General features: G+C 39.9%; 1 protein-coding gene across 6 annotated transcripts; it reads left to right on the top strand.

Moving 5' to 3' along the window:
- Positions 1-225: 225 nt before the first annotated feature.
- LOC132141063 (caskin-2-like) lies at positions 226-57,968 on the top strand. 6 transcript variants are annotated; one of them, XM_059550259.1, is made up of 22 exons: positions 226-511; positions 5,787-6,321; positions 28,485-28,536; positions 36,607-36,704; positions 38,455-38,600; positions 39,167-39,262; positions 40,979-41,109; positions 45,380-45,488; positions 45,702-45,810; positions 48,483-48,577; positions 49,223-49,340; positions 49,609-49,794; positions 51,511-51,588; positions 52,005-52,138; positions 52,783-52,846; positions 53,115-53,209; positions 53,575-53,685; positions 53,787-53,888; positions 53,978-54,113; positions 55,149-56,786; positions 56,969-57,218; positions 57,308-57,968. In XM_059550259.1, the coding sequence occupies exons 2-22, from the start codon at positions 6,228-6,230 to the stop codon at positions 57,402-57,404; spliced, it is 3,939 nt and encodes a 1,312-aa protein (XP_059406242.1). In that variant the 5' UTR covers positions 226-511; positions 5,787-6,227; the 3' UTR covers positions 57,405-57,968. The 6 variants fall into 6 exon arrangements, with proteins under 6 accessions (XP_059406242.1, XP_059406224.1, XP_059406260.1 ...); XM_059550241.1 differs by having other exon boundaries at positions 53,975-54,113; XM_059550249.1 differs by lacking the exon at positions 226-511 and adding an exon at positions 5,536-5,627 and having other exon boundaries at positions 53,975-54,113.
- Positions 57,969-60,948: the final 2,980 nt, after the last annotated feature.

The following is a 60,948-nucleotide window of genomic DNA, read 5'->3' as shown; positions in this document are numbered from 1 at the left end:
CTAATGCTATAGATAGGCCTACATACTGAACATGTATTTTATTTGAAATCATTATTATACAGTACTTCACCAATAGCCAATATGAGATCAGAAGAGACTGGAGGCGACGGAGTATCGTCTGGCGGCAGAGCGGCAGAGCTGCCCCCTCCCACTGGGAGGGAGGACCGAGACCGAGCCGCTCTGGAGCTGCTCTGCCGCTGTGCTCCGCTCGACTCGACTCACTACTGGAGCTCTCAAAACACGCGCGTGCAGACCGAAGCCGACGCTCAGTTTATCGAGTTTATCGAGAAAACAGCTTATGAAAGACTCGAGCGCGAGAAGAAGCGGTCAAGAGTGCTCACACTTACAGCGAAGTGTTTTTATCGACTAAAAGAGTTGACTAAAGGTGACTTTGAGCTCGTTGTTGTTGTAGAAGTGTCTGGACTGGACAGAGTGAACCAGCGACTGATCCTGGACTCGCTGTTATGGCAGCAAGCTCCATCGAAAACGAATACTTTACACTAAGTTAATGGTAAGTATTAAGAGAGAATTAGTGCTGATGCGAAATAATATTACGATATTGTGAAAACAAGTTTATTTTTTGTTACTTTGGGTTTGCATTGCCTGTTGTAGCGCTAATGTTTGATAGATGTGATACTTCACCGATTTATGGTTTCATTTTCTAGTTAGCTCACACAAAAATACTAATTAAGGGTTTCTGCGATAATACAATACTTGTTATATTGTAGAGTAGTAATAGAGTGCAATAGGCTTTCTGTCTATTTATGTTTTTGTTTTTTATAACACATACACCAACTTACCTCTTATATTTTGGCGGACTCCGGGGGTTACCATGGTGATTTTCTTTTCGTAAGGGTCTCTGCAGATTGAATTAAAATATGCCAAATTTATATCAACTCTACAAACTGCACAGTTCACAGTGTTCTGTTAGATGTGCTTTTAACTTAAACTAGCAGCAATTACAGTTTGGTTTATGGTTGTATGGTGTAATGAAGAAATATGATATCATTGTTTGTTTATTTTGGCACACATGTGATGTCTGTGTTTATTCACCTTTTGCATGCACTGACGGGGTTGTGTTGTAAACCTCTGGTAACCTAAAGAATACAGTTCTAAACCCCAGAAGAGTTGATCCGTCACCACTGCATCCTTGATCAACCTCAGGTTACTCCAGCACTGAACCTAAAGTGTTCAGAAATGTCTGTTCAGCACACCGTGGCCTATAATACTTGCAGAAAGCCATCTATTAGCCTCCCCATTCATCTCATTGGAGGTCACTCACTGTCAAACGCAGCCCCAGAACTATGCAACTCTCACCCGTCGTCTTTGCTCGGTTCCTGATCTCACACTCTTAAAAATAAACGTGCTAAAAAGGAGCTTTGCAGCAGTTGCATAGAATAAGTATTTCTGTGCCACAGTCGGGAGAAGTTATCTGAAGAACATTTTAAGAATCATTTGTGCATTTGAAAAGTTCAAGGGACGTTAAAGGTTCTTTATGGAACCAGTACAGAACCTTTATTTGTCACTAAAAGCCAAGAGACTGATCATTCTGAAGCTGCAAGAAAATACCATAATTTCAGCACTAACTAAAGACTGTCCTGAGCTGTGGAGCCTTTCAAAAATATCAGTCGCTGGCAGATCATTTCTAATAGAAGAACAAAATATTTGTAATTGGGATTTACATCTATCAGTAGTGGCTAACTGGATTACACCAACCAGCCAAATCTTGAACCCTTGGGTTAGGATTATTGGTGGTCATGATGGTTGATCAGCTAGTTGTCTAGCAGCAGTCAATTAGTGAGGGCGACTAGTTGAGATTTTATTTCAAACCTTTGTGCTTTAATTTGCATGCTGACAGCATTCTTTTGATTAGCTGAAGAGAAGAGAGAAGTTGCATCTTATTAAGTGGATCTGATTTTAAAGCAGTACATCTACAGCCAACTACACGTTTAGATGGACATTTCTGGCACCTGCATATTTCCAGCCAGTTTTTAAAGAACGTGTCAAGTTAAACATTGTCCAACTTTGAAAAACGGCCATGTATTGATCTCAGAGTAGGTTTTTCCTTTTAACCCGTTTCATGTTAATGTTCTCTAGGAAGCGCATCTTCGTAGGGGATCGGGTTAATCATAAACCTGACTAATTATTACAGAGTTTAGTAAAGACTGATAATGTGTTCAAGTCATGTCGAAAAGATTGTATAACAGTGAAATGCACACGAATGCAATTATGATGGAAATTCTGGATTGTCTTTGAACCCAGAAAAAAATGGATGGCTGGATGCAGCTTCTTGTACATTTGGTAAATTTGTTGATATGTAACATTTGTTTATTCATTTACAATAAACGTTGCATGTACAAAATATGATAGCGTTGTACGATCACACTAGAAATAATGGTTCCATTTACAACATCTTCAGAAGCTGAGTAAAAACACAAAGCAAAAACACTTAATGCACAGTTTTTTCAATCATCACTTTGTAGCAGAATTGAAAAATCTTGCTGTTTTTGTAGAGTAGCTACATTGTCATCTTGCTTCGAGCAACATGTTTTGAATACATTTGACGTCGTAATTACAACTTCCAAACTCCTAAATACAAACTTCCCAGAAGTACTTGAGAAAACCATGATTAGCGACTAACCCATTGCTTATTTTTTTGCATCCCTGGAATTAAATGGATGGTTTGTAAACATTGTCTAACCATTATTCCTGTTTCTGAGTTATTTTCATCAGTCAAAGCAGTTCAGTCCAACTTCACGTTCCCCTGTCATGCTCCTCCTCTTTTCTTTTTCAAACTGTGGATTTCCTTACAATAAAGAGCATCTGTAAACTCATTCATAAAGTTCAATCAAACTTTAAAAACATCATAAGAGCCCTCCACCCTGGCTCAAAAACTCACACGTTGCATAAAGACTACTGGCCCTGAGGGAAACAAAAGAGGACGTGATTACAGCTATTGAGAGTGACAGCTTTGCTTACTCCCTCAGAGTTTTTTGGGTGTGTAGAGAAAGCAAGACTGTTCAGAATTATATAATGGAGGAGTGATTATGCAACGACCGTGTGCTGCTCGTTTAATGCTCATGCTGTGACAGAGACACAGGGCAGCCTGACCACTGAATATGGAGTTGCCATGTGCTGCGCTGCATATGGTTATTGTTGTTTTTCTTTTCTACGCCTTTACAGACCACACTGAAGCCTGTGATTTCTTTTTTTTTTTGGTTTGACAGCATGTATGTTTGAGATGGCATGCCATCTAAACTTTTTTTAGTTAACATGTTTCTTTTGGCTTGTTAAAATGTTATTTGAGACTTAGAATACTAGCATCAGCAGTTTTTTAAATAGTAAAGGCAATTACTACTACTACTACAGCTGCTCATATTTGGGGTTAGGCATGCAAACGCAGATACGAATGCTTGACCAACACATTATAAATGTGCAGTGGCATACTTTAAGGCAACATTTTACTGTTGTAGTTACCAACAGTTTTTGTGGAAATCATACTGTGACGAGTGGGGCGGGGCCGAGGGACATGGGAGCGAGGCCGGGGGAGTGATTGGAGATGAACTACACCTGTTCGTCCCACCGGTCTCGAGGCCCATGGAGGAGATGGAAGGATATAAAACTGGAGCGACGACAGTGAAGGACGAGAGAGGACCAGGCCTGGGCTTTTAGTTGTGTTTTGGTTTTTATTTTATGCGCACCAGTCGTCTGTGAGGGGCTGGTGCGCTGTTTTGTGTTTATTTTGTTATTAAAATGTTTTTGATTGTCCGCCGGTTCCCGCCTCCTTCTTCCGGATGAATATGAAGGTTTTATCATTACAGTGGTGCCGAAACCCGGGAGAAGGAGGGACGCGCTGCTGAAGATCCCTCGCCGCTGTGGTGAATCCGCGGTGCCATCGAGCTGGCGAGGAGTGTGCCGCCATGGATGCTCGAGGCGGTGGACTGGAGCGAGTTGCCGGGGACGGGCGAGCTCGCTGCCGACCGCCCACGATAGGGAGGGACGGCTGCCATCCGTGAGGGAGCGGAGGAGTCGGCGCCGTTCGCCAGGGGGCCGGAGCCTGCTGCCTCCGTGAAGGTATCCGGAGGAGCAGGGAACGGGGGACTCCTGCCGGCTGCCCAAAACCGGAGGAGCCGTCGCCGTCCACCGGGCGGCGGAGGAGTGTCGTGCCGTCCGCCGAGGGCCGTCCAGTGCCACCGCCAGGCACCGCGGAGGAGATCACCCAGCTGGTGGAGGGCCGAGCAGCGGTGCGTCTGGGAACCGGAATTTTTTTTTTTTTTTTTTTCCTCTCTCCCCTCTCTCGTCTCTGTCGCTCCTCCTTCCATCTCCTTTTCTCTCGCCTCGCCTGTCCTACCCCCAGGTTCCCGCAGGTCCCCGGGAGCGGCCCCCCCGGAGGGAGGGGGGGGGGGGGAGTAGAGCGCAGTCTCGGGAGTACCCCCCGGCCTGCGAGGGGCGATGGGGGTATGTGACGAGTGGGGCGGGGCCGAGGGACATGGGAGCGAGGCCGGGGGAGTGATTGGAGATGAACTACACCTGTTCGTCCCACCGGTCTCGAGGCCCATGGAGGAGATGGAAGGATATAAAACTGGAGCGACGACAGTGAAGGACGAGAGAGGACCAGGCCTGGGCTTTTAGTTGTGTTTTGGTTTTTATTTTATGCGCACCAGTCGTCTGTGAGGGGCTGGTGCGCTGTTTTGTGTTTATTTTGTTATTAAAATGTTTTTGATTGTCCGCCGGTTCCCGCCTCCTTCTTCCGGATGAATATGAAGGTTTTATCATTACACATACCTTGTTCTGTCGGATCTTACTAACATTTTTCAATTGCTTTATGGCGAAAATCTTCTATTTTAAGAGACTTTTATTGACTTATTGAAACGCAGTAATGCGGGTCTACCAAGGCATTTCTTTTTCTATTTTTTCCCCTTTGATAGGTTGTACTACCCTGACATTCTGTGCCCTAAAAAAATCTAAATGAATTGAATAAGCGTCATGTCACTGACACAAAGATTAGACATATATGGTGGTTACATTTATCTTAAAGGTGTAGTTCACCTAAAAATGATAATAATAAAAATAAGTGTTTTTGTCCATGCAATTAATCCAGTGTTGTTTTGAACCCCACTGACTTGGGCCAAACAGTTCAAAATACAGTACCGTTCAATAGTTTGGGTTTCAGTAATATGTTTTATTGTGTCACATGATCCTTCAGAAATGATTCTTCTTTGCTTATTTGCTGCCCTAGGAACTTTTTGTTTTGTTTTGTTTTTTTAGCATTATTGAAAAATGGTTGTGCTGCTATTTTTATTTTGGAAATGGTGCTACATTTTAGGATTCTTTAAATGAAAATAAAGATTTTCTTTTTTAAATAGATTTCTTATAGTCTTAATATGTTTTTATAAGACTTGTCTTTTATAAGACATTTAAAGACATTATTTGTTGTACTTCCAAGCTGAATAAAAATAATGAATTCCTTTAAAAAACTTTTGAACAGTACCATATCTTTTTTGTGTGTTCCACAGATGACATGTGGATGGCTAAATGATAACAGAATTTACAGCATTGGGTGAAATATCCCTTTAAGCATGAATAATCCACCTGTAACCTTTCCTTGAGAAGGAATTGTTTGAAAGGTGAAAAGAGTCTTTATTTGATCACAAAAGGCTTGCTGTCAGAGCTTCATAGTGGGCTTCTGTTCTCAGCATTACTTTCTCCCTCTTGCTGCTTTGCTCATACACTGTACTTGGCTGATGTATTAACAGTACTTTATTTCTTGCCCACTGCTTTTTCAGGTTTTGGTCTGCTTGTGCCACTCCGGTCTTCTCAGCTTTCTAAACCACAGCATCAGCAGGGCCTCTGCTTTCCCAGAAACTGAGCTCCACGCGACCAAAACTGACTTTGTTACCCTGAAAAGACTCTGGAAACTTAACAGCGAAACACCGGAAGGCAATTTATAAGGCGAAATAGATTTTCCATTTCTCTGGCCTTCCGTGTCCATTACCAAACGGAGAGCTGAAGTCTGTTGAATTTGATGACGTAATTGTTGGAGAAGCACAGATTTCTGGTTGATTGTGGTTCCCTCAGACGTCTGGCTGTCACCTACCCCGACTGTAGCACTACTGAAAGAGAGGATTCTGGGATAGGTTCATGCCGCGGTTGCGCCACTGTATGGGGGTGTAAGGGAGGAGCAGGACTCTTGTGGGACGCTGGTGGAGTTCTGGCTGGTGGAGATCATGGGAAAAGAGCAGGACCTTCTGCAAGCGGTCAAGAATGGAGATCTAGCTACTACGCAGAAACTGCTGGCCAAGGTCAAAGCCAGCAAAAGCAGTGAGTAACAATACATTACCTCTCTGTCCTATCACTGCATTTGACATCATGTGTATCCATGAAGATCTTTGCTTTTGCAGGCCATCATTGGCAATTGTTCTACCACCTTGGTGCTAAAGGGTCCTCTGTGTGAACAAGTTAGAACTGAAGATCCTGTTATTTATATACCCATGACTAGAGCTGGGTGATGTCCCTAAAACAATTCTCAGTATGCATGTATTTCTCTTAAATGATATACATTGGTGCTCGTGGCTGTATAGGTTCAGCGTATCTTTCCACATTTTCTCCATGAGTCGTGAGGGACATTCTGCAAGATGGATTTTAAGAAATAGCTCACACATTAATCTGAAATTTGTCATGATTTATTCACCGTAAAGTCATTCTAAACCTGTATGACTTTCTTCTTCCATAAAACACAAAAGAAGATATTTAGTAGTATGTTCATGCTGCTCTTTATTTCATACCGTAAAAGTTAATGGTGTTCAGCAGCATTAAAGATCCACAAATGACCAGAAAAGCAATATAAACGTAGTCCATATTGCTTGTACACTATATTCCACGTTTTCTTGAGCAATACAATAGCTTCAACTGAGGAACAGACTTAAATATTTAGACTACTGTGTGCTAAAATTTTCCTGTTTTGCTCCACGGAAGAAATAAGTTCATGCTCGTTTGGAATAATGGTAAGTCAATGAGGCCTTTGGGTTAACTTTCCCTTTAAATATGGGTAAGCCTGTTAATTGATTGTTCAAAGCATGATCAGATGACCAGATTAGCCACAATATTTAATTAACAAACATGCAATGCATGGCGATATGAAGAACTTCGAATTCTGTGGAAATCTGTGGCAGTTTCTGCAGAATTGTTGCAGAATTCATGCAGACATATTCAATACAAATAAAGTCATTAGAAACTTTGATCAACCACATTGCCATTATTTACTTACACAGAGCCAGTTTACTTTTCATTTCATTGGCTGATGATAAGAGCTTATTTCAGAAGGTCAAAGTTCAGAACTGCTTGTCTGCTCAACGGTGATCAATGGCGACTGTTGTTTTGGTTAAGCTATCTCTGTGCACTTTAGCTTTCTAATGGTCTAACATGAATGAAGTGCTTGGAGGACCCCACTGAGGCCTGTTTTCCCAGTCCCACCAGTTAGTCTTTGCTGAAAGTGTTTTGTTTCTCCAGGTTTGTGATCTCTTTAAGAGCAGTGTCCTGAACTGGGTCCTGATAACATAAACAGACTCTGTGTTTACGTTGTGTTTTTCTCTCTTTATGGCAGTACATTGAGAGTAAGCTGTAGGCATGCAACTCCAGAATGAAGACCCCATGTTTTCTGTGATGTGGTGCGGTGGGAGTCTGGAGAGGCTAAAAGATGCTCTGCCCCAATAAGACCTCCCAAACTGCCAGGCGTCTTTTCTCTGTCCGAGTCTGCTGTGATAACATATAAAGACAGTTGTAAAAGCAATATGCCTCTAAAAGCTGTATATTACAGTGGTTTTAAGTGTTGTTATGCACAATGTTATTATACAGAGTGGCGTATTGTTTTTTTAAATGTAAAAAAAGTTCAGCGATAGTTAAAATTGAATTGAATAATATACAGTACTGTTAAAAAGTTTGGGGTCAGCAAGTCCCCCCCCCCCCTTTTTTTTTGAAAGCAATTCATATTTTAATTCAGCAAGAACATAACGTTTATAATGTTTCAACATATGTCTACTTTAAATAAATGTTTTTTTATAACTATCTATTCATCAAAGAATCCTAAAGAAATCTATCAGGGTTTCCTTTAAAATTTTAAGCAGATAAACTGTTTTCAACAAGAAAAACAAGAAATGTTTCTTCAGCGTCAAATCAGCATATTAGAATGACTTCTGAAGAATCATATGACACTTGATGCTGATAATTCAGCTTTGATCACATGAATAAATTACATTTGAACATATATATTCAAATAGAAATGGGTTATTTTAAAGTGTAGTAATGTTAGCAACATTATCATTTTTACTGTGTTATTGATCACATGAATGTATCTTTATTGAGCATGAGAGACTTTAAATATACATACCAACCACAAACCTTTCAATGTAGTGTATGTTATAATTATAATAATATAGGATTTAAATTGAATGTAATATTAAATAAATAGTAATCTAAAAGTTGAATTAACTTATTTACTGCACTTATTTACCTTTTTATCTATAGGCTACATCATTGAGACAGTTGTGTTGGCAGAAAAAACTCTCAGGCTAATTGTGTACCTTCACACCTGGAACAACCTTATTCCCTAAATATACTTTGCACCTTGCAGGTGACCTTTTCACATGTTCGGGAAGGTGCTTGTAATTATCCACTAGAACACAGGGGACTTTGTCTTTTGAAGTTTGTGTCCTCTTGTTGGGCAGGTGTCTGTAGTTATCTCAGATTGGCTGTGTCCAATCTTGCATCTTGAATGAACATCACAGTGTTTTTTATTTTCTCTACACATCCTGAACTTGCCATTTGAACACCTGGTCACCAAGTCTTCTTCCTTGGGCTTTTGTTTGTGCTTAAGCTTCAGGGTTTGATTTCCAAGGCCGGCGAGAGTTCAGTTTGATAACCCAGCACCACCTCAGCTATTCTTTACCCAAGTGTGTGTAAACATGCACAGATAACGCAGCCACATCAAGAGAGGACGAGGTCGTGACTCGATCTTGTGTATAACCTCTTCTTTTGTCTTTTCAGACCAGAATCAACTCCTGGCCTATTGTGTGAGTGGCACGCAGGCTGAGTAATTGCGCCATAATGTCATCTTTAGTGCGCTAAGGATCATAAACGCTTTCATACAGTCATTAACACGCGGTGGGCTTTTGTGGCCCTCATGCTTTAGGCTGCAGGAGACCCAGCCAGCTGACTAGCCTACCCAGCATGCCTCCGCCCCACGTCCCTGCCGCATTGTCTCAGTCCCTGAGGGCCTGCGCCGCAGTCTGTCAGATTACCCACGATCCTTTGTTCGCACTCGCAGCTTTACTAATTCATCACCTTGTGCTTGGTACACGTGCTCATCAAGGCTTGTCAACAAAAACAACACCCTCTATTGCATCCAAGCATCCGTTGCTCTGCTCCCCTTGACATCTGCCAGCGCAGGTTTGCTTTCTCCCCAGACTCTCATAAATCACGATGAAGACCCAGATGGTGGTCATACAGATTATAGGCTATAGAGAGACCCCGGCACATGGGCACTTCTTATCATGTGCTGTTCTTATCATGACCTAATTTAGGCTACGTTTACACGACAATGATGTAGTCAAAAACGGAAAAGTTTTCCCATGTGCTTTTAATAAGTTTCATGTATACATGATAACGTTTTCAAAATAATTCGCGATTACACATTTCCGCGTAAACAGCCCAAAACTCTGTATTGGGTATGCCAGGTCAGTAGTTGGCGCAGTCACCTTGTTAGTGAACAGTACCTGTAGAGAAGTGACGATTATTTGATGCATCACCACTGTTGGTTGTAATATTTTTGAAGTCAATCCACACTTTGCTGAAGAAGCTTTAACAAACTCTTGAGCAGCAACAACAGTGCCATCTAATCTACCATTGTTGTGTATGTTTGTTCGCACTTGCCTTTAAAATCGACACGTACTGCGCATGTCTACATACCTAACACGTACTAAACACGCACATGACGTCACCGTTTTCAAAGATTTCCGTTCTGGATGTTTACATGGAAACAATATTGGTGGTGTTTTCAAAAACTTGCACTTTGAAACCCGTTTTCAAAAATATGCGTTTTCAGTCCCAAAAACGCAGTTGTGTAAACGAACAAAATACATAAAAATACATAAAAAGTTTCCAGTCTTTGGCTGAAAACATTGTCATGTTAACAGCCCCTTAGATCTACGTGTTTATATCTAGTAAAAGGCTGTGGAAAGTTCTCCTGGTGAGTCAGGAGCACATCCGATATACGCCTACTGCTGACTGTGGATTTTGCTGGATGGATTTTTTTTGCTCCCTGACCTTTTTCCTTTCCACCGTTTCAGTGACAGATGGAGGTTTGATGTTGGTAGGATTGTACAGTAATTTGTTTGTGTGTGGGATAATGCTTTGTGTTAAATCTGTGGTGTAATCCTCTGTTATTTCAGATTGTATCCCAGATGTTTGATCCTTTAAGTCCTGTTGTTTTTAGTGCTGGGATGTTTGTTGGCATATATGCTGTTCAAGGGAACTAGATGCAACAAAATGAAGCGACAAACAATAAAGTTTTTTTTTATTATTGTTGTAGCCTGCTGTGACTGACAGGCTGCTTCAACTGCAATGTCTCCACCCAGAGTGAAATTTCATCCAAAATCCTGTTGTACGTGCAGAATTTCCTCTGTCAGTGTAGAAAAAATGTGTCACATCCAGTTAGTCCACAGTTTATGTACATTGCTGTTCAAAAGTGGGTTCAGTAAGATTTAAAAAAAAAAAAAAAAAAAAAAGGAAATTTGCAGTATATAAAAGCAGTATATTTTAATGATTTCTGAGGGATCATGTGACACTGAAGACTGGTCTATGTATGGTGAAGTAATGATGCTAAAATTTCAGCTTTGCATCAGATTTTACATTTTACAATATATTCACATAGAAAACTGTTAGTTTAATAAAAAATAAATAAAATCCCATATTTACTGTATTTTTAATCAAATGAATTCAGCTTTAAATTTTTTTTTACAAAGTCTTATGTTCACACTATATTTTAAGGTCCAAGTTCTCACCATTAACAAACCATTAACTACAACTTTTAACTCGATAAACTCCTGATTTGCTGTTTATTAATAGTTAGTAAAGTAGTTGTTAAGTTTAGGTATAGGGTAGGATTAGTGATGTAGAATATGGTCATGAATAATATGTGCTTTATATGTACTACTAAACAGCCAATATGATAATAAAAGTCATGCTAGTTAATAGTGAGAATTGGTCCCCATCCACTTTATTCCTCATGTAAAAATGGGCATGGCCATTTGTCAATTTTATGGGTTTTGCTTCGGGTCTCATTTGCTTCCAACAATTTTTAGCTGAACAAAACTGCTCAAAAGTAGTGAAAATTGGTGTCTTCCCATATTATTTTAGTGTATTATCTTACTTATGAACACAATGGTTTGTAATGCAAACAGTTTTACCATTTACTGCATGTTGTTATTCTTCTCGTTATTTCCCATAAAATCTTACCCATAGGCTTACTTCCACGTTTAGGAATAAGGTGGATACTAAAATGTTACCAGTTTTACAGATCCCAAACTTTTGAACAGTTGTGTGTGCAATAGATCAGTTGGTCCCAACCCTGGTCCTGGAGGCACCCCAACACTGCACATTTTGCATTCTTTCTCATTCTGTCTCCTTTCTCTGACACACCAATTTCAGGTCTTGGAGTCTCTACAAATGAGCCGATGAGCTGAATCAGGTGTGTTTGATTAAGGACACATTCAAAACTTGCAGTGTTGGGGTGCTTCCAGGACCAGGATTGGGAAGCACTTCATTAGATTAAACACTGTGCTAAAATTGTTTATGGCGACATAAATACACTTTGAAATGAATTACACCGGCTCAGCAATATGAATAACAATAATCAACAATTGTGTCAATGCATAAACAACAGCAAAAGTATAATTTACAGTCCTTATAGTTTGAGAGTTAGGTTTCTGAATGTTTCTTTAACTTCTTTGGTTTTGTGCTCTTGGCACTCCACACAAAACACATTGTAGTCAACACAAAGCATGTTTATCCTCGTTCCAGAGAATGAACTGAGATGTAGTGCCATTGTGATGTATTTAATTCAATGGATTAACCAAAAATATCTATTATCTTAGGGTTATTCAATATAACCAATTGTCTTTTTAATTTCCTCATAGTTTTTATTACAGAATAAGATCTTGGTCATACCACCCACTGCTAACCTCCAGCACCTTGCATTCAGGGTGCAGACAATTCATCAAGCTCCCCATCAGTGTTTAATACTCATTTCAATGAATGTGGTTTTCATCATTTCTACCAGATGGGGTGCACGTTTGTGTGTCTCAAAGAGTCGGTGGTGGATTCTCAGTTTGTAATGACGGTGCTCTACATCAGAGTCACAGATGATTTCATTTGATCCTCTGAAAGAGCCACTGTAGTGGTTTTTCATTCATTAGTTAGTGGTTTAACTGCATGTTTATGAGATGCTCCTTAATATCAAACATCCCCCACCACGACTAATGGCAGCAGGGGAAACTAATGAGATTTTCTCATTTTGGTAGGGGGCCACATATTGAAGGGGACGTGTTAAAACCTCTTGTGACAGACTGTGAAATTCAGTCTCTGTACGGCAGTTGTCTGTCGAGTCTGCCACTTGCCTGTTAAATTCTTAATTGGCTCGCTAAAGAGAAACATCTTGAGAGCATGTCAGGTGCTGTTCAGAAGAAGAGAAATATCCCTATGTGATGGTCTAAAAAAAATAGTGACCCTGTTGTGACCTCCACATGAAACGTTTCATATCACATTCTGAGAACAGTAAATCAGCATTCAAGCTAAAAATGTGCATGGCTGAAATCTTCCTGTTTGTGTGTATTTGACCCACACACTGTTTATTTTCTGTTGGGTCTTATCGCCTTATCCTGCATTTGTTGTGTCCATCAGAGTCTTTGGCGTGTCACAGATAAGCTTTGAGATTTCTGCAATTATTTTCTGCCTCTGAATGAGTATACAAACGTTATCTATCTGACACAGATGACTTGTACTCGGAAGAGTACTGCAGTCATGCCTGAGGCCAGAATAATGCTGAATAAATCAGAGAACAGTGTGTGCCTCAATCTCTACTCTGGTGTAGATTTGACAAACAGCTTGTCTGTTTTTTTTTTTTTTCTGGCTGTATTTAGGAATGGAAAGTTACTAAAAGTGCACACAGCTCTGAAGTAAGATCCCAGCAGAGCTCCGTAAAACTGCAGTCAATTAATGCCTGAGTTAATGTGTGAATTCTCCACGTTTCTTTTCCACACAGGAATGCAGGAGCAGAATCTGGTAGTTAGTGTAGAAAGAGGGTCAATATTACCTCAGAACACTGTATGCAGTGACTTATGAGCCGCAGCTGCTTTGAGCTGGAGCTTAATAGTATTTCACAGATATTTCTCTGGCATTCCCACTTCTCTGAGCGTGCCAACCATTGTCCAGGCTGCGACATAATACCCCAAACTTTGAATGAGAGGGAAAAAATGCACAAGAATAGGAGAGATGATGTCAGTTAGAGGGAATGTACGCCCCACAGCGCTCTCTGTTTCCTCTAATGGCGTTTGAATTAATGCGTTCAACAGGTACTGCAAGACTTTCTGTGTTGAGACAGCCTTGGAGCTGTAGAGGATGGGGCTGTGAACTTAACAACACAATACTAGTGCACTGTGCAGCATGTTCTAGTAGAGACCAGTATGTTTTATCATTGACAGATGTCGGTACAATTAACTGTAATGTGATGCAGCAATGGCAATGTCATGATTGGAGAATAACTACAAAAATCAACATTAGTAATTGAGCTATCTGTTTTGTTATTCTGAAGTTTGTCCTTGAATTTGATTGGTTGAGACTGAGAGTTCCCAGAGTTCTGATGTAATATTCCAACAGCACTGAGACTTTTCACAATAGTTGATGGCAAGCAGTGAGCTTTATGACACCTACTGGTCTTTAAGAGTGAGTCATTGAATCATTGACTCAACCTATTCATTCAGTGTTTAGGCCACGCTAATACTCAAACAACACCCGTCTTGTGATTTTGTTTGATTTTTGCGACAGTAGCTGTTTTCAAAAGCTTTTCCTGGTGAGTAGGTTTCTTGCATGACATTATATTATATAACATACATCTTTTTGTAACATTGTATTTATAGCTTTACAGGGGAGTGAACTGAAGTAACTTAAAAGCATTGAGAAAGTATTCGTTGCATTAAATATATATATTTTTTTAATGACCATTTAACATAGTTTTTCTAGTGATACACAAAATCACATTCTAATATTTACTTTATACTATACTTTATAAAATATAAAATTTGGTTAAATGCTGCTCATTATAAATTCCAACTGTCTAGTGATGCTTAGTATAAAATTATATTTTGAAATGCTATTTAATTCCTCTTATTCTAATATAGTATCCTTTTATTCAGAAAAGGACCCCTCCTTCAAACAAGCTCTGTAAGTTTGGCCTGAAATCCTAAAAAGGTTTATTTGAATTTCAAAACCCCTCTAGCATAGAGCTGACCTCAAAGCTAATAGATGTGGACTTAAAGCCACAAAACACTAATTTTGTTTTTATGGGCTCTTTAAAGTGTCTTATTCCGGAGAAATGGAAATGCTCCAGCTCTTTTTAAATGGTGATGAAAGGACTTGAGCCAAAGCACAGATAGAACAGGAGAACAACTCTAGGCATCGCTGGTGCTGTTAATCTGTCACCTTATCTCCTGCAGCGCCTGCGTATCTCAAACGATACGGTCAATCACATGCCAGCGGCACGTGATCTCAGTGGAATAGAGTGGGAGTGGATTCTGGGGAAACCGATGAAAGTTTGGGTTAGGAGGAAAAAGGCTTTACTGAACAAAGCATGGGGTGTGAATTTCCTTTTCGTCCTGAGAACAAAATGTGTAGCATGTTCCTGTGTGTGTGTGTGTGTGTGTGTGGTGTTGAATAAGTACTTCTTTTGGCCAGAAAAAAAAGTATTATAGAAGTATTTTAACCCAAAATAAATCAAAAGAAAGAAGAAAAAAAGTTATTTCTTGTGTTACTGTAATACAATGTTTTTTTTTTTAAATAATACACATTAATACATTAAATGAAGTTTAAATGTAAATATGTACATTATAAACACAGTATCTTTATAATCATTTTAATAGATTTTTTTGTTGCAGTAAATAGAAACAAGAATTTCAACTTTGCTGAAAATGTGCTTATTTGTCATGAAAATGTCAAAATAGTAGCCAAAACTCTGATAAATGGAAGTTTTCTGAGTTGAAATCATGATAAGCTATCATCAGTACACCCTAGTTGAAGACACCTTAGCCCCAGGTTACTCTTGGAGGAATAAACCAGTAATAAGTATACTGTTAGTCAAGCTTAATGACTACTGGCAAGACATGCTTATAAACCACCTCCACATCATCATGTACCACACTGTCAGCAGTTCTTGGTCTCTTCCTACATCTGTGTGGTCACCTGAGCTGAAATGACAGAATGATTGTTCTGCAGAGTCAACAGTCCGTTAATGCTGGATTGAGAGAAGTAACACACAAACAGGCCTGCTGTAGTTTTACTCATGCTCAACATTGGAGCTTTGACTATTTGCCTTTTACATGTGTATCACTCACACCCACATTAAGAGCACGGATCATTTGCATGTTACATAGCCTCTGCCATCATCTTGCTTTGCATTGCACCCTATTAACACTCAATATGGTTTCAAAACCTAAAGCAGTGGCTGTAAGTGAAGTTTCAAAACGATAACTGCGTTGTTAACTTTTGGCAGAAATCTGAGGGACTGCATTGCACATCTTTTGAAATACCACAGTTCTTGACATAAGCTCAATGAAGCTTCAGCCAATTGAAGATAAATCATTTCACTTTAATGCTTTATTTAGAAACTGATTCTAGATCAGTTGTTTTCTGTATACAAATGCAATACATGTTGCAGATTCAAGATGAGTTGCTTAATTTGGATTGCTATTTTAAGGTTATTCTCACATGCCACCACCGCAATATTCCTTAGTGTATGTGCTGGTTGTAGTGGAAAAAACCCATGGCTGAAACAGATGTTTCCCTCTTGTTGAATAATCTTTCCCTCTCCTGTTGTTGTTCTTAAAACATAATAGGAAGCGGTGGGAGGAAATTACCACTTGTTTTAATCCTAGTTGAAATGCATTCCCCTAGTGGGCACTGGCACAACCTTGCCCCAATGACCTGGATCGTGGTTTGTGCCATTACAAATATTAATGAAAGCAAAGTTCAGCCCTTCTAAAATTCTGTATTCAACATTCTTATGCAAGGCGTTTGTTTGGAAAAGCAGCTGTGACGTTTTCGTGTAATTTAAAATGACAGCCTCTTATTTTTCTCCGTTTTGACATGCTGCACTTTAAAGCTATAGTTTGTTTTATTACTAGCTTCATAACCTGTTTGCACTTTACTCATCAAATTGTAGTTTTTGAGCTCTTGCACACATATAATTAAAGCGACCTCTTGTCATGAAGCAGTTGAGAAGTTTTTCCTCATTTGGAATGGCAAGAAAATTTCCTTTACTCAGTGCTATTTTCTCGTCAAATGTAATGGGTCTACTCTTCTGAAACGTGCAAAAACACTTCATCCGCAGCCCCAGACAAAATCTGTGAACTATTTTCCACATTTTCCATGCTGATTTTTGCGGAAAATCTGCCTAATGGATTTATCAATGGAACACTGTGTAAAAAGAACTTACAGCGGTTTAAGTCATTCATTTTTTAAATGTAATTGCTATTTTTTGGGTGATGCACCAATCCTGTACTTGGATTAAAGGGATAAAGGTTTACCCAAAAATGAAATGTTGTTCCAAACCAATAAAACTTGAAGTCATGTTCAAAACACACATGAAGATATTTTTTAATTCATCTAAAAATCAATTCCAACAAATCTTTCCTCAGAAAGTTCATTAAGACTTTTTAAAAGTAATCCATATGAATTAAACAATTTAATCCATGGCTTCTGAAAAGACAATCACTTCATATACTGGACAGGTTGAGTTAAGTCTTTCATTCACATATGAACATAAGTGTACATAGATAGAGAACATCAAATATGGTAAACAAAAGCTTCAAAATGCATTGTTTGACGTGCAAGAACCAATATGGTTTGTTCTCACATGCTACTGTATGCGAACATGTTTTTTTCTGCATGTCAAGTAAGTACAGTTACGATGCTGTTGACCACATTAAATGGGGTTTGGAATGATGGGAGGGTGAGTAATTGATGACAGAATATTCATTTATGGGTGCATTATCCCTTTTAGGGCAGTCAAGATATTAGACTTTTCATATCATAGTTATTGTGGCCATAAGAAATCACAATGTTGATATATTGTGATATCTATAGAAACCTTGGGGGGAAAGATATCAGTCAAATAATTTTTAACTTTTTCACCCAACAAACATAAGGATACTGATAAATGCAGGGCACAAGACTCTAGCTTTCTCCGTCTTCTTTGAAGTTCCTATGAAATAACATGAGAGAAAATACTATCAAGTTCTGTACAATACTGTACAATACTGTACAATAAGATGACATTTGTTAACATTAATGTATTAACTAACATGAATGAACAATGAACAATACATGTATTACACAATTTATTGATCTTCATTAATGTACACAAAAATATAATCATTCATTGTTCATGTAAGTTCACAGTGCATTAATGTTTACAAACACAACTTGCGATTTTAATAATGCATAAGTAAATGCTGAAATTAACATGATCTAAGATTAATAAATGCTGTGGAAATATTGTTCACAATCATTTATGTTATATATGTTAACTAATGTAATTAACTGATGTTAACTAATGAACCTTATTGAAGAATGAGCGCAGGCATTAAGTGCATGGCACTGCGACCAACTTAAAGGGTTAGTTCGCCCAATTTGCAAAATTATGTCATTAATAACTCACCCTCATGTTGTTCCAAACCCGTAAGACCTCCGTTTATCTTCGGAACACATATTAAGATATTTTAGATTTAGTCCGAGAGCTCTCAGTCCCTCCATTGAAGCTGTGTGTACGGTCTACTGTCCATGTCCAGAAAGGTAAGAAAAACATCATCAAAGTAGTCCATGTGACATCAGAGGGTCAGTTAGAATTTTTTGAAGCATCGAAAATACATTTTGGTCCAAAACTAGCAAAAACTACGACTTTATTCAGCATTGTCTTCTCTTCTGTGTCTGTTGTGAGAGAGTTCAAAACAAAGCAGTTTGTGATATCCGGTTCGTGAACGAATCATTCGATGTAACCGGATCTTTTTGAAACAGTTCACCAAATCGAACTGAATAGTTTTAAACGGTTCGCGTCTCCAATACGCATTAATCCACAAATGACTTAAGCTGTTAACTTTTTTAATGTGACTGACACTTCCTCTGAGTTCAAACAAACCAATATCCCGGAGTAATTCATTTACTCAAACAGTACACTGACTGAACTGAAGAGAGAACTGAAGATGAACACCGAGCTGAGCCAGATAATGACTCATTCACGAGACAAACTGCAGTGTTTTGAACTCTCTCACAACAGACACAGAAGAGAAGACAATGCTGAATAAAGTCGTAGTTTTTGCTAGTTTTGGACCAAAATGTATTTTCGATGCTTCAAAAAATTCTAACTGACCCTCTGATGTCACATGGACTACTTTGATGATGTTTTTCTTACCTTTCTGGACATGGATAGTATACCGTACACACAGCTTCATTGGAGGGACTGAGAGCTCTCGGACTAAATCTAAAATATCTTAAACTGTGTTCCAAAAATAAACTGAGGTCTCACGGGTTTGGAACAACATGAGGGTGAGTTATTAATGACATAATTTAGCAAATTGGGCGAACTAACCCTTTAACATTTTCAGAGTTTAATGTAGCAATGTGGTCGCTCATTTTTCAAGATTAGTTTTAATCGTGTAACTGTTAATAGATTTGAACAAAGAAATAAAGTGCTACTACGCACAGGCCATATTTATTGCAAATAACATGGTCAATGGTACTTATTAAAATAATCACCCTTTACTCAGAAAACTGCTGTTAACAGGTTATTGTAACGTTTCCCATTCTATGACTAGTAGAAACTCCTCAGAGTAGCTGTGTGCACTGCGTATTCTTCTTGTGTGACAGGTTTCAGTATTTACATGTGGTGTTATCATAAGACCACTGTTTATTTTAAATATTGCGGTTATCGCTAATACCGGTATATCGTCACACACTAAATGAACACAATATCGATAATTGTTGCTTTGAATATCACTTTCCATCAATATCGCGACACCCCTAATCCCTTTATTTGATGAAAATAGACTGTAATCTGCATGTGCTCCATGCTGTTCTGTTCTCTACTACACATACTCAAGAATATTGTGTACACTCAATAACGTGCTCTGAGTCTGAACAGGCTTTATTGGTTATTTGCATAATCAAATTAGAGAATATATTTTAACACAAACACAAGGGGTGTGGAATGTTTAGAACTTTGTGAATGACAGCCATTCTAATTTTTGACAAATCAGCTTTCAGCATGCACAAAGACAGCATGCACAAAGACAGAGGACCTGCCCATCAGTGAATGTATGGTTGTTTAACCAGAAAAAAAAAAGTTTTGCTCTGCTGTGAGTCTCGGGGCCACCTCTCTGCTCTCCCCCGGCGGCTGGCCCTGCAGCTGCCAGACCCCGTCATTTGGCACGGAGATGAAAGCATGTCTCATGTTTGCTCTGTCCTCTGTGACACAGCCTGACCGCAGCACAGTCACAGATGTGACCATTAACTGAACCGCTGGCCCTGTGACGGCACGACTCCGCTGACACGACAGACACCCGGAGCTGGGAAATCTGTCATACGGACAGTTCGCACACCAGCGGACTTCCATTACTGATATATTAGCATGGGATTGGCTTCTTCCATTTCCAGAGATCATTTGTTATCAGACTTTAAAGGGAAACCAGGATTGGTTTCTTCAGGACATAAAAACATAGAATGTGTTTGGTTTGGATATGCATAGGCTTCCAGAGGCCTCAGATCCAGGCCTTGGCAGCAACAGTCAGCCACAATCTCTCTGTAGAGTGGCAGCACTCTTTGAAATGTTTTGTGACTTGCTGCCATTTCAAAAATGCAGCCTTGTGTTTAAAGTGAAGGCGTGGCAGAATGCGAATTCTGTTACTTTCCTCTTTGCATTCAGGACTTGATCTCAAGTATGGCTTTTGGTGAAATTGGATGCTACAGCTGTGCATTTGATCTTACACAGAAGGGCCGAAGATTGAAAACAAATTGAATCATCGTAAATTACATTGGCATTTGCACTAAAGAAGTTTGCAATAATGTGAATGGCTTCATTGAGAAGTCAATGATTATGCGGGACTTTGAGGACGCTGCTGGAACACAGTGCTTTTTCACTTGTTCAGTTTCAGAGAATGATCAGATGTTGAACTTTTACATTGTGTCGAAAAAGGCCAACGGTCATTTGATTTGTTTGTTTTGGCATTGGTTTGCCAGCATGGACTGAGTTTGAACGCTCTTCCACAAAACCATTGGAAGTTGTTGTTTCCTAAGCTTAGGCCTTTGGTGTTAAATCTAATCTTGTGCTTAACCTTTGCCCTCTGACCACTGAGATCATATCCATCATAAATTTACTGACCATTATAGGGATGTCACAGCCCTGTACTGATCTTCTCTTCTGCAGTGAATGAAATGACCCTAATCCTTCAAGACTTATGACATGCAAAATGAAAGCCAAGATGAAAGTTTGCTCTTTCGATGACAGTGACGGTAAAATCATCAGCTCAAATTGAACCCTATTAAGTTCCAAAACGTAATGAAATATGCTTTATTTTGTTTTATTGTAATTGTTCTTAAAATATCAAGAGTTTTTTTTTTGCTTTTGCAGCAGATCCATCCGTGTTGCATATATCCAGATCCATAAAGACCCGAATATGTCTTAAACATCTATTAAGTATACATATTATTCGGGGAGGCAAGAGAAACAATGCCTCCTGCTGTAGGTTTAACCACTGCTCGACAGTGACATTTTAGAAAAGTTGCAAGTTTTAGCAAGTGATTTATGCTTTTTAATATCATGTTTCGTAATATTTGTGTTGTTTTATTTTTCTACTGTGGGTTATTTCCTCATACATTTTTTGAGAAGGCGCTGCCTCCCTTGTCCCCTCAGAGGAAACGCTCCTTAAACTAACCAATGGTAAGTAGTAGCCCCTAGTGTGAACTTTCTGTCCCAGTTTAAATAAGAACTTCAGACTTTTTTGACTCTTTTCAAAGTACTCTGATGCATTTGCTCTGTCGTGTGTTTGAGTTGGCTGCACGTGTGACCACATGCTCCTCTGGGCCCATCTGAAACGATTATTTATTTACACGCTGTGATGCTTAACCCCGAGCAGGCAAGGGCATCCCAAACCTCAGCAGCGGGGAAGGGTGAACTCTGTACGCATCCTGCCTCTCTTTAAACTCAATTCGAATCTATCTTCTGTACCTCTCTCAATAATACGCTGAGCCCTCTTGATTCTTCCCAGACGTCACTGTTGACATTCCCAAGACTCCAGATTCAAGAAAAACAAGCCCTTGCCTCATAAAAAAAAAAAAAACATCTTAGTGTCCAAATTTTTTTTTTTTTTTTTTGGTACATTACAGAATAGTGCTAAATAGATGGTGGTTTAGAAAAAGTGTCATCTAGGGGTGACCAAAACAATGAGTTTAGGATTACGTTAGTGTTACAGGAAACACTGGAACTAACAAACAAACAGCTGCTTATCAGATCTGGCAAAAATAAAGTGTAGACACAAGTTTTCCTGACTGTAACCATTGGCGACTAGGTTTTAAATTATGGTTGCATATATTTGTTTTTGTCGCATTTGCAATCATTTTAGTTGCAGTCTGGAGGTTTGATTATAACTGCAATGCTTATGACCTACAATACTGGAAAGACAGATATTACACAGATGAAGACCTGCTTTATCTTCCATGTAGGACCTGTCTTCCCTGTTATCAGGGCTTCATCAGGGGTCTTGAGAACAGGCCGACATGAGTCTCTGCATTCCAGTGTGGAGAGCTTTAAGTGTGTAAAAGGTCTGCCATCTCTCCTAAACAATAATCACTGTGAGCTGGGTCAGTTTTTCACCTTTATCTCTGTTCACAGGCGTATTTTTGCCTGTTTTGCTTCAGTAATCATCTCATGGGAACTGCTGGGGTTAGTGTGTAGTAAAGTTATAGGTTTCTTTTTACCATATTTGTACATTTTCTAAATTTGTGTTTTATATTTTCCCTTTCTTTCTTGGGTTTATATGAGAGGAATCTTATCATTTTAAAGCATATAAAATGGAGTGCAGAGACATTTATGAGTGATGAGACAAACAAGCTTTTTAACAGAATCAGATCAAACTTCCTCAAGTTTGTCACAGGGATGGCCCCAGAGATGTCACAGTGACTTTTGTGTCATGAGTTGTGACACAGGTAACATCCATAGAAAAATCCAAGCCCTCAATAAAGCACCACAGCACATGTACTAACCACTAGGAGCAAAAGCGTTATTTGAATGACCTCTCTAGGAGATCTTCTCACCCTCTGCTTGGAGATGTGGAAGTGTTTTACTGGGGAGGACCGAACGAACACAATAGTCTAAGTGATCATACTTTTTGGAACAATGGTCTAGGGAAGGAAGTGCAATAAGGGGCCTATCCTTAGTCCTTGAAAGCTTGGCTGCTCTCGATGGGGCCTGTGTCAACAGTCCCCCCACCTAATCTCGCCAAGGGTCACACTTGCTTTTGCACCCTCTGTCCCCACTTGAACAATCCCTCCATCTGTGTGGAGTCCCGACCCCCCTCACCTCTGATTTGGGATGGCACAAACCGGAAAAGTGGCTCACAAAGGGAAGGGCATTCTTCCAGGCAGAAAACAACGTGTAAACAAAGAAGACCACCAAAGACATGGTAGGTGAACTGAGATGGGTTTGTCTTTGCCTGCTGGAGCAGAAGTGCGCTGCGCCACCCTGTCTCTCACTGTGGACACTGTGTGCGCTTTACAAATCCGTGTGGAGAGCCAGAGAGATGAGCCAAACAATGAAGATGGGTTGGAATTTGGTGTCATCACGTAACCTTAAACTGGTTAAAAGAAAGGGTTTGAAAGAGACCGTGCGTTTGCTCTGATCGGAGTCTAAGATTTCTGTCTGCAGATGTGGAAAAGAGCCCAGATGTTTAATGAAGTGCTGGAGGAAGTCTTGATGACAGGATATGGATGTTACCTAAAGTACAATCTAGGACTCTTTAGAGAAACCCTAATTCATGCTTCCTATGATCTCATGCTTCCTATGACATAATCCAGTAAGTGCTAAGTAAACAGTCAAAATGTGTACAAATGTGCTCCCAAAACTTAAATTTAAGTTCTTGTTTAGCATTTCATTTAATATATGTTGGGACATGGCTGCAGGCATTTGCCTATTGTAGCTTAAATTGTACAGTTTACATACTTTTACCCAAGTAGTGTTCTAGGTTTTTGAGATTTTGGGCATTTCCTTGCTCTGTTGTGTTAGCAGCAGCTCTCTAAAAGAGCCCTGTGAGCGAGCCTCTCGGTTTATCAGCTCTGATATGGTGCAAAATCCAGAGTGGTAGCTGTCGCCATCTTCATTTACACAATCGATAAGAGGACCAGGGGAAGTGTGTTACTCTTTCTCCAAACACGTAATCTCCCCACACTGCAGGCGTTCCATTGTCAAGTCAAGAGGACTGGAATAGAGCTGTGAACTTCCTGGAATCTGCCACCTCTGACTTTTTGCTGAAATTCTTCAGGCCTCAAACATTTGAGACTGCCACAGATGCTAAGCAGTCCACCCCTGCTTTCTTCTGTTTAATCAAGTAGTTTGAGTAGTCATTACCGAAGAGGAAGGTTGTCAGTCATTAAGCCATTGTTTCAGTGGTTATGACTGCTCGGGGTGGGGGTTGGTATGCAGGAAGGAGCCGATGTATAGAAATCAAACATCAAACATTCAGCTCAAAGATCAAAGCCACACTTGATGACAGTCTGTAGGATACAGCTGCTGGGAATGCAAGCACAGCTTCTTAAGTAGGGAAACATAGGATTGCACTATGTATTGCACTAGGGATGGGACGATAACCGGTTTTATCGATAACCGTGATAAAATGTGCTGAAGGTTAGTAATATCGTTTAAAAATGAATTATCATTAAAACCGTGTTTGATTATCGCAGTTTTAATAACTCGCTATTAAATCATGTCCAGCCAGCAACAGTCTGACGCAAGCGCAGCGCACAATGTTTTTTTTGTTTTTTTTCGAGAAGGAATGGCGAAAGTCAGTGACTTTTCTATGCTTTTCTATGCTTCTACACTTTTCATTGTAAGGAAGGAAATGCCACAGAATTTAATCTTTCTTTAAATTAAGTGCATAGAGTTGCTTGTTTTATTAGTTGTTTGTTGATTATTAAATATAAAACTTGCTGAAATGTTTTCAGTGTGAGCATCAACTATTTTTGAACACTTTTATCTCGTTTCAACAAAACCGTGATAATATTGATAATCGTGATAATTTTAGTCACTATAATCGTGATATTAAATTTTCATACCATCCCATCCCTATATTGCACCTGTATTTTCTGGAATAAAAAAAGTTATACTTTTACCAATAGGACAGGGGTTTCAAGTCCTCTCCTAGCGGGCCAAGACCCTGCAGAGTTAATTTAAAACATTTCCAAACACACCTGCCTCAAAGTTCCTAGAGGTTCAGGTGTGTTTAACTGGGGCAGGAGTGGCCCTCCGGGAGCAGCATTTGGCTTTTCAAGATTGGCTCTTGTGAGAGGTGAGATGGCCTTTCCTATAGCTGCTATAATGTTTTGTTCAGATTTTAGCCATACTTTAAACTACAAGAAGATGTCAGCGCCCCATTGGGCCATTGCGCTATGGGTGTTTGAATCCCGGCTCGTGGACCTGTCCTGATTCCGCCCCCTCTTTCTCTCTCCCACTTTGCTTTCTTACTCACTATCCTATTTAAATAAAAGGCAAAAATGCCCCAAAAATTAATCTTATAAAAAACTACTACTTAAAGTCAACTTTGTTTCATATTGCACAACTTTGCCCAAAAAGTTTCCAAAAATACTTTGGAGAATACCATGCAGAGACGCCAATTTGATCACATGACTTCCAATAAGACAACACATGCAGAAAAACCAAGACCACTTTTTTTCTACTAAATGGACCAAAATAGACAAAAAAAAACAGACCCATTGGGTTCCCAACTGATATCTTTAACCACTGTTAGCAGCGCAACTCATCAGTCACAAGGTTCTCATTTATAATTCTGTCTGCATGTTTCAGATTATACAGCTCAGTCTAGAATTTAAAGTGCACCTATTATACCCCTTTTTACAAGATATAATATTGGTCTTGGGTGTCCCCAGAATGTGTCTGTGAATTTTCAGCCAAAAATACCCACTTTTTGTAACAGCTGGAAAATGTCATTTTTGGAGTGTCTAAAAAAAATAGCTGATTTGGAGTGTATCGCTTTAAATGCAAATGAGCTTTATATTCCAGCCTCATCTCCAGAAGAGGGCATTGAATATATATGTCTCTCTGCATTGCATATCTACAGCAATAAACAGCTGGTAAAAGCAACATGACTAAGAACAAGAGAATCGCAATGTTACAGAGCAGCGCGAACGTGCTACTGGACAAATCAGGCGCTACGAACGACGCTAACTAATTTCACAAGCGCGGCACTGATCAGTTAAAAAATAATGTATGCATACAAATATGGTTAAAACACTAAGCACTATAACGACATGACATTCACAAAGGAGTCTGGAGCGATACACGTATTTAGGTAGATTTTGAGGCACATTACCTTGAAAAATAAGGAGTGGGTGGATTTTTATCATTGTACTGTAGAGTGGCTGTGTTCACACACTGCCAACACAGATTTATGTCCAAACACCATGTAAAAGTGGATTTTGCATTAATAGGTGCCCTTAAAGTGTCCTATTTGTGGGGAGTCCGTAGCAGTTTTGGTTCGACTACCTGTGTGACAAAGCTTTTTGGAAGTGTCATATTTTAATATGACAGTGCTTATGGGTCATTTCAGATGGAGCACAATCTGTGTGACTCCCAAACCAGAGGCAGGGTAAAATCATGAGAGCCTTGCTTTTCCTTTGGGTGTGTATGTTTACAGCTTGGCTCCAACGCATTGTCAGTTATAGTAGTGAAAGGCGTTGGCTGCTCTTTTGTAGTTGAACATATAATTGTGTACTTTTGATATAAGCAGTGGTTGCCTAAATTTAGTGTTTTCCTTCTTTCTTTTTTTATGACTCTCAAGTTTACAAGCTTCACTCCACAGAAATGAGCAGAAACCTGAAGTCGGCTTTACAGTTCAACTAAATCCTTGATTGTGCAGAGTTGAACACAAATTACCAAATGCATTCTTGTGGTGGAAACCCGTTATGCTTTATGCCTGCCAGTTTTGGCATAAAACAATAAGTATTTGTTTTCAGTCTTACCAGTGTGCTAACCAAAGAAGAGGTGCTTTTTTGCATTAAAAATAACTTGAATAAACATTTTGCACATGAATGTTTTTTTTTGTTTGTTTTTTTTAAGTACGACCAGTGTAATCAGGTTCACAAACAAATGACTCGTTTTAGAAGGTTCTTTTTAATTAAATGGTTAAAAACCTCAGTAACTTGTCAAATACAAATCAGCACTCTCGAAAGTACAAAATAGTGGTTAAAAGATTGTCATTCAAAATTGTTTATTTCCCTAGGTTTTCCATCTTTGAGCAAGAGCCATTGCTTTACTTCAAAGCTTCTCTTTATGTATGGCAGGTAACTAGGTTCTTTTGAGAACATGTCAATTAACTTCTCCTGTGGATTGAGGTTATAGAGCTTCACTTCAAAGTTTTTGTGTGTGTGTGTGTGTGTGTGTGCGCGTTTCGGTTACTCATTGCTGTGACATCTTCATAATAAGGATGATTGATGGATCGTCACTGTGACTCCACATCATGGGTGTATCCAGTGTCTGCGTTCTTGGTCCCATTCTACCCCAGTGTCTTGAGCTCTGACCTCGCCAAACTGGGCATACAAACACTGATTCACCTTTAGGCGGACACTGTGGGTTTCTCTGACGTTCCTGTGATCAGGTTAAATTGTTTTGTCATTACTGGGAAAGATACAAAATGGAAGCTGGTGTAAAACGGAACATGTAGATTGAATAATAAAAACATAATATTGTCACGTAGGCCTAGCATTGAAAAAAAAATTAGGCTACAAGTGAGATGGGCGATGTAGCATATTTTTGTACTTTCTGACAGTATTCATTTTATATTTCTCAATGCTTTTGTGTTTGTTCTAAAATTGGTAATTGTTTCAGAATATTATTGCAACAAATCCCCCATTGTAGATTCTTGAGGAAACTTGAGGAAAACAATTCCTTTCAGAAGATGTTTTTAGATGTTTTCTGAAGATTAATAGTTTTTTAAAAAATTGCAAAAATATATGTTACAAAAGCATTTACATGCACTGTTAAACATGTTGCACTGAGATGTATTGATTTTGACGGAAGAAGCAAACAATTAGTTGTATCAGGGTCTTAAAATATTGACTAATGGTCTTGAGACTCTGTCCATTTTTGCAGCGACAGAATTGTCTCCCTCGAGGGCCACAATTGCTGAAGATCAAAGACCCAAAGATCACTATTGAGTGGTCTATTATTTTCCATTCACCTGTCAGTTTAACGCCTGCTGAGCTGGCTAGTGAGGTCAGGCAGAGGTCAGAGGTTAATGAAGTGCCCTGTGTTGTTCACAGGAAGAGACAGTGTTATTTAGTCCTGTATCTCCTAACAGGAATCTCCAGAGGTCCTCAGACCTTAGCATCAGTCTGGATCCCAGACTCCCTCTGGGGCTCTCATGGGAAATACCAATGTAAACTGCCTAGCAGCGACTCAAAACTTTAGTCCTAAAAGTTAAAGTGAGCAGTTTGTCATTTTTGCACTGCTGGTGGTATTTTCCATAGTAACCACCCAACACTACCTAGCAATGACTACATTCAGACCCCCCCTCTCTTCAGACTGCCCAGTTTTATAGTTACAGGTTGATGTGCAATTCAAGCGAATATACTTCATTTGACACTTATGATCAACTATGAGCTTTCAGTACAATAGAGAAGCTGGGGAAGGGAATTCATACTGAATGGATTGAGGTTGACAGCCATGCTGCTGTGATGTAAATGGTAATAGTTGAAATATCAGACGTGCCAATTAATGAAAGGTCTTTTTTACAGTGTATTGGGCACCCTTGTTTCTAGTCATCATTTTGTCATTAGATTTAAACCACTATGGCTTTATATACTTGCAATATATACAGCATCTTGATCGTCTTCATGTGAAACTGACATTTGTGTTCTGTGTTCTTTCTCTTGTGTCGTAGAGTTACTGGGCTCCACAAAGAGGCTGAACATTAACTATCAGGATCCAGACGGGTGAGTCATTGTTGTTTTGGTGAATCTCATAAGAAATAACATAACATAATATAACATAATAATCAGGTCAGAACACAGACATTCTGGTGTTTGCAGCCAGTCAACATTTTCCCATAAGGTCACAAAAACTGAGAAGTCAACTGAATAGAAAAGCTGCCAGAGAAATATAGGTTTCTTGTTTATTGACACCTCAGTGCACTAGTATTATTGCAAGTATATCATAGTTTAATGAACACTGGGGTCAAAAGACAATGCCAACATGGCAGATAATGGATGGTAGGTAGCAGTCAATGGATGAAAAGTTCCTCATAAAATAATCTGAAAATACATCATTAATTCATTACATCATCATTTAATGTCATAGTTCAATGAGTTCTTAATGGTTAATGAATCAAAAAAATAACAAAGTAAAATTTTGGTAACATTTTAGTATAGGGACCAGCTCTCACTATTAACTTGTTGCTTATTAGCATGCTTATTAGCATTTTCTACATATCTTATCTTACCCAATACCTAAACTTAACAACTATCTTACTAACTATTAGTTAGTTTATTGAGACAAAAGACGTAGTTAATGGTTTGCTAATAGCAAGAACTGGACTTTAAAATAAAGTTTGACCATAATTTCCACAAATTCTTAATTTGGTGTTGAAATCTGTTTTGATATTTACATTGCCAAGGCTGAATTAAAAGATAGGCTATTTTTTTTGAGAATATTATGACAATGTTTTCTATTTGAATATATTTAAAAATAAAGCTACATTTTCAGCATCATCACTCCAGTCTTCAGTGTCACATGATCCTTCAGAAATCACTCTAATATGCTGATTTGCTGCTCAAGAAACATTTATTATTATTATTATCATATCAACTACAATAGAACAGCATTTACTTGAAACATAAATTATTTGTAACATGAAAGCGTTTTCTTTATCAAATAAATGTATCTTAGCATTAATTTATTTTAAAATGATAAATAAATAAATATAGTGATTCCAAAATTTTGAAAAGGGAGTACAAATGAGCTGCTCATGTTCTCTCCACTGACAGCATCACATCCTCGTCCCGTCACTTGAGAGTGTCAGTATGATCATGTGCAGGCACATCGACTTCCTGTGTGATTTATCATCCCACTTTGATTCGTTTGGAAATTGACAGGAACGCTTTTTGCAAGTCGCTGAATCACACAGACATCTGAGTCAGCAATCAAACCTCTGGATTACACCACTCTGTAAACTTTTCGTAATAAGGTTTCGTGACTATGATCAATTTTTCACTTGGCTTTATTATATTGAATTGTGTGGCCATTCTATATCTAATCCTATTTTTCTGAACACTTTAAGTTGTGCACTGTCATGTAAGCTTTTAACATTTTGAATGCGCAAATTTCCCCAGATGCTTTGAAATAACTCATCAGTTTTTGCTATAATAATCATGTTTGGACAACTTCATGTACACACAAGCTATTAGCCTTAAAAGCAGTGTTTATAAGTCTGAATCCTTTGAGCCAGATGCTTTACCTGTGTCTCGTCTTAAACTGACCACTATCGTTGTTCACACAGTCCATTAAAACATGCTATGTCAACAGTGTCTTTGAGATAAGATGGGCCTCTCGCAGGGCTGTAAAATGGTACATTGACCTCGTATATTAAACTTGAGACTCTTATGACATTTAGGTGCTTGTTTTTGGGCCGCCCCCCATCTCTCTGTCATAAAGAAGAGAAAGGGGGGTGGGTCAGTCAAGGGGTCAGAGATAGCCATTCATGGATAAGGACCGTAACGAATTAGATAGGAGTGTTTACAAAGCACTGAACAGCCATTATAGAGGCCGGATGGGGAAGGCAAGAGGAAAACAGGGAATGATGGATGAAGATTTATGGAAGTTGTTGAGTGCTGATTTGTGCTTTCTTTTATGGCTGGTGTGAACAAATCTGCCACTATATGGCATTAAAGCACTATAAATAGATAACGAAAAATATTCAAGATAAACTCTCGGGTTAGATTGGCTGACGTCTCAGGTCTTTAAAGTGGTCCACTCTTAGTTTGAACAAGATGCATCAGTCATGTTGTTTTATTTTGTTTTGTTAAGTTGCCATGGTATCTACTGACCGGGTTTTGTTATGTAACATCTCTATTTAATGGAAATTTACTAACAGAAGAGGAAAACAGGAAAAGGGGCTAAAGGATGTAGTCGAGCTCACTCAGAGTGTATGTAACCCAATCATGCAGAGACCTGTATAGCTTATTAATGGGAATGAAGTACTTAGACTCACCCGTGTGGAGGCAGAAGCTTCAGGCTGTCTGGAATCTGAATCTTACAAAATAACATATTTGGGTCATACTCCCCATTACAAAATATATGAGTAACTCGGTACATTTAAGTACTGAGTATTAATTAACTACATGTACTTACTGTATGGTTAGGGTTAGTATTACAGTGCGTTCACAACAGACTTGATTTGCGCAAATAAATTGTTCTATTTGCGCGTAGTTGGACGCTTGAACATTTAGAGTTTATTCGCGCGTGAAACTCACTTCACAACAGACACGAATCCGCGTCATGGTGGGGGGGGGGGGGGGGGTTGATGGGCTTCTGTTGAGTTTACGCAGCATTGTAATTTCAACCACCATTTATTCTGATAATTTTCTAAATATTACTAAAACACTGTTAGTGTTTCTAAATATTACTGTTATGGTGTAATGAAATTGAGTTTTAAAAGTATTTCAGGCGAGAATGTAGTTGTTTAAAACTCAAATCTGCTGTTACACACTGTGTATTAGTGCTGTCAAAATATGTGCTTTAACGCAATTTTCTAGTTTAATGGCGTTAAAAATATTTAACTCAGTTAATGCAGGGGCAGGGCTGAGGTTGGCCCACCCCACTTACTATAACTGCTTCTGTCTCTTTCTTCTTGACAAAAGTTCAGTTTATTTAGTCGCGCAGAATGTCTTTTTACGACTTCAGACACACACTTCACTACGCCTCAGCGCCAGGTGCAAGTCAAACAAGCGTGGAAAACGCTACAGGTGAAAAGGAGCTTCAGTACAGCAACAGTGAACTGCGCTCATATGAGATATTTTCAGGGCATATGTCAGGAAAAACAAAATGTTCGGTCCTGTCTGCCGTTATACTGTGCTTGTAACGTGCTCTTCAATTGCACGCACAAATGTATATAATTTAATATTAAAGAGCAATTATATATAAAACGTTATGAGAAAACAAGATGTGTGGCAGATCCACATCACATTTAGCAGCAGCAGCAGCTCTTAAAGAAATAGTAGCCAGAAAACCTAACGCAGCTGCTGCGATGTCTGTTAATCAGAAAACAAAAGAAAAAAGAGTAAATCGGTAGCTTTTGAAGCTTTAAGGATTCATCTATATTTAATTTTGAATTTAGTGTTTGATAACTTTATTACATTTCTGTGTATTTCTTACTTTCTCACAGGTAGCTGAATATGACATTTATTATAATGGGTCTTATGTGAACATAGTTTTAGGTTAAATTAAATGTTGTTATTTTTTAACGTAAATGTTAAATTTGATAGCTCTCATTTACAGTGTAATGTCGAATGGCTGTAATCAATGTTCAGTTTCAAAGAGACATCAGTATTATAGGTATCAGTGATACTCGCCTTAAGTAATAAAAAAAGGTGCCACTGAACAAATATTATGTTGTTTGTACATTTTCAATTTTCAGTTCTACAATAATAATAATTTAAAAAAAATATATATATATATATGTTACTTTTTTGAACATGTTTTCATCAGATACATCCATCTAAAAGACACGAGAGTTGTGACACTGTTAGGAAAGCCTTGTTTCTGCATGCCACTTAATGATGACCTCAGCATGCATCATAAGCTTGCACTTTTGATTGTGAAAGTTTTTAATGCTTTTGCATGCCCAGGTCTGTTGGTAAAGGAGAAAAAATTAAATTGGGTTGGGGGGGCTGGCTTGGTTTAGCAAATAATAGTATTGTAGCGTCAAAGATTTTGCTTGTCTGTGAGACAAATTGGTATTTGAGCCGCCTTTGACTTTCTGGGGAACTGTTAGGATTTGTATGGTGGGCGTTTCCATGGCAAACATGCTGGAATGTGTGTGAATGAATGGCAAAGCCGGTGTGAGAGGGACTCTTTGGAGCCCTGTCCTTTGTCCTCCTAGGGCAGCGCTGCCAGGATGCATCAAATCCATTCTGACATCCCGAGAAATTAAGGTGAAAGTGGACAGGTCTTGTAACACAAGACCCTCACTGAGTTCTGGGAACTTTTCCGAATTGTGTGTTTGTGGGTAAATCAACAACTGTTCAATATCGCTGCGGGCAGCCACTGGACTGTCTGACCCACTCTTGATATTTCCTGGGGTGCAAAACTGTGTTTTTGTCTGGTATGATGGCCAAATGCAGCCAACTCGTGTAAGCTGATAAAGAACATGACAATATTCCAATTAATTTTCATTATATGTGTGTCATTATATTAAAGTTTCATTATATGTGAACATTACTAAGTATTAAGGACAGTAATTAAGGCTTAATGACATTTAATTGTTGCTGAATTATGCCTGTGCTAACATATTCCCTAAAATATTTATTATAGGCAAGGCTCAACAATAAGGATGGCCTAAGGCCAGATTGCGGTACTCACACTTGTCCGGTCGGGCCAGTGCTGCTTGTCACAAAATATTATGTTTGTTTGTTATTACATTTAGTTTTTCTGTCACATGTCCAAAATTATTACTAAACATGCTGATTTAAATGTAATGTCATTTAATTTAATTTAACTTTAATTACATTTCAGTTCAAAGCCATGCTGACGTTTGAGGAATGGGCTGAAATCTAAATTATTATTTACTGAAAATCTTCTGCATGGAGAGTGACCAGTTCCCTGGTAAAGTGGGGTTCACTTCAGGTCCAGTTTAGGGATAAGGAAGACCTGTCATTACAATAATTATTTTAGTTTTTTTCCTAGAAAGATGGATAGCGTGTGTAGAAGTGTTCTCATGAGAGAGAGAGCTCTTTCACAACACAGGTTTCTTTCAGCATCTACATCCCCTCGCAGGGCTCTCAGGTCCAGCCCTCGGCAGGTCAGGTAAAAAGAAGCTAAAAAGAAAGACACCACAGAGCAGTGATTGTGCCACCTACCCAAGAGCCCCGCACCTCAAAACCAGACCTAGACGGAATAAGCAGACTTCTCATGCACTCTTATTGGGATGATATCTGTGCACTGTAGCGTGGATATAAAAGTGCATAATCAAATAAATGCTTGTTATACAATGACCCCCAAGATGGGGGTTTCAATTCTGCGTAAAATTGAGTTGTGTGGGCACGGGTCCTGTGCGGGCATGCTCATCACACAGAGAGGGCATGAACTGATTTTCTTCCCCTCCTCAAACACAAATGTCCCAGTTGTGAGGCTGACATTGCCATCCTAGATTCTGGAGAGTTAAAAAAGTAATGTTATGCCTATGGCTTTGTGCCATGGAGCCTCTGGCAGTCTCCATTTCTTGCCTTAACCTGCCCTCTTGTTGTAGTGCCATGGAATGTTCTCGACTCTGGAGATTTTTTGTGTAGTAATTAAGTATAATTAATTCTACTTTAATAGGATTAATATGATTATTTACTGGCAAACTACTAATACTATTGGAATTTATTTCTGGAACTAATTCAAAATCCTAATGTAGAAGAGATATTGTCTCTTTGGAAAAAGGACCTTGCAGGGATCCAATCGGCCAACTTCTGGTTTTTAATCCTAAAATTTAACCACTATGCCACACCACCCCCTTTCATCCTCCACTTAAACCTTAGAATGAATTATTCATTTTCAGACCTTCACAGCTGTCATGCCATTTCTCATGAGTGTCGAGTACATCCACTGTGAAGAAACTTACACGTCAAGCTGATTTACATCAGAGCATTTCTGCTAAGCACTGCAAACTTTGTGTCCTGTGTGATTCAACACAATGTGAACGTTTTTCACCAGGTTGTGATTCTGAGGGTTGGAAGACCTTGTAAAGTTCCAGTTCTTCAAAAGCTCAGTCGGGAAAGTGTTTGCCCTCAGCTGGAGTCTCAGTGCATTCATAAAAATAATCAACTTGAGCGGTCATATTTATCCTGTCTGATCTATTTCCGCTCTACTTGTCTATGTTGTCCCATCTAATAGACACAGCAGTCAGTTCTGAGAAGCCAGTCTGAGGCCATGGGTTCAGGAAATGAACAGCTCCTTTGGCTTGCTCCATATGGATTGAGTAAAAAGTCTCTTGACTCTGCTTTTCATAAAAAAAAAAAAGCTGAGCCAAAATACCTCCATTGCTAAACAAACCACATAAGATGTTCCTCCATGATTCTTGATAAGATGAGTCAGGGTTGTTGTGGGTTAAAATCCATAAATAGGCAAAGCTTCCGGACTGACGCTGCAGACAAATTGAAGTTATAATTCTTGCCTGAGACTTCCAAAACTTTGTGAGCTGCCAATTTAGGCATCTATTTGAAGCATCGTAGCTACTCAGGACAAAATGTCTTTTCTCGAAGACTGGCAGCATGACTTCTTTGCCTTTTAAGATGCTTTTTTGCCTTTAAATATGCCGCCTTTTGGCTGATTTCTAAAGCAGCATTGCATAAAATCTTCGCAAAGGCAAAACCAAAATGCACTGAAAGGGACATCCATCCCCAATGGCAAACAAAACCGAACTCTGCAGTAAGTTGAGCCTTCCAAAGGGTTTCAAAATGGTCCTTTACAAGGTTCTGGTAGAATGCTGAAAGCCTGGCTGAACATATCAAACAAGTTCCTCCGACTGTATGGAATCATAGTCTGAAGCTAAAAACAAATCTGAGACTGTGGCTATTATACACTATACAATTTTTTATGAAGTATGTCAACTCTGACTGCCTGAAATCTGCTTATGCTCTGATTTTTGGCAAATAGCATTGACTTGTCCAGACTGCAAATCAGGCCAAACATATGGTAAAAAGTATTGTAGTGTATGGAGGGTTGCAAAGAGGTGGAAAAAGTTTGGTAATTTATGGTAAAAACACACACACACACACACACACACAAAAATCAGAAATTTTAGAAACTCTCAGATTTTGTTTTTTAGGAAAGTTGCCATAAATTTACAAGAAATGTTCTAAATGTAGGCAATATATAGCCAGGCTTTGTAGCAGAGTTGACCTCATACATTAGAGAAAAGAGCTGTTTTCTTAGTTTTAGCACCCTGATGAAATGGTCATTGCTTAAGTAATGTCTGCCATGCTGTGACTTGACATTTAAAGATACTAAAGTGGGGAATTTAAGCTAATTTGTCACTGGTGCACAGTTTATTCCAGAAGCACCACAGTGAAATTTGGCTCATTCTTTATAGGGCCACTTGCACCTCAAGTGACAGCTTCCCCTTCTAAAGTGATATGTTTGCACTAACGGCTGACAGTGAGGACCTCACTAAGACAAGATTCTGGAAGGAGATTTACATCTGAGGTGTCTGAAGCATTTGAGGGGGGTGAGGAAGACAGGCCTGTTACTCACCTGTGAGAGGTCTTGCTTTGATTTTGGCATGTCCTAACACAATACATCCACCCCAGACAAGTAGCATTTTCATTTGTCACACTTCTGTAAACATCAGATAATACGAGTGTGGTTGTCTGTGCCCAGAGGACACTGTTTTATGTTGCCTGAGCTTGTACTGAAATGAATATTGTATATATCCCTCTTATCACACTTCTTTTTTTTTATTCGCCTCATGAAGCCTTGTAAATTTCAGACTTCAGTCTCTAATTGTGCCACAGCTTGAGCAATACAAGGCACTTTTACAAGACATTGGTTTGTTGGCAAACTCACATGTACTGGAGCTTTTATTTTTCCATTCTCTTTATGTCATCACATGGACTCAAGTGGGGAATAATGAAGGTGTAACTGTGCTCTGGTATCAAAATAAGCTGATATATGTTAAAGAGTGGCTTCTTTATTATTTGTCTGTAGCCTGCATCTTTTCCAAAAGTTTTGTTCTTAATATGTCAAAAGTTGCTCTTTTCACTATTCTCTCCATCTCTTTAAAGTTTTCAATGTTTTTCCCCCATCAGGTTTTCAGCGTTGCATCATGCTGCTCTCACGGGCACTACAGAGTTGCTCTCTCTGTTGTTGGAAGCTCAGGCTGTTGTGGACATCAAGGATTGCAATGGTTAGAACTAACTCCTCATTACCTTCAGCTCTACATTGAGTAAAACTATCAACTGGTTGTTATTGACTTGCATATTAATCCGGGACCTCATAACTGCAGCTTGATAGAAGACCTAAGCTTTTTAGTTCTGTTGACCTTTTAATTACCGAATTAAGACATGTGGAGATCGAAGTTCAGCATAGACAAGTGCACACCTTAATCACACTATTAGCTTCATGTAGGATTTTTCACCGTATTTTGCGACAGGATACACACAAGGACTTCACATATAGCATGACAAATAATTAACTACACTTGAAGCTTTTGTAAAATTAAAAATGAAACACCCAAAATTATTCATGGCATCATAACGAAGATTAACTATGTTTATACATTAAATTCTGGAGGGGACTTTGGATGGCGTCGCTTGGAAACTTAATGACGTGTGCCATTAAAGGGTTAGTTCACCTGGGAATGAAAATTTGTTCATCTTCTTCTCACCATTGAAGCATCTTAGGTGTATGTTCCATTCCTCTTTCAGAATAATCCAATCGAAGTTAAATAAAAAATTGTCCTTGCTCTTCCAAACCTTTCAATTGGGGGTAAGTGGGTGTTTGTTGTCAACTGTTGAAAAGACGTGAAATAAAGTGTACGCATCTGTAATAAAATGTCCCTCACATGGCCCCGGGGGATGAATAAAGGTCCCCTGTCGTCAATCCAGGCATTTTTGTAGGATAAATATCTAGATTTCAAACATAATAAACACTTTTTCTCACTTCTGCTGACTGTTGGGAACCGGAAGAAAGTGCAGGAGGAAGATGGAAGATGTATGAGTCGCACACGTGCCTCTGGGAAATGTAGGAGCAAATGAAAGTCTCCTCTTGGCTTATTTCAAAATCCAGTTTTCTTTACAAATCCTTGTTTTTGTGCTTCTAATTCGTGACCAGTGTTTTGATTTGATGAATTATGACATCTGCATGCACGTCTTCTGGTTCCCAACAGTAAGCGAAAGTGATAAAAAAGTGTTTATCTCGCAAAAATGCATGGATTCCTGACCGGTGGCATTTATTCACCCCCCGGAGCCATATGAGGGACGTTTTTTTATAGATGCGCACACTTTTTTCACGTCTTCTGAACAGTTGACAACAAACACCCTTTTACCCCCATTGAAAGGCATGGAAGAGCAAGGACAATTTTTTATATAACTTAGACTGGATTATACTGAAAGAGGAAAGTCACATACACCTAGGATGCTTCCAGGGTGATTAGAAGACGGATTAATTTTCATTCTCAGGTGAACTAACCCTTTAATCGAACTATGTACTGTAAAACGGGAACATGAAAGAAATATTCTTAAAGCAACTCATGTCAACACCTTAATCATAATATTGTCTCATTTGGAATAAGGTAAATTATTAGATTGCTGATGTCCATGTAAACGTAGTCACTATCAGCTGTTTTGTTACGTTCAATTCTGTTCAACAGCTGAAAGTAATTCACACAGGTTTTAATGGTAAGGAAATGATGAACTATCCATTTAAGTGAATTAAATTACTAATCAGTTTCTTAATTGAAATGCATTGGAATTGAGGTTGCGAACAGCACACATAATAATATAAATGTGAACGCTTTAAAATACCCAGCATATTGAGTATTTCTTCAAACATTAGATGACCTTAATTTGCATTCTAACAAAATTTTGTTCAGTCTTGTACAGAGATTGCATAACTGTGTGTGTCAGAGATTTAATTCAGTCTGATTTGCTCTGCAGGAATGCGGCCGCTTCATTACGCAGCATGGCAGGGTAAAGCTGACTCAGTGCTCATGCTGCTGAGATCGGGGGCCGCTGTTAACAATGCGTCTCATGACGGGCAGATTCCACTGCACCTGGCTGCTCAATACGGACACTATGAAGTGGTGCGTACCCATTAGACCAATAGTTCCCAAGCATTTCCCCCGCAACACTACACATTTTGCATGTCTCCTTAATTAAACCCACCTGATTTAACTAAAGCTCGTTGTAGAGGCTCCAAGAGCGGAAATGGGTGTGTCAGACAAAGGAGACATGCAAAATCTGTTAGACCACACCCAGATGCTTCAAAACAGATTGCTGTGAACAAACATCTCACACAGAGCAAAGCACCACTATGGCTTAAATGGGCAGACCTGACAATATTTTTCTACTGAAAATTGTTCCATATTTGCTCTGTTTGTAAATTTTGTTCTAAAAGCCCACTGGGAAAACTGGCCAGTCCGTCTCTGTTTGAGGAACAGTGTTGTTGGATACAGCACCTGTGAATCAACTGACATCAGCTCTCTGAAATGCAAAGAAATATGATATCTGCATTGCAAAATCAACAAGTGACCCCAGATGTGTTTTTGTGTGTATTAGTGATGGATCAGAGATAATCTGTCACATGTGAACAAATAAATTGGTACAAAAAAAGCATAATTCTTCAATTCTTTCCCTCTCTGTTTATCAGTCTGAGATGTTGTTGCAGCACCAGTCGAACCCGTGCATTCTAAATAAGGCCAAGAAGACTCCTCTGGATCTGGCCTGTGAGTTCGGCCGAGTGAAGGTCGGTGAGCTCATCTCTATCAGCGACTTATCAGTGTTTCAGTGCTAGTGTGTTTGTGCTCATTCTTCATGCGAGATGTCATTCGTTACGTCAATGTCACTATGGTTACAGTGATCTCATATATTACATCTGATGTGTGGGTGAATCTCACAAAATCTGACAAGAACATGTCTAGGTCATATTTCAGCTTAAAGTCCAAAGAAAAGTAAGAAAAAAAATATATAAATTGATTGACTTTGCAGAGAAATGTTATCATGTTCTTGACAATTTTTTTGAGAACACAGATAAGCACAGTCCATGGAGACACCTGTCTGTATTTCACAGAATGATTTTCCTCGTCTCTCCTTCTGCCCTGACTGTGATTTGTTTTCCCGTCTGTCTTTGTGTGTCATTCATCATTCATGTACCAGGTGAATAAGAGCTCAGGTTTCAGTAGAGGCTGTGTTTTACATGCTCTGGCGCACACATGTCCAGTGGTGTGTGATTTCACTTCAGCTGTATATTTAGGCCTTTTTTTCAAGGTGTTACTTTAATGGCAGTGTGTATGTGTGGTATTTAATCAGCTGCTGTATTGAGGTATCAGGGTGCGGCTGAAGCAACTGGATAATGGCTTTCTCGCCCCACGTGTGTGCTGACGTGCAGGAAATTCACTCAGTACTGCCTGCTTTGGGTGCACTTTAAAGTGCACAGCAGTGAGGCTGTCTTCAGTGTGATCTATGATCGATTTCAATGCACGGTCAATAGAGTCATCATGTACATGATTATAGATAGAAAAATGGTAACCCATAATTTCACATTTTTTAAGTATTCCACATTTTTTTTATAACCGTAAAACGATACATTATTTTGCTCAAAGAACGTCATGATATTTTTCCATCTATGCTGGCCATTTGACTGGCCATCTTTTTCATTTCATTCGACTTCATTCATTTAAAAAGTTTTGTAAAAACATTTATGTCCACCATCAGAAACAGTGGCAGATGTCACAACCTTGGCTCGTCTCTCAACGTTTGGCTGCTGTGCAACATTTTTTCCGTTTTGCATAAAGTTGAAGTTTTTACTTTCTATACTCCACACTATCCACAATCCCCAGTGCAAGTCTGACGCTCGCCTTCTAGACTGAAGAAAATGAAATGACTCATCTATTCAGCTCCACTAACTATGCTTCACTGGAAAACACCATTAGTGTTTGAGGCCCAGATGTTTTTGGATGGACATACTGTAGGATACATTAGTATCCTTTGAGAGCCAACAATCACCTTCCCAAGAGCCCTCTGTCTGTGTGCATGTGTGACTCTCTCTTCTTTCCCCCCTTTTCTTTTCTGTCCCTACTTTTTCATTCAAAAATCTTGCTCTGAATTCAGTTTAATGTTAAACTGTACATGGCATTAACAAGAGTGTTTGTACCTTACTTGTGTAATATATATTCTGTTTAAAGCCACAGTTTTCAGAAGAATGGTTTTGTTTAACGTTTTGTTCGCTGTGCTTTCATAATGCTTGTTTTTTTTCTTCTTCAATTAATTAATTTGCATTTCAGTTCTAGCTTTTTTTCAGTCATTTTAGTAGTACATATTACCTATTTAAATTAGTTTCCAAGGCATATTTTCTTGTATTTATTGTAATATATATGTTTTATTTGATTTAAATGACTAAGATACTAGTTTTAGTTATCCATACTGGTACAAAATACTCCAATGATCTCTTTCTCTTTTGTAGGTGGCTCAGCTGTTGTTAAACAGCAATATGGTTGCGTCTCTGTTAGAGGGTGATCGGAAAGACGGGTCAGAGTTAAACTGTAACACTCCTCTGCACCTCGCTGCTCGCAACGGACACAAGGATGTCATTCGGTGAGCTCTTGGAAACCTCTTGTGTGTGTAGCACATCTGTAGGCATCAGTCTCAGCTGTGTCCAGCTGTCTTTCCTCTCTGGAGAGATGCGTGTCTCAGCCCTGCTGTGTTTTTACACCTCGCTTGATTCTCCAGCTAAGGTGTTTTCCACAGCTGTTAGTACAGAAACACTGCTGATATAATGTAAAAATGACCCTTACAATACATTGTAATTGGATGACCTACATTTAAAATTAATATGCACACCTCTGAACACAAATGGATTGAATTCTGTTTTGATGCACCAAGTTCCACTCACACCGTCCCTAGTGTATTTGACTGTTTCTTCAGATAAACACAAAGAATGAACAATAATCTATCTCTGAGTCCATGTAATGAGGGTGAATGAGTGGCCAAATGTTTAACACCATAAAAGCACATATGGTCATCATGACAATAATCCATAGACCTCAATGGATGCATCAAACCAGTAAAATCTTAAGTGAAACAATTGGCGGTCCTCTTCTCTGTCACTTTGCATGTGAGTTTCACAACGCGTTTGTGATGCTTCTCAGCATGCGTACATTATGCTTCTCAACACACATTACACTTACGCTGAGTTCACACTGTATGACCAGCTCGGTCTGGTCTGCAAACTACGTTTCATATAACTCCTCCCAGAACTTCCCGCTGTTCGCAAAAAAATCCTCATCTCATCTCATCTTCTTCCGCTTATCCGGGGCCGGGTCGCGGGGGCAGCAGTCTAAGCAGAGAACCCCAGACTTCCCTCTCCCTAGACACTTCCTCCAGCTCTTCTGGGAGGACACCGAGGCGTTCCCAGGCCAGCCGGGAGACATAGTCTCTCCAGCATGTCCTAGGTCTTCCCCGTGGTCTCCTCCCAGTGGGACGCGCCCGGAACACCTTCCCGGGAAGGCGTCCAGGAGGCATCCGGAACAGATGCCCGAGCCACCTCAGCTGACCCCTCTCGATGTGGAGGAGCAGCGGCTCTACTCTGAGCTCCTCCCGGGTGACTGAGCTTCTCACCCTATCTCTAAGGGATCGCCCAGCCACCCTGCGGAGAAAGCTCATTTCGGCCGCCTGTATCCGGGATCTTGTCCTTTCGGTCATGACCCAAAGCTCATGACCATAGGTGAGAGTAGGAACGTAGATTGACCGGTAAATCTTTCTTCACCACGACAGACCGGTACATCGACCGCATTACTGCAGAAGATGCACCGATCCGTCTGTCAATCTCCCGCTCCATCCTTCCCTCACGCGTGAACAAGACCCCAAGATACTTAAACTCCTCCACTTGAGGCAAGAACTCTCCACCAACCTGAAGAGGACAAGCCACCCTTTTCCGACTGAGGACCATGGCCTCGGATTTGGAGGTGCTGATTCTCATCCCAGCTGCTTCACACTCGGCTGCAAACCGTCCCAGTGCATGCTGAAGGTCCTGGCTTGATGAGGCCAACACGACAACATCATCCGCAAAGAGCAGAGACGAAATCGTGTTGTCACCAAACCTGACCCCCTCCGGCCCCTGGCTGCACCTAGAAATTCTGTCCATAAAAATCATGAACAGAACCGGCGACAAAGGGCAGCCCTGCCGGAGTCCAACACACACCGGGAACAAGTCTGACTTACTGCTGGCAATACGAACCAAGCTCCTGCTCCGGTCGTACAGGGACCGGATAGCCCTTAGCAAAGGGCCCCGGACCCCATACTCCCGGAGCACCCTCCACAGGCCGCCGCGAGGGACACAGTCGAATGCCTTCTCCAAATCCACAAAGCACATGTGGACTGGTTGGGCAAACTCCCATGAACCCTCCAGCACCCTGTAGAGGGTATAGAGCTGGTCCAGTGTTCCACGGCCTGGACGAAAACCACACTGTTCCTCCTGACAAAAAAATCCTGTTTCGCAAAAATCCTGCTCTTTCATTGGCTGTAGGACACAGCAGGATTTGGAATTGCCGGAAGGTCCAGATATTTAGCGTGCCAAAAATTTCACTGGCATCTGTGATTCTCTCAGATCTTGTCTTTGATAATTCACACTGTGTGATTTTCACTCACGGAAATGAGCACTGATTTGCCTCCAATTTTGGGTATTTGGAGATTTTGCAAAAGCCTGTCGGCAAGTGAAACTCTAGGCTAAAATCCTGCAGTGAAATCTCGGCATAACCAAAAGCGAAGAGAATGTTCATATCCCATTATTGTTCTAGATTACTTGGAAGATGTTTTTCGTGTGTGAATAAATAATAAAATAGTAATAATAAAAACATAGTAATGATCTCCTCAATTTTCTAATACAGCTGGATGTAGCAATCAGCTAGCTCTTCATTTGTTGGCTTGCACGACAACGCATCATGCTAATTTTCCACTCCAGTTGAAATTTTAACATTTGTGTGGGAGACGCGATTGAGGCGTATACCGCATGTTCAAAGCAATAGCGCAAATTTGAATCTATTTGCGTCTTTGCATTAACATGTGCTCATGTCAGGCTTCACAAGACGCTTATATGAATCTTCTTAACATGCTTATATAACACTTCTCAACACTTTGTGATATTTACAATGCACATAAATAATACTTTGAAACACATCACGCTTCGTTATACTCTTGTGTGACGCTTCACTACGTGCTTGCTTGCTGCTTTACACTGCACTTTTGTTTATGTCAAACATAATCTGTAAACTCTCTGGAACGCTTGTGTGGCAGTAGGTTGGATACAATGGTTTATATTTCATAAAAAGCTAGTCAGATAACATCTCACCAGAGCTGCAGTACTCTCTGAATGATTCCTGTAGATTATAACATATACTTTTGAATATAGATGAGTAGGTTTTTTTTGTTTGGACATGAGCACACCCTCTGTGTCATCAGCCACACAGCACAGACACTGTATCCGCACAGCAGAGGATGAGGCTGGGAAAGTCCTGGTGCCAACAGACAGTCAGTGTTCTCTCTGACTCACGTTCCCCCACATGATCATCCTGAGGGAGAGGACCGTCCCAGTCTCCCTAAAGATGTGTGAGGATGTCTGGGAAGATTGTGTTTCTGAGACGATTAAACACTGTTGTGACTCATCACTTTCATTTACAAGGACATGAGGCACTTCAGATATCATGATATTGGAAGCCATTTCTGCCTCATAAGAAAGAAAAATATTTGGTAAATCGTAATGATGAAATTTAAACCAAAATTTGCTTTGATTACTGCTTTGCACACTCTTGGCATTCTCTTGATGAGCTTCAAGAGGTAGTCACCTGAAATGGTTTTCACTTCCCAGGTTTGCCCTGTCAGGTTTAATAAATGTGATTTCTTGCCTTATAAATGGGGTTGGGACCATCAGTTGTGTTGTGCAGAAGTCAGGTGGATACACAGCTGATAGTCCTACTGAATAGACTGTTAGAATTTGTATTATGGCAAGAAAAAAGCAGCTAAGTACAGGAAAAAGAGTGGCCATCATTACTTTAAGAAATCAGTCAGTCAGTCCGCAAAATTGGGAAAACTTTGAAAGTGTACCTCTATATATAGAGAGAGGTACATATATAGAGCAAAGCAAATAGTGCTTTGATAAATATTTTTTTTTTACTAGGCAGATTTAGGCTTCCATAGACATTATCAATTTGTACGGTAAAAATATTTCTTAAATGAAGTATATATTTTATATTATAATAATGTTAGTATTTACTTTATTGCATTCAATTTATGATTCTCTAATGTTGATATAATAAAAAAAAATATTTACCAAAAAAACTCACATTACAGTATGTGTGAGAATTAAAATAATGGCACAATTCCAAAAAGTGAAATAGAATCTGGAGATAAATTTCACATTGGATATTTGTGCATTTTTAGTTTGCAGAGGAATGACATGTCTGTCTCTCTCTCTCTCTCTCTCTCTCTCTCTCTCTCTCTCTCTCTCTCTCTCTCTCTCTCTCTCTCTCTCTCTCTCTCTCTCTCTCTGTGTGTGTGTGTGTGTGTGTGTGTTTCCTACGGCTGTCACACTAACAGATCCCATCCTAATGCCTGACATTCCCAGTGCACCACTGAAATTCCATCCTGCATTTCGACAGACAAGCGTCTCTGATTCCACCTGATGTGTGTGTGTGTGTGTGTGTGTGTGTGTGTGTGCGTGTAAATTCCACAAGTCTGTGTGTATTACAAGCCCTTCAGTATGTAAATATAACACTGAATGCTAAAGAGGATGTCATCTGCTTTCTGTGGAGTAGTAGTACACTATTGCTGCCAATCCATTCATTGAGTTTCCATCTCTTTCTGTGTCTAGGCTTCTTCTAAAAGCAGGTATTGACATCAACAGAACCACTAAAGCTGGCACAGCGCTCCATGAAGCTGCCCTCTATGGGAAGACAGAAGTAGTGCGGCTACTGCTGGACGTAAGTTCATCTGCTTTTTGAAAGCATGGGTCACTGACCTTTCTGACATTAAGTGACTTTTAATTTTAGCTTTTGAATCAAGTTTATGTCCTCTATATTTTTGTGGACTGAATCAAAGATGCATTAGTGATTTGATTTTTCCACACTGAATGTGCTTCTACTAATCGACAGACAACATTTATCCATCTTTATGTTTGTTTCTTGTGATGGCAGAATGGGGTTGATGTCAATATCCGTAACACTTACAATCAAACAGCCCTAGACATTGTCAACCAGTTCACCGCATGTCACGCCAGCAAAGACATCAAACAGCTCTTACGAGGTGAGATCCAACCTGACATTTATTTTGAAGACTGTACTGAGTGTATTGTAACTCCTCAAGCAGTGTGTATGTGACGTGACATGACGTGATATTCAGCCAAGTATGGTGACCCATACTCAGAATTCATGCTCTGCTTTTAACCCATTGGGCAAGCATTTATGCTGCGGCGCCCGGGGAGCAGTTGGGGGTTCAGTGCCTTGCTCAAGGGCACCTAAGTCGTGGTATTGAAGGTGGAGAGAGAACTGTACATGCACTCCCCCCACCCACAATTCCTGACGGCCCGAGACTCGAACTCACAACCCTTCGATTGGGAGTCTGACTCTCTAACCATTAGGCCACGACTTCCCCTAAAGTGGAGTGTGTTTGTGTCCATACTGCATATACACGTTATATAAGAGTGTGTACATGGTGAAGTTTGTGTGTGTGTTTTTGGAAATGGCCCTCTTTTGGTTTGTAAATGGTTATTGGAGACATTTAAGCTTTCGTTTAGTAAACAGCTGTTTAAACTCAGGATTATATAACCGACTGCTTTCTTTGGCTAGTTTTGAGTACATGAAAAAGAAAACGACATCTCCTGTGTGTGTTTGTGTGCAGATGCATACCACAACTCTGTGGGGCCCTCCTATGAAACATAAAGCCTGGTTCACACGGCAGGATAATTAGGCCGATTTTAGCCCCGATTCACCCCTTCCGACAATCTTAAGGATGCTCCGATTATCGTAAAATAATCTGATCAGATATTCCTGCCGTGTGTGGTGTGTTAAGACTGCTCTCCTATGCTCGAAAGGACGTCGGGACTGCTCCGATCTCAAATCGGGGATATCCAACATGTTGAAAACAAAATCAAAACAGCCGGCAGCATGGCGCACCAGAAAGTCGGGGGTTTTTTTCCGGTTAAAAACAAAGCACAAACTATGGCCACTGCATCCTCTTCGTCCGCCATGATTGTTTACTCTGAAGTCACGTTTGATCTCGAGGGATTTTGCGAGATTTCCCGTCTGACCTGGGAATGCTCGGGAGCGAAATCAGTTCATGTGTGATGTGTTGATTTTGCCGTGTGGCTGCACACCACACACTGTACGACCAAAACTGTTAGACCCGTGATTTTTTATCGCCGTGTGTGGGGTCTCTCAGGTTTGGAAAATCGGCCGACAATTTTAAAATCTTCCCGTGTGAACCAGGCTTTAGACGGGGCTCCAACCACATGTACTTACATCATATGTGAACATTTCTTTCAGAATAAAATGGTAACAGTGACAATCCTGTTGTTTTGGGCAATTTAGCTTTATGTTAAGTACTCTTTATTAATTGCCCCTATAAATGTGGCCTATAAGAATGCATGATTCCTGCAGGCATACTTTTTCAAATGTAAACTGTGGTTCACACAAAAGGGGATGCATGAGCTTGCTTGGTTTGTGTTATGAACTGTGTACTTACACAATTCAGAATGCAACTTGTGGAAATAACTTTACTTCCACAAAACCCAAGTGAACTCTTAATCTAGTGTCAAACAGACTCATTCCACATTAAAAGCTCTTAGTCTTTATAAACGCATATGTCAGTGTGACGCATTTCCTGGATATTAATGAGTGTGAATGTGAAACATGTCACGTGTGATCTTCATGCATTCTGCAACATCTGCAGTATTTAATGTCGTTTTGTAAGGATGGATATAAATAAATATTTGAAGTGATTGTTGATATGAGACACTCATTATGTTTGGGGCGTTTTTGAACTCGGGCAGTTAACAGACAGCTCTTATCATTATGAGCACAGGCAGGCCTGTCTGCTTTAACCAGTGCTGCTCTGGGTGTGTGTGTGTGTGTGTGTGTGTGTGTGTGTGTGTGTGTGTGTGTGTGTGTGTGTGTGTGTGTGTGTGTGTGTGTGTGTGTGTGTGTGGGCCACGCTTCCCTAAACCTCTGACAGACTCACAGAGTTCATTATTGATTCAGGGAGCCTGCTATGTGTCCGTGTGTCAGCACATTCCTTCAACTAGTATAAAATCACAGAAATGACACGATGGCGGGAGCTCTCGAAACTATTTTTAGGAAGACTCATTTTTTGCATTTGCATTTTCAGAACATTTCTCCCAACAAATTTCAGTTAATGAAAATAGAACAGGGAAATCTACTGAAATAATTAAGAAAATCAAGCACCATATAAATTACAGTATTTTACAAATAATACTTAAAATGTATTACTTATATATTAATAAATTAAAAATATTTTTAACATTATAATTTGTCTAAATTTTTACTTTTTTTTTTTTATATATATATTTTCAAAAGAAATTGGTGGAAACGTGGTTGAATATACAAATAATGTTTGTAATGTGGACAAATCTCAGTAGAACTACAGTTTTGAAAGTTAAATTTAGTATTTATTTAGTATTTATGGCCTTTTTCTTTATAAGGAATAGAAAATACAGTTTGTACAGTATACAAACCATTATGGCTATGGAGAGTTCCCATAAAACATAGAAACAAGTGCGCGTGTGTGTCTGTGTGTGTGTGATTTTTCTTATTTCGTCCTTTTGAATTTGAGCTGGACCATTTCATGAGATATATAATGTACAGTAGGTGGTATCTTCCAGTATCTGAACTCTCTGAACTATGTGTATTTCTGGTTTTGATCCAACACAGATATGTGTGTGTGTGTGTGTGTGCTTCTAGAAGCTACAGGAGTTCTTCAGGTCAGAGCTCTTAAAGACTTCTGGAATCTTCACGACCCCACGGCCCTCACCATACGCGCCGGTGATGTCATCACGGTAGGGCCACTTTCATGACTTCATTAAACCTCTTCACAGTCAGTGTGTGTGTGTGTGTGTGTGTGTGTGTGTGTGTGTGTGTGTGTGTGTGCGCGCGCTTCTTTGAAGCACTATACCAAACCCTGTGTTCCTAGTCAATCTATTTAGCTAGCAGTTTCACTTGAACCGAGGCCAGATTTTTCTCTCTTTCCCCTTCCACGAGTTCTTTCTGTTCATCGCCTTGGATTTTCGAGGGCGCTAAAGATAAACTCACAAGTGTTTATTTGTGAACTCAAACTAACATACATTTTCACACAGCACTGTTTCATGGGAAGTTGTGGGCAGAGAATAAGTACGGTCTGAGGGTCATTTACTGGAGGGTTTAGAGATGTATTTCATGAGCTGAATGTTCTCGCTGTTGTTTTGTTGTCGGGCCTGCAGCTATTTTATGCGTGTTTGCTTAGGGTGGGCGGCTGGGGTTCTGTTATCTCACTTTCAAAAGCTTTCAGATCATGCATTGTCTCTGAACTCCTGACGTCCTCCTCTGTTTTGACTGGTTGTCAAGGATCAAAAAAACAACTGGATTAAAAATCGACCGGGTTGTATTTGCGGCAATACGGGTGAGATCACCGTGACATCAGTGTGTTCTGCTGTTGTGATTGGCAGGTGATAGAGCAGCACATGGATGGACGCTGGAAGGGCCACATTCATGACACCCAGAGGGGAACAGACCGAATTGGCTACTTCCCCCCCTCCATAGTCGAGGTCATCAGCCGACGCTCAGGTACAATAATAACTTGAATTGTTGCAGGTTGACCATAGTTTTAAAGCTTCACAGCCTATGATCGCTATGTGTTTGATGGATTTTATTACAGCCATTAACCCTGCAAATAACATTGTTTCCTTTACTGAATCAGTAAGATGCTGACAGATGTTACCTAGACGTGTCTGTTTCTTCCATCCCGCTGCTTCCCATGTAATAAATGTTGATCTTTAACCTCCATCCGCTTGCATTAACCCTCTGCTCCTGTCATGTGTGTGTTGTCCTGTAGGGGGCACCCTGTCACGACACGCCTCTCTGCCCACACATAGGCAGCAGCTGCTCTCCAGGTCCGCCCTCAGTCCCAGCTTGAGTCTGAGCGGGGGCGGGACCACTCAAACTGACGACTCCTACAGTCTGTACACCACTAACCCACACCTGGTCCTCCCACACACCAACGGTCTGAGCACCAACCCAGGTATACCCACTCGGTCCCATCTCTGAAGGTGCTTTCTCATACGTTTCCACCTGGTCCATCTGTTTTCAGTGATCCAATTACAAATGGTCAGCTGAGACTAAAGCAAATAAAAAGGATCTAGAGAGCAGCTGCAATTTCAGCTTTGTTTTGGTACAACGCAGTTGAATCGCTTGTTTTGGTGTGTTTTCTTACAACACGTCCCACAGTGTTAGGTCAGTAGGCTGTTCAAATTCATTCAAACATATAAGCTTCTACACATGAAAACAAAAAGGTTAAATGCTTTTTTTGAATATTTCTTCACGTGGTTGAACATGGAAAGCTTAAAACCTTTCAGACTCCAATTAAGCATGTATTTGATATTGTCTGCTTGTGATCGGATCGGCAAAAACACATCAGGTGTAAATAAGGCCTAAAGTTACTGATGCGAACCTGAGTGTTTGACGTCAGAGATCAGATTGCTCTGAAAGCTCTCTGTTGCACACCAGTGACTGGTACTGTATATTTGTATATGGTACATGCTTGTTCCAATAAACGTGGTCTCACACTATTTAACCATGGTTATAAATGCAGTAGGTATGCATTCAAAATGAACCATTCGCCAAGCACTTTTTTAAGATTTGCAGGCAGGGTAATGGTTTAAACCTCTCCTCAGCTACCACACAGTCGATTTAGTAGCCAGACTTTTTTTGTGTTTGCAGACATTAAACATACAAATGATGCAAGCCTGCAACTTCTCTCCAAATCTGCCATAACTCATAACGTTAATAAAACCTGTAGGCTAACCATAGTGAAACAGGATAGGACAACAACCTGGTTTTGAACCACAGATTCGTTGCTATTTTATGTAATTTGTTCATTCTTAACCACTGCTAGTGCAGTGCAATTCTAGCGCAGCTTAAAAAGGTTTATACCCGTATTTTCCGGACTATAAGTCGCACCTGAGTATAAGTCGCATCAGTCCAAAAATACGAAAAACATATATAAGTCGCGCTGGACTATAATTCGCATTTATTTAGAACCAAGAGAAAACATTACCGTCTACAGCCGCGGGAGGGCGCTCTATGTCTTCAGTGTAGACTACAGGAGCACTGAGCAACATAGAGCGCCCTCTCGCGGCTGGAGACGGTAATGTTTTCTCTTGATTCATTTCTCTTGGTTCTTTTCTCTCGGTTCATGTCAAATTAATTTTGATAAATAAGGTCGCACCTGAATATAAGTCGCAGGACCAGCCAAACTATGAAAAAAGTGCGACTTATAGTCCGGAAAATACGGTACTTGTATGTTATTAGATCCTTAAAAACACATTCCATGGATATTAATATGGGTTTGCAGTTTGACCAAAATATTATATACAGTAACAATTGTGATTAAGATCACAAAATATTTAGTTTTGCTTAAATAAATGGTTTATATATTAAATAACTATGTGGTATTGATGTTTTGAAATAAATACTTCACTTATTTCGTAGATGTGAACCAAAAGATTTAGAATTATATTATTAGTCATTGGCAGTTGGGGCAAACAGTTGATTATGGACCCTGGGTGGGCTCCCGGTTCTTCTGTGCGACATATATAGTAGAAACACCGTCTTTGCATGTAAACACCATGCAGTGGCATACACTCATCTGAAGCCCCTGATTTGGGATGCACACACCCTTACATTATCCGCCCACAAGACTGAGGCCAATGGCCCAAAAAGTGTTTGTGTCTGCTAGGTGGGCCTCCCAGCAGTCTGTCCCAGCACATGACCCCCAGCATGGAGGACGTGTGGGTTTTGCGGAACTCCTGCACTGGTAAGAACTGTTGCACTCCCCTGCGCCCCCTACTGGCTGTCACCCTCTCCCTGCTGCAGACAGACCCTCTGATTGGCTGGCCTGTCGGACACCACACAGACCCAGTCGGTGTGTCCGTCTACATATGATAGCGTACTGTGAACTCTCTCGCTCCTGTAGCAGAACGTACTGTAGGTTGTGTGCTGTCATCTGTAAACCCCGTCTCCACATGCCTGTGGCTTTACTCTGCTACCCTCACCCCATCCTGCCTGCTGCTTGAGTAGAAATCTAGCCCCTCGTCACAGTGGGTACAGTGTCCGCACAGCTGTGGAGTGGCACACTGGCATGGCAGTGCAGAAGGCTGCTGTGATGGCATAACCGTGGTCAAGTTATGATTGCATTGAATTACTGGACTAACACCTCTGTCTCTCTCGCAGCTGGGGACAGGAACAGTGTGGGAAGCACTGGTAGTGTGGGCAGCACCCGCAGTGCAGGAAGTGGCCAGAGCACAGAAAGCAACAGCGGCCCTAATGGACCACAGCAACACACCACCAGCCCTGACACCAGCAAGGTAACCATTCGCCGTGTTCAGTCACAGGCATGATGCTTTGTAAGAAACACAACTTGAAGAGTTCCCATTTAGAAATACCAGGGAAAATGTAATTTTCAGGTCCGTTTCTGTAGCTGATAAACATTTTTCTAATTATGATGTTATTACAAATTTGAACCTTTTAGGAAAAATTTAGTCATGGTCTTATGACAGGTGCTTTTAGAGGTAGTGAATGATAACGAAATCTCTTAATTTGGATAAAGAGAAATTAGATTGAAATAGTACATTTGGGTTAAGAACATTCTAGTGATTATCTTGAAGTGCTAATGTTGCTTTTTTAGCAGGTAAAATGTTTTGTTCCATGTATAAAGAATTTGAGCTTTGTCTCGTTTAAGCCATTTGTATACTACTAGCTATAATGTTTCAATTAAATCCAAGGATTCATACCTGATATGTAGAATCACAGCTCCAAAAAGAAAAACCAGTTCCTTAAATTCCAACATTGCAATGTTTCAAAGTCCACAACTCTTCATCAGACCATAATGAACCTGTTTCCTGTTATTTTAGTTAAACTTTTTTTAGCTTCAGGTAAACATTTATCGTTCCTATGTAAACTAAAGTTTAATAGCTAAGGTTTCTTCTGACATTTATTTCATTTTAAACAGGTAACGCCCTCTGTTGTGACTTTACTACAGCCAGATCATAACAAACTTCCAGACACATCTACAGGTAAAGAGTAACATGTGCCATATTTACTGTTTGTATCTGTTTGTAAAGCTCACGATGACAGTATTTGGAGACATAAAATATATGAAAGTTACTGCAATGGATTACAAAATATCATACCAAGTTCCTCTGAGAGGACACCTGTGTGAACTAGAGTTATAATCAACTTCATTCATCAACTTTAAAACTTGCAAAACAATAGCTAATTCAAAGACATTGCAAATAATTTCAGATGAATCATGTATTAACATGAGTATGTGTTGTTTTGAAGGAGTTCCTCGCAGACCTGTGCTGCCCACACAGAGGCCAGGAGAGCAGGGTTTCTCTCAACAGTTTGTGCGTCCTCAACAGCTGCTGGAGGGCAAGGTCAGAAAACACTATTATAGTTAAGACTTAGATTGACATGATCATATTTTGATATGGCAAATTAATTTTGTATTGTTGTAAGTTGTATTACAACTTTATGAATATACTGACATCAAAATGTTGATTATATATAATTATACCACACCATTATACCATTAGTATACAAGTATAATAATAAATAAAGAGTATAAAACTGTTAATTACGTCTGTTAATTAAATTGGATTATATAAAATATATCATATGATAATATAGAAAGAAACAATACAAATAGAGAAGCCGCATTTTATAAAAAGTGTCATAAAACATTTTATTACTGCATTTCTTATTGCTACCTGTCATGGCTTATGTCTTGTATCATTGTCAGGATGCTGAGGCCATCTATCAATGGCTTAGTGAGTTTCAGTTGGAGCAGTACACTGCTAATTTCCTCACCGCTGGCTATGATGTACCTACAATCAGCAGAATGACCCCAGAGGTACGATCAGAGCACCAGTGTTTGGTTGCTTTAAGAAATGCCACTCATTCTTGCTGCTGCAGACAGAGTTGATGTTGATTAAATATTATTCAATTTTTCAGGATCTCACGGCTATTGGAGTGACTAAACCAGGACACCGTAAGAAGATTTCTCTTGAGATCAGCAACCTCAGTATTCCAGAATGGCTTCCAGAGTACATACCAGTAAGTCACTACATGCTGTAGTATGCATATACCTGTGTCTATGGTGTTGTTTTCAGTTCACTCACAATTAAAAGCTCATCTCTTAGCAGGATCTTGGGGAGTGGCTGAGCGCCATAGGTCTGTCACAGTATCACAAGAAACTCTCAGAGAATGGCTATGACTCAATAAACATTGTCCGAGATCTCACATGGGAAGACTTGCAGGAGATTGGCATCACCAAACTAGGTGAGTTTAAAAGAGACACTGATTTAAAGTACACTGTGGTGGTTGTAGTTATAGTGTTAAGAAAACCAAAGAAAACCTAGGAAAAATTGGAAATTAAAAAATTCTGTGTTATTGTTGTTGTAATGGAGGCCAGATAGTAAGAGCTGTGGAAAACCAAGCACACTAGCTACTGACGCTAGTGGCTATGATCTTTAGAATCCTTGTTAGCGCTCCTGCTTCCCATGTCAGAAATGCTGGCTCAAATCCCACATGGAGCAGGGCAAGTAGAGCCGGAGGTGTTACAATGGTGCCGTGACCCAGATGGGAGTTAAGTTTAAGGAGTGAGTGTAATGGAGGCTGGCTTGTAAAAGCTATGAAAGTAGAACTCATCATTAATGAGAAACATGGGTCAAACACTGTGGAAACCCTGTATACACTTCACTCTCCATCCACATGCAAAATGAAGCCAGGGTGATTTAGCTATTGTAATGTCCATTTGCTCAAGGCAAATAGACTTGTGGATTTAGTAAACCTGAATTTTGTAATTTAGTAAAATTGAATTTTGCTTTGATTTCACAAATCAGATCAACTTTGAAACTGAAATCAACATCTTTGTACAGATCTGTGTTAAACATTCATCGGTGTTTTATAAGTATTTTGTAACCCTTTTCACATAAAAAATTGTAGCAATTTATTTTGATGTTCAAATGAGAAATTTTATTATTTCAACCACATTTCAACATTAAAGGGCAATCATATTTCCCCTAACTCTTCCAGTTTTTGTTCTTACTTTGCCATGACCTTGACAAGAAATTTTTAATTTTTATTTCCCTGGTGTGATTTTGGGTAGTCTTACCCACAGATAAATCTGATTGGTCTAAAGTCCTTTTCCAAATGTATATTCAGCATCAGATATACCCTGAGATTGTGCAAGGACATGCAACATTCTCACCATGTTGTATCATGCTTGGTGTACATTTTTTATTTATCCTGTGAAGCAAATTCTTGTGTGGCGTACTGGAAGTGTTAAGTCATGTGTGTATGTGTCTCTGACAGGTCATCAGAAGAAAATGATGCTAGCGGTAAAGAGGTTGTGTGATATTCATAAGGCTCTTCTGCAGGCAGAATCAGGGCAGGGCACACTGCGGCACAAAACCCCCGCGGCCCTCGACCTGGTCACTATTGAGCCGCCCCCTGAGAGTGGCGACCTCCCCTCACCCCTCACTCCCAAGATGATGACTTTCCAGGACAGTGAGCTAAGTACTGAGCTACAGAGTGCCATGTCCTCCCACTACAGTGGCTGTCAGGATGGACTGGCCATCAAGAACGCAGTAGGTATTTCCTCCAGTCAGGAGAGCATTGACACACGCTCTCGAGGCTCCGGACGCTCTCAGGATCCCCCCAGCACCCCCTCCTCCACTTCTGCTGCGACCCCTTATAGCCGCTCCCAAGAGAGCTTAACGAGCCCAGACAGCAGTCCTGCTAAAGAGCGCAACATTCCAGAAGGCCGTGACCAAGTCCCACGTCCTCAGCTACCACAGCAGCAGCTGTTCAGTGCGTCTGCAGGCTTTAAATACCCCGCGGTGCCTGCCAAACCCAAACTGAGCTCTGCTCCTTCTCCACAAGGCTATCCTGTTCATAAAACCCTCAATTATCCACGGTCACAATATAACAGTGCCACGCTTGACCGTCACACTCCTAGCGTGACCAAGAAGCGCACACAGAGTCTGTCTAGGTATGCTTTGTCGGACGGTGAACCAGATGAGGATGATGATGATGAAGCAGCTCAGCTGGCCAGTATGGCTATGCCTTCGTATGCCACTCTGAGCCGCAAGCCTACCCGTGGCCAGCTGGCACGTCTTCAGTCCGCCCCCGAGCAGTCCGTCAGCCGAAGCCACTCTTTCGCCATCAGGACTCGGCGTAAAGGGCCTCCTCCTCCACCACCTAAGCGCCTTAGCTCCGTCAGCAGCAGCACTAGTGTTGAAACTGTCTCTGACACTCCAGCATCACCTTCTGGAGGAGTTGAGAATGGCAGATCTGGGGCCGTAAAGATCATCGCAGCTGCGCTAGAAACAGTACTACCTGCGCCTACGGTAGAGCTCCTTCAGGAAACCCCTACAGCTGTTTCCGGTACTAACGAAGGGTCCAGACGCAGACTTCTGAGTCAGACAGGATCCACTCCAGTGTCTGCAGATACCGATAGAGCAACAAAGTCTGACTCGGAGGAGGAAGGGATGAAGGATTCGGGCCTGGAGACCTCATCCTCACCTCAGAACAGCTCCAGTGAGTGCATCCCCTTTGCGGAGGAAGGCAACCTCACTATCAAACAGAGGCCCAAAGTTGGCGGGCCTCTCAAGGCAGAGACCACTTCTGAGTCGACAGAGAAGGCCAAACCGGCCAAAACTCCTGAAGTTCCAGAGTTCAACCTTAAAGAGTCCGACACAGTAAAGAGACGGCAGAAGCCAAAAGAGAAAGAGCAGTCAAACACAGCGCCTGACAGCAGCCCAGATGGCACATCAGTTTTAGAGACTCAGGACACGGTGAAACTCCGCATCAGTGAAACAGATATGAGTCTGCCATGTGTGGAGCTTCCAGCCAAACCAGTGAAAGCACCTCCACCTCTTGCTCCCAAACCTCCCAGTCCTCTGAATTCAACACGGCACGCCTCTAAATCAGATCCTGCTACTGTAACAGGTACAGCCTACCAATAAACAACCTATTAATACATTTTATGAAACTACACACTGGTAGATTGCATGTATTACTTTAAAGCTATTGGTAGCAACATTTTGCTGCTAGGTTACAGTACAAGCAGTGGATTTATTCAATTTTTGTCATCCTTTTGCATTAATCTGAGATACTGGTTCTATCTTCAGCTGTCGGCTCCAGCGTGACACTGAGTGTTGTACAGAGTGTTGCCTTTGCAGCACCCAAGTCTCCAGTCCCAAACTCCCCCTCGCCAGAGAACACCGGTCAAAATATGATATCAGGAAGCCTCCAAGCTCTGATGGAAGGAGATCAAGGGTCAACACTGAAGCATCAGAGGCTGGAGAAGACCAGCTCATCCCTGGAGGAAGCACTGAAGGCTGTGGAGAGAAAACTAACTCTGGAGAACAACAATGTGGGGTGAGAGACACTCTCCACCAGCTTTCACACTTCAAGGAATATTGTCACTAATTTATCACTCCTAATTAAACCTGTTGTGTCTCTTTTAGTGTTTCTCATGTAGTCAAGTCTGCAGGGAACATTCTGGATGACATCGGGAACATGTTTGATGACCTGGCCGATCAGCTAGATGCAATGCTGGATTAAAGATTCTCATGGATTGGATGGAGCTGTTTATTTTTTGACGGCCCAAAAACAGGAGGGTAGAGATCTACGTATAGCAGCAAGGTTTCTTCTGCCTTATAATTCAGATGGAAAACAGAGATGAACTCTTGAACACAAAAGTGGGAACCTCCATTAATCTTTATTTAGATGGACCACACAGACATTCATGGACCACAGTCTTTTGACTAATGTCAGTCTAGATGTCATCTGTATTTGTTTGTTTGTTTGTTTATTCTTATTCCAGCGTCTAATCAACCAGCATATATATTTCGGGGATGAACTGTGGACTTGACCAAGCGTGACCCCAGTGAACTTTACATGATGGACCTAGATAAACGAAATGCACTTAGGAGAATCATTCCTAAAGCAATATACATTTCAAAACAATACACTGATTCAAACATTTCTAGAAAGATTAATGGGATAATTCACTCAAAAAGTGACAATTCTGTCATCCTTTGCTTGCCCTTATGCTAAAGCGTAAAGTAGAAACTTCACACAGCTCTTTTTCATAAAGAAATCACCAAGTGACCAGCTGTTGAAACAAATAATACATGATACATGAAAGACATTGTTTTGTGACATTCATTTCAGCAGGTTAACAGAGTTTGGGAGGTTTAGTGCTTGTACCATATTTTTTCTTAATGACGTTACAGATTTGAAGGTGAAAATATATGACTGACATTTCTTTTGTATGAAAGTGTGGTTTTAAAGGGAACATGTTAAAATGAAAACAGTTACACTGCCTTATGTAACTAGAGCAGCAGCGATGTACAGCAAGCCATTCAGGTTTAAGTTACCACAAAATATTTTTGAAGTCTTTAAACTTTTATTAATCCAAATAGTATTTAAACTTTATCAAAATATATATATTGTACACTAAAGGTATATTTGATTGGGAAGCAACCTGTTTGTTGTACCAAAGTATATGTATATTTTTATTCAAATGTTGTATAATGTTAACGCTAACAGACTTGTCTTGCAGCTAAACTAATGAAATTTAACCCGGTGGCATTTCCCCATTGCACATATTTTGATATGATGTATCTGATGTGGAATATATCCTTTTTGTGTGTGCTTTTTTTTCTGGTTCTGTCTCCCAATGAACTTAAATGTCATCAAACGCATTTGTTTAACTAAATCCGTTTTAACATTTAACAATTTTAGAACTACAATTAAGGCCAATTCCAACCAAGGACAATAACTGCAACTATAAAGTTTTAATAATAACTTGAATCGTTCTCTGCAATGCGCACTTATAGCCAACAGAACGTTATCATCCACTAGTGTGGATGCCAATATAGGCATTATAGTTATCATTCTTGGTATGAACAGGCCTCTGCTTATGTATATTTTAGTGATGTTCTTGATCAGTTAATATGACACAACTGATGTAATTGTTCAGGATCAAGCCCGTCTTTGTTCTAATTTGTTAACATTTTCTATTAAATGAATTTAGATATTCTGCCTTTTTTATTATTACTGAACAATGTGACTGTTATTTCAGCACTTACAGTGCAATGCAAAAGAGAATCCTCTACTGTTTGATTTGTCCAGATCATCCTGGCTAGGGTTGCACCAACTGTTAGTAAGTACTTAAATTGGAACATGAAGTCCAAACTAAAGCTAACTACATGTAACTATGCAGATGATGTGTTGCTTTTCATCTTTTGTTCTGTTAATAAATCTAATAGTGTTTGGGCCCCTCTCAGGTTACAAGGTAAACTAGGGAAAATGTGAATTAATCCCCCTCTCCCGAGAATTAAACAAAGAGTTCCGGGTCTCCACTTTATTCAAAATAGTTTTAGAAAGTAAACAGTCACCAGTAAGTAGAAAACAAACTTTTAGGTAATTTCATGACTTACCAATATGCAACATAACCATGACGTCATATGCAGGTAATTCCATTACCATCCCATTACCAACACACAACGTCTTCAGTACGTCCTCACAACATAACAAGATAACCAAGAACATTCCAGATAGGTACTCTATTCGTAATATATTGTTAATCTCATGACTTACTAGCAACGTAACTGCAACGTCATATGCACATAATTTTAATATCATCATTATTGTACATTTTTTATATGCTCTCTGTTTACCATAATGCTATTTAAAAAGTATAATTACACTTCAGACACAAGATTGAATGTTCCTTAAAGATAAAATGCGTTTCTTTTCACCAAGTCAGGATATGGACGATTACTTTTAATATAGCAGCTTGCCGCTATACAAAGTCAATGGAGAGGGTTGGATTGTTTTCCCTGCCAGTGGGCGTGGTTTTCAGATTATGACGTGTGTCACTTTGTCTGTATACACATATAGCACTGAAGTATAGTAGCAGGTGTATGGTAGTATGCCGTTCTGAATACAGCTTCTCTACTGATGTCAGTGTACTTTAGCTATATTTGGCAGATTCTGGCAAATATACTAGGTCAGGGATAAGATATACACTATTCACTGTTCATGTACCAGACTGTAAAATTAAATTAATTCACACTTAACCAATTTAATATGGAGAGGCACTGAATGTAGACCTTCATTTATATGTTATGTTTTAGCCCTACACCAGTGGTCTCAAACTAAATTCCTGGAGGGCCACAGGTTTGCAGAGCTTGGCCTCAACCAGCTCCAATTCACACCTGCTTGGAAGATTCTAGTAATCATGAAAACCTTGATTAGTTGGATCAGGTGTGTTTGATTAGGGTTGGAGCAAAACTGTGCAGAGCTGTGGCCCTCCTGAGTATGAGACCAATGCCATACACTGTACATGATATGAGAACAGTTTGACAGTTTAGGTTTGTACAGAGATGTATAAAGTTCTAGAGACCCAGACTTGAGTAAAAGTACAAGTGCTCTATCAAAAAAGTGACTTGAGTAGAAGTTGAAGTGCTCTTTAAGCACCACACTTAAGTAGAAATACTAAAGTATTCAACATTTTTTGTACTTAAGTATTGCAAGTAGTCTATTTTAAAATTTACTACTCAAGTACTGAAAGTAAAAGTACAAGTATTGTGTTATGTAGCTATTAAAAAAAGTAGTCAAAAGTTTGAACATATTGTTTTTATTATTTCAAATGATTAACCTAAAGGACAATCACACTTCCTTTGACTGTAACTTTTTGTAAACAAAAAACAGATTAAAGGGTTAGTTCGCCCAATTTGCAAAATTATGTCATTAATAACTTACCCTCGTGTTGTTTCAAACCCGTAACACCTCCGTTTATTTTTGGAACACAGTTTAAGATATTTTAGATTTAACGTTAGTCTGAGAGCTCTCAGTCCCTCCATTGAAGCTATGGGTACGGTATACTGTCCATGTCCAGAAAGGTAAGAAAAACATCATCAAAGTAGTCCATGTGACATCAGAGGGTCAGTTAGAATTTTTTGAAGCATCGAAAATACATTTTGGTCCAAAAATAGCAAAAACTACGACTTTATTCAGCATTGTCTTCTCTTCTGTGTCTGTTGTAAGACAGTTCAAAACAAAGCAGTTTGTGAAAACTTTCTGCTTTCCATCAACA

The sequence above is a fragment of the Carassius carassius genome, chromosome 1 (assembly GCF_963082965.1).
Source record: "Carassius carassius chromosome 1, fCarCar2.1, whole genome shotgun sequence".
Lineage (NCBI taxonomy): Eukaryota > Metazoa > Chordata > Actinopteri > Cypriniformes > Cyprinidae > Carassius > Carassius carassius.
This window is presented reverse-complemented; position numbering and strand designations above follow the sequence as displayed.

Coding starts and splice junctions, on each gene's coding strand:
- LOC132141063 (XM_059550241.1), top strand. CDS start 6,228: ATGGGAAAAGAGCAGGACCTTCTGCAAGCGGTCAAGAATGGAGATCTA. Junction 38,601..39,166: donor AATACGGACACTATGAAGTG/GTGCGTACCCAT, acceptor TCTGTTTATCAG/TCTGAGATGTTGTTGCAGCA. Junction 39,263..40,978: donor GTGAGTTCGGCCGAGTGAAG/GTCGGTGAGCTC, acceptor TCTCTTTTGTAG/GTGGCTCAGCTGTTGTTAAA.